The 68203-nt window shown below is 52.6% G+C and overlaps 1 long non-coding RNA gene, 4 other non-coding genes and 1 pseudogene across 5 annotated transcripts; 5 read left to right on the top strand and 1 right to left on the bottom strand.

Moving 5' to 3' along the window:
• Positions 1-4733: 4733 nt before the first annotated feature.
• Positions 4734-4924, top strand: LOC137146706 (U2 spliceosomal RNA). The gene has a single exon (XR_010918018.1). It is a non-coding gene; the product is annotated as a U2 spliceosomal RNA (small nuclear RNA).
• Positions 4925-7492: 2568 nt separating this feature from the next.
• On the top strand, positions 7493-7683 carry LOC137146705 (U2 spliceosomal RNA). Its single transcript, XR_010918017.1, has one exon. It is a non-coding gene; the product is annotated as a U2 spliceosomal RNA (small nuclear RNA).
• A 5235-nt stretch (positions 7684-12918) lies between these two features.
• Positions 12919-22354, bottom strand: LOC137146700 (zinc finger protein RFP-like; annotated as a pseudogene).
• Positions 22355-35620: 13266 nt separating this feature from the next.
• On the top strand, positions 35621-38063 carry LOC137146703 (uncharacterized). The gene is made up of 2 exons (XR_010918016.1): positions 35621-35900; positions 36745-38063. It is a non-coding gene; the product is annotated as an uncharacterized lncRNA (long non-coding RNA).
• A 17614-nt stretch (positions 38064-55677) lies between these two features.
• On the top strand, positions 55678-55749 carry TRNAG-UCC (transfer RNA glycine (anticodon UCC)). Its single transcript has one exon. It is a non-coding gene; the product is annotated as a tRNA-Gly (tRNA).
• A 91-nt stretch (positions 55750-55840) lies between these two features.
• TRNAR-UCU (transfer RNA arginine (anticodon UCU)) lies at positions 55841-55945 on the top strand. The gene is made up of 2 exons: positions 55841-55877; positions 55910-55945. It is a non-coding gene; the product is annotated as a tRNA-Arg (tRNA).
• Positions 55946-68203: the final 12258 nt, after the last annotated feature.

Raw genomic sequence — 68203 nt, 5'->3', positions numbered from 1 at the left:
AGGGATGGGTCCCCTCTGAGAGAGACCCAGAGGAAGAGCCAACCCCACCCTGGCTGCTAGAGCCCAAGAGAAGATCACCTGACCGGAAGCCGGGAGGCGGGGCCAGGCCTTTAAAACAGCGGCCTGGGAGCTCAGTCAGGCAGGGACGGCCGAGGGAGAAGGATGTCTCTCCCTCGAGGCTCCGTGCTAGAGCTGGGCCCGAAACCCCCGCTGAGAGGGAAAGGCCGGTCTCCACCCCAGACTGGGGGCTGACGGAGAGCCTGCCTGAATCTCCCGTTGCCGGGGAATCGGATGAGAACCCACCGGAATTCCCCGCTGCCCGGGAGCCAGACGAGGACCCGCCCAGGCCGTCTGCTGCCAGGGAACCCGTCGAGGAGCGACCCGAGCGGCACCGAGCCTGGGACTCGGAGACCCTACCGGCCCTACCGGCGGCCTGGGGGCCACAGGACCTGGAGGAACTCCCATCCGAGGAGGAGCCAATGGAGTTGCCCGAGCTGCCACCAGTGGACGAAGAGGGCCTGATCGGACTACCACATCCCAGCAGCCTGGAGGGATCAGGTACCTGTGGGTACGGGGAGGAAGAAGCCCAGGGACAGCCCTAAACAGAGGCTGAGTACGGGACCTGGTTGGCGTGATGCGGCCGGAGCCCCGCTAACGCAGTGACAGGCACCCCTGCCACTGCTAGGGCCCTGGGCTGGGACGCAGTGGAGACGGGTTGGCCTGCGTCCCCCTCCCCCCTTCCCGAGCCACCCCGGGAGACCCTTACCCTCCTCACCGTCCTAAACGTTAGAGGGTGTGTTGCCTCGCCAGCCCTGCCTACAGGCCGGGCGCCGGACTTTTGGTTGCTTGGCCAGCCCTGCCTATGGGCCGGGCACGAGACTGCTGTTTTCCAGCCCTGCCTACGGGCCGAACGCTGGACTGCTTGTTTCCCAGCCCTGCCTAAGGGCCGGGGCGACAGGCTATTGGCTTGCCCGCCCTGCCTAAGGGCCGGGGCGACAGGATATTGGCTCGCCCGCCCTGCCTAAGGGCCGGGGCGACAGGCTATTGGCTCGCCCGCCCGGCCTAGGGCTGGGCGAAGGGCTAGACCCCGACGCTGCCCCCGGAAGAGCACGTTTACACCCCCGGCTCTCGGTCTCTGCAGTGCACAGGGCACGCCCCATGCTGCCGAGATAGGTGAAAGAAACCCAAGGCCAGCATAGCAAAATTCCTTCCTGACCCCATAAACGGTGATCGGTTTGACCCTGAGCACGTGAGCAAGACAAACCAGCCCAAGCATCTGAGAAAGGTCATTTGTGGAGCCACCCCGGCGGGTCCCGTCTCCTGCCATGGCCAATCTCTGACACTTCAGGGAAGGAGAAAAAATAAATCCCCAGTTACATCAGGGAAGGGGTATTTATTTCCTGGCGCCTGCAGGGGACCAGCTGGATCCCTGAAGCAGGAGATTTTGGACTTAAGATATAGGAACAAAAGGGATCCCCAGGCCACCAATCCCAGCCTCTCAGAGGGGGGGGGGGCTTGCGAAGGCGAGAGACACCCCAACTTTTGCCTTAGCTCCTCTGTAATCACCCTTCCCAGAGCAAAGGTCAAAGGTTTTGCCATTCCAGAGCAGGTCAGTGCGAACCACTGCGGGGGCCCTGGACCTTCCACCTCGCCTGGGCAGCGCACTCCGGCGGATGGGACCACAGACCAGGGGCTGTTCTCGGGTGCCCCGGCCCTCTGCCTGGGCTCACTGCTGCGCTGCTGCTGGTGACAGCGCTGCCTTCAGAGCCGCGCGGCTGGAGAGCAGGTTATTCATAAGCACATGAGCATGAGCAAAACACCCACCCCAGAGTGCGCTGGGCCGTGTGCTTTGCCTCCGCTCCTCACCTTGCGGCGTGCAAGTCCGACAAACAAACGTTCCTTTAACACGCCGACCCCCCCCCCGCTGCACCCCACTCACAGCACCCCGAGTTCAGAGGTGCTCGCAGGTGAGTTCCCCTCCCATCCCTGGGGGGAGGGACGGGAGCTGAGCAATCCCTCCGCTGTTGCTGCCACCACAACAGCAACCGTGTCGCTCTGCATCGCCGCCCACTGCTGCCGCTGCGCTGCTGTTCCACCCGCCGCTGCTGGCCGCTGCACCATCGCTTTCTCTGCTCCGCCTGCCGCTCGGCTGCAAGCTCTGGGTGCCCTGGCTCGAGGTCCCACCGCTGCACCCGGCTCTCGGTGATGTCAGCACTTCACGGGGGAACCTCGTGGCTGGTGCAGGCCGAGCAGTCACTGAAACACGGCCTCAGAGCAGGGCGAGGGCTGGGCACTTAGGCCTGGTTACCAGCGAGTTCAGCTCTAGGGATCATTGAACAGAGCAAAAGATTCTCGACTGAGTCTAGTCAGCTCTGTCCTTACATAGCAGAGAGCCGAAGGGCCAGATGGGTGCAGAGCTCCTAGACAGGAGCCCCCCACACCAGCAACACCCGGCCCAGCCTTTTCCTTTTCTGCTTGGATTTGGCACCTACCTCCTGCTTAGCGAGTGCAGTGCCACAGACACGCCACCTCGCGCCAATCAGTCGCCACAGACGCGATTTCTAAGTGAAGTGACCCTGGCCCGGGAGCTGGGGACAGAACTCTCCAATGGCAGGAGTTCTTTCTTCCAGCTGAGTTTTATCCCCAGATCACGGGTCAAGGATTCATTGTACTTAGACATTGCTGTGCTGGCTGAGGAGAGGCTCCCGCTGTCAGCCTCAGCCCTGGGGTGACCGGACCTTCCACTGTCAGCCCTGCTGTCAGCCCCTGCCTGGGGCTCCCCTGCCAGCCTGGGAAGTGGGAGAGGGGCCCCACTGCAGCCCCCCCCCCCAGGCCTGGGCAGGGTGAAGAGCCCTCAGGAGCAGAGCTGAGGCTGGGAGAACAGAACTGTGGCCTGGGCAGTGCAGGGGTGCTGAAGTGGGGGGGGGGGGGCTGATGGGGTAGAGGGGATGTATTGATGGTGGGTTCTGAGCAGATGGGGTGAGTGCTGGAAGGGTGAACTGCGGGTGCTGGGGGTCGATGGGGTGGCAGGGTGGAACTGACGGAGTTGTGATGATGGGGGATGGGGGACTGAACTGAGGGGGGACCAAATTGAGGGAGTTGGAAGGGGACACAACTGATGGGGGACTGGAGGACAGAATTAATTGCCGGCAGGAGATGGGCAGATGTGGGGTGAGAGCTCCTGCAGAAGGGACCAAAATTACCTTCTCCTGTACACGTGGGAGAGTGGCCGACACAACGGTCACCCGTGCACACCCTGGGGATGGGACAGGGGAGGTCGAACATCAAGAGACTGACCTAAAAAGCACAATAGCATCTTTTTAAAAATAAGCCACATGATTTTGGGGCCAATTTCATGGTTTTTGATCTCTTGAAGTTGGCAGTACTGAGTTAGGAAGGCAGGAACCAATCAGCAGGGCCACGCCTGGGCTTTCAGTCTCCCAGGATCTGCATTCTGCAGGATGGGATCTAATTAAGGAGCTCTACAGGGAGAGAGGAGAGAGAACTTTTCACCTGGTAGTGAGGTTAGCAGGGAACCACATGAAGTCAAAATGCAGTTCTAGACCCTCCACATTCTCTTAATTTGATTTAAGGGGAGACTCTGAGGTTTGAGAAATATTGTTGTAAGTTCCAGAGGGGTAGCCGTGTTAGTCTGTATACAGCAAAAACAACGAGAGTTCTGTAACACTTTAAAGACTAACACATTTAATTTCAACAGGCATAAGCTTTCGTGGGCTTCAACCCACTTCTTCAGATGCAAGTAATAGAAATAATACAACAAATATAGGCAACATATATAGGAGGCAACATGTACATATCCAAGGGCAGTGACAACAATGGGGTAGGTGGATGAAAGCTGGGTACTTGAGGCCTAATGACAGCCATTGAGTAGGAGGTGAGAATGGGTGATCAGAGGAAATTACTTCTTGTAATGAGATAGCCATTCCAAATCTCTGTTTAAACCCTGTTTGAATGTGTCAAGTTTGCAGATAATTTCCAGCTCAGCAGTTTCTCTGATCCTAACCACATCAATCACACCATAAGGGGCTCATTCATGTGCACATCCACTAATGTTACATACGCCATCATGTGCCAGCAATGCCTCTCTGCCATGTACATTGGCCAAACTGGACTGTCATTATGCAAAAGGATAAATGGACACAAATCAGACATAAAAAATAACAACATCCATAAACCAGTCGGAGAGCATTTCAACCTCCCAGGACATTCTATCTCTGACCTGAAAGTTGCTATTCTCTCACAAAAAACCTTCAAAAACAGACTTCAAAGAGAAACTGCTGAGCTCAAAATCATCTGCATCATGTGCGGGTGTGTATGCAGATCTAGGTGCGAGCGGAGGATTGTGGGAGCAGGAGTGGGATGCCAAGAGGGGCCCAATTGGCCATCTGGCGCTCAGTGGTGAGAAGGGTGCAGCCGAGGCCCATGGTGGGGCAGCTCTCAGCGGTCAGGGCCGGTGGGCGAGGATTGTGGGAGGGCCAAGGTGGGCTCCACTGTGTGCTGAGAGTGTGGGGCAAGCAAAGGCCAATGGCAGTGGGGGGGCCTAGCAATTCATACTTAATTGATAGGGCAGATACCATGGTTATGAAGGTAGTTTTTCAATAGATTATGCTTTCTTTATACTCTCTAACTTCTAGCTAAACTCTGTACCCACTGATAATCTGTACATCATGCCTAGATATCCAGGAACTTCTTTGCTTAAACTCTATATTTAACTTTTTTTTAAAGTTGATGTTTAATAAAAACTTTTTAATCTGTTCTGATCAGTTCAAACTCTGACATGTTCTGTTTCTGAGAACTCTACATAAAATGGGTTTTTAGAACAGGGAGATGGAATAGTGGTTTGCTCCATCCACTCTATGCATCAACCTGGTACTGCAGTATTTCCAGACATGGTGCACCTTGCTGTGGGGAGAACAATCTGGTGAAAAGCAAAGGAAATATTTGTGGTGCAAATGTACTTGTGGTCTTTTGATGTTGTATTCAAGTGTTAGTTGAACTCTTCTTTCTTGTTTTTTGTAGCTTAGTAAGTAGTGGTTTCTGTGGGGCTTTAGTCTCTGTTTTCTCAACAGGAGAGAGCTGCGGTTCCCTGCCTTTCCCCGCATCTGGGTTTAATTTAGGGAACAGTCTCTGCAAATGTGTTGCCCAGACTAGAGAGAGTTTGTAGGAGCAGAAGAAGAGTGAGGTTGTGGCCCTTTAAGTCAGACTCCTTGAGTTTGAAGCCAGACAGGAGTGGTGCGCTGTGTAGCGGAGTCACAGAGAGGGCAGATTTCTGAGGGTGGGGGGTATTTGTTCTGAGGGGATCCGCCTTGGCGAAGGTGCCCCTCAACAGGGCAGACAACAACATCAGGCAGCTGGTAAAGAAATGGCTGTTCCTCCCCCAGAGAGCCAGCAAGGAGCTGATCTATATCTCTCACAGGCAGGGTGGCGCCAACGTTCCCCGCATGGGTGACCTCTGCGACATTGCGGTAATCACCCGTGCCTTCCGCCTGCTGACATGCCGTGACATCACAGTAAGGAACAGCGCAACGAAAGCCGTGCATGACATAAAGAAGCAAATTGGCAAGACATCGCCAAGACATGGCCATGTACCTACGCGGCTTGCTGGCTGGCGAATTTGGATGGGACGAGGGCGACATCGTTTTGCTCTGGACCTGCGCTCGCAATGCCGCACGTCGCCAGGGGAAGCACATCGGCTGCTGCTGGAAGTGGTGTGAATAGTGTCAGGAGCTGGGAGTCCTAGTGCCACAGATCAGGACCGCTGACACCTCCATCACCTCAGTAGCCAGGGGCATGCTGGAGAGGACCTTGAAGGCCACCATCCACACGCTATATGTGGAAAACCTAAAGCGAAAGCCAGACCAAGGCAAGGCCTTCAAGCTGACCAGCAAGTGGGACACCTGCAACCACTTCCTCCCCGGGGGCAGCTTCACCCAGTTCTCCAACTGGAGGTTCATCCACCGAACCCGGCTCAACTGCATCCCGCTGTACGGAGCTGTCCACCACGGGAACTGGGATAAGCGTTGCAAGAAGTGAAGCTACAGCAACGAGACCCTGCTCCCCGTCCTCTGCAGCTGCAAGCCCCTCTCCAGAGCCTGGCAGCTGTGCCACAATGCCATCCAGAACCGCCTGGGGAAAGCCATCCCGCCGCACCTGGGGAAGGTCGCAGTGAATTCCGCTGTCCCCGGAAGCGACAGCCGGCTGCTGCCAAACGTCATCATCACCAACCAGGAGCAGAAAAAGATCGTCATGGTAGACGTCATGATCCCCTTCGAAAACAGGACCCCAGCCTTCCGCGAAGCCCGAGTTCATAAGTGTAGGAGAGTGAAGAGTTAAAAGCTGGACAAGTAATTGGGCCTAAGCCACAGGGAATGGATTTATGGCACAGGTGAACCTTGTTTTTTTTATTTGGTGGAATGTTTAGCTAGAGTCTGTTCTCTCTCTTCTTTCCCTCCCTTTCTAGCGATTTCCCATAAGGAGTGAAAGTAACAATCACTATTCTCTCTCCTGCCAAGGTTTTTGCTGGGACTACAGCATTATCTTTTTCCCTCCCTTGCATACAGCATATTTTAAAGAATATTAGTAAGTTTCAAGGTAAGGTGCCTGCGCTCTGTGCAATAACCCTGTAAACAACAAATGGGCGGGTATAATTGTAATCATTATGTAGGAATTAATATTCGTTTTGTAGGCATTAATATAACTAAATAAGGGTCTATGGGGAGTGGCTGGGAATGTATACATTTACAGACTGTTATGGATAAAAGGATTGTAAAGTAACCCCTCGTTGCTCACTCCCGGCGTGGAGGTGGAACGAGCAGGCAGTAAAGGTTCCATCTCCCCAATCCACCCCCGGGACAACCTGTATGATTATTTCTAACAATAAGGACACCCTGGCCGACACCCTGAGAGCGAAGGGCTACGAGGTGGTGACAGAGGCTCTGATCATCGGCGCGCTGGGCGCTTGGGACCCCTGCAACGAGCGTGTGCTGCGAGCCTGCGGAATCGGTTGGTGCTACTCCTGGCTCATGCGGCGCCTCATGGAGTCGGACACCATGAGATGCTCCAGGGACATCTACATGGAGCACATCACTGGACACCGGCAGTATAAAGACAAACGGGCTGGAGCGCCATCGTGAATCGGCGACGAGATGGGAATCAAAAGCCTTTCTCTGATAGATTTAATGTCCTGAAGGATTATCTATACCATAACTCTCACTCAATGAGGGTACAACCCGCTTCCCTTACCTTTCTACTTCCTACAAACCACGCTTCAACGTAACTTTTGTATGAACAACGTACCCTCTTATCCGCCTGCTTGTATTTTTTAACTGTCAAACCTATTACCCTCCACCCGGGATACCGCAGATTATGCTTTCCTTGTATGCTCCAACTTCCAACCAAACTCTGTACCCGCTGATAATCTGTACATTGTGCTTGGATGTCGAGAAACACTTTTGTTTAAGCTCCATACCTCATCATTTTTTTAAACATTATTTTTAATAAAAGTTGTTAAATCTGTTCTTATCAGTTTAATATCTGATATGTTCTCGATTTGAGATCTCTATATTAAATGGATTTTTAAAATGGAGATGGAATAGGGGCTTGCTCCATCCACTCCGCGCATCAGCCTGGTACTGCAGTACTTCCGGAAATGGTGCATCTTCCCTTGGGGAGAACAATCTGGTGAAAAACAGAGAAAATACTTGTCTATGGCCCACCCCCCTTCCCTCCTGGGACCGTACTGGGGCCTGTTCCCACCACAGAGGCAATTGCGTCTCAGAACTGGGGGACAGACGCCCCTAGAAGAGTCGATCTATCTCCACCTTTCGAAGGGTCCCCCCCAGCCATGCTCCATTGTTCACCCTTTCCCTTCCTGTCCACCCCACCCCCAGAGAGATCAAGGAGGGACCCTTGATTCCCGCTCCACCCTCTGCCTTCTCCCCTGCAGCGTTCACTCCTGTGCTCCCCCAGCTTTGTCCCTGAGGCCGATCCCAGCAGGGCGAGGGCAGCAGCTCCATTACCCGGGCTGACGCCAATTTCCAGGGGCTCCGGGATTGGGGAACGCAGCCCGTTTGCCCAGGCTGGTCCCCAGGTCTCTCCATCACCTACAGCCCCTGGCTCAGCAGCTCCTGTTGGCAGAGTCCGGCGCTGGCCTGGGGACGGGGGCCGGTTCCAGACCCACAGCAGCTGGGCTGCGGGGAGGGGGTGCCCCGCTCTGCCTGGCTGGGGACGCAGACACAGAGCAGCAGGCAAGCCGGGCTGTGGATGCGGCAGGCTCTGACCTAGGAAGCCCAACCCCTGGACAGGATGCGGAGCCACTTGCGGGCAGCACAGCCCCCCGGGCCGGTGCATGTTTCAGCATCTGCTAAGCGAGCTCCTTGCTGGGCCGGGCCGGGCTCAATGGGGCTTTCTAATAATTCCAGCACAAGCCTCTGCCCTGGCTGGTGTGAGGGTCTGACTGTAGCCAGGGGAATATTTTAACACTGGATAGTGGGTGTGTGTCTCCGGGCAGGGGGCAGGGGGGCATCAGCCTTTATTGGCATTGACCAATAAAACTGTAACAGTTTCAGTGGCTCGGCTGGGCCCCCACTGTTGTTAGTTCCCAGGGGAGCACTGGTGACCCCCCCCCAAGAGCAAAACACACTCACACACAGTCTCTCCCTCCCGTTAACACACTGGGCCTCACAGACGTGGCCCAAGAGCGATATCTGTCACACCTGGGCACAGGGCGAGCACTGTACAGGGGTATGGGCCCTTCACACATAGATCCTGCGCTGGGTGCCTGGGAGTAGGGGCTGCCCCCCCAAGCCATGGGCCTGATCCCATCCTGGGGGGACCCTTGATTAGGAATGGCCGAATCTGGGGCTTTACCTGGGGTGACTGACTGACAGCACACTTTGGCTGGGATCAGGGCAGAGGTGTTCCTCCCACCCTTCCATCCCAGAGCCGGATAGAACCCAGGAGTCCTGGCTCCCAGCCCTGTGCCCAGTGGGGTTCCCAGGCACCTCGGCCTTACCCAGTGTTTCATGAAGGGCTCGGCCAGCTCCCGGTCCTGCACTCAGCAGTCTCAGTCATCCTGGCTGCAGATTATAGCAAGTGGAAAGCTGGGAACTATTTTACCCCTTGCCATCCACATGTGATTAATCTCTAATTGCCATTTAGTCGAGCCCCGCTCACCAGCTCACAAACACTGAGCCCACTTTATCCGTGTTACCCGACACACACACTGAGTCATCAATGCCAGTACCAGCCACAGGCACAAACCAATATATTCTGAATGTGAGCAGCTTCCAGGCAGGATAACAGGAGGGCTGGGGTGCAGGGAACGGCCTGCAGCTTTGCAGGGTCGCCGCTGCCATGGCACCCAATTGCCCAGCCATTTGCTCTCTTCCTCCGCTTCTTTTGTCTATTCATTGTCTTTCCCTTTCTTTCTTCCCCCTGCTCTTAACTTTCCGCCTTCCTCTATTCCCCACCCCTCCCTGTAACGGGTTCGCTCCCTGTCCCCGTTTCCCCAGAATGAGTCTCATGCAGAAGCGGAGGAAATTTGGTGCAGCGACATTTCGGATGGATTGTGTTTGACTGCTTCAAATAGCGCCATCAAGCGACTTTCCAGGCTTCTCTGCCCACTTTCTGCCAAGGGAGGGAGAACCGGGCGTGCAGGCGCGTGTGCAGATCCAGGTGCGAGCAGAGCATTGTGGGAGCAGGAGCAGGCGGCCGATCCGGGCCCATTTGCCTCCCCCCCAGGCTTGATGGTGAGAAGGGAGCTGGCCGGGACCGTGGTGTCTGCAGCCAGGGATAGCAGTCGGGGATTGCGGGAGGGCCGAGGTGCGCCCCACCATGTGCTGAGAGGTAGCGGCAGGGACTCAGTGACTCATACTTACCTGGCAGGGGAGACACCGATGGGCCTTTCCCAGTACCAGAGGCACAGACTGCACCCCCGAAGATTTAATGGATTGCGGACCAGGTCCCACCTGGAGACTCCATGGGGCCCAATAAGGCCATTGTTACGGCCATTGTCCCTGGGGCCAGCGTGGGGCTAACTGCGCCATGGGCTCTGGCACTTTATGGGGGCATCGACTTGCCTGACGAGTGTCAGCCATGGGAGACCCTGAGGCATCATTGGAGTCAGAGGCCCTGGACCTGGGGTACCGTGTATGTCCCCGGTCACGGGCACCCTTCCGTACCAGGGACCGCCCCCTCGACGCCTCCGACCTGAAGGACGATGAGGACTGCCTCCATCGCCGCGAGCGGTGCCGATAAGCAGGGTCGCACTCCAAAGAGCTGTCAGTACTGGAGCGTTGTCTTGGTACCAACGATTTCCAGCACCACTTGCCTTGCGGCTCTGTGGAAGCCTTTGGTGACCAAGGTCGGTGCTGTCCCAAACTCCTCGGTACTGAGCCAGACTCCAGCGACCGGGTTCTGCGTTGTCTTAGTGTGGGCGAACTCTGCAGTGCCGGGGCTTCCTCCTCCGACTGGGTTCTGCGCTGCCTGGGTGTGGGCAAACTCCTCGGTGCCAGAGAGTGGGAACGGGAGCTGTCCGAGCACCGCCAGGCAGACATTGACAGGTGCCATCTCCTGGCTTATGCTGCCTCCGGTGCCGGGGATCGACGTCGGTGACAAGAAGGAGACTCCACGTCCCGTGTCGGTACAGGTTGGCTTGATGACACTGACCTGGAGCGACTACTAGGGAAGTGGCTCTGCTCTACTGTAGGTGACCATCCAGCAGGAGATCTTCCTCCCCGTACCGGGGATCTCCTCCGTCTTTCAGCGGGACCCAACGCGAGTTTCCCTTGTGACACTGACCCCTTCTCCCTTGGTGGAGGTGGGGCGGAGGCCACATAGGCAAGGCCAACAAGGCTCTTGCCACCTGAAAAGCCTCCAGTGTTGACGGTGTCGGTAGGGGCACTCTCCCACTCCCAGGAGTCAGGGAGGCCCCCAACAGGAGATGCAGGCACCAGAGAAAGAGTCTCGATGAGCCGATGTCGGTGCATCTCCGCATTCGAACCCGCCCATACCGACGGCGCAAGGGTGTCCACACGCCGCGCGCTGCTTCCTCATCTTCTTCGGTACCAGTGAAGTTGCATGGTGCCGAGTTGCGGGCGGTGCCAACGGCGCTCTCTGTACCGATAACGCACTCGGTACCGAGGTGCAGCAGGTTGGCTTGGATGCCGGGTGGAGCGCTGCCTCCATCAGCACGGTTTTCTCGGTCCTTTTGAGTCCTCAGTTTGAAAGCCTTGCAGATTTTGCACTTGTTCTTTCTGTGGGCTTCCCCCAGGCACTTAAGGCAGATGTTGTGGGGGTCAGTGAGTGGGAAAGCCTTCCCGCAGGAGGCACATGGCTTGAAACCCAGTGACTGGGGGCATGGCCTGACCACGCGAAGTCCCAGCAGGGACTGCCTAATCTCTAACTACATTTAACAACTACTTAACTAACTGAAACTAAACTCAGAGAAGGAACAAGTCCAAACAAGGGGAATAGTACTTGCTGTGAGCAAGGCTAGTTCCAGCAACCATCACGGGCGGAAAGAAGGGGTGTAGGGGCGGCAGCACCTCATATACCACGGCATGTGCACGGGGCTCCAGGGGGCACTAGAGCTGGCCTTACGGGATCCGCTAAGGGGAAAAAAGTTCTGGGTAACCGTGCACGGAGGTGTGCACACACCTATAGTGGAATGGACATGAGCAAGCATGCGAAGAAGAACCAGTGAAGACAATAAGTAGAGCGAGAAGAGCAGCTGCACAACACGTCCATCTGGGCTGTTTATAACACATGGTCATTATGATACATGTGGAACTGAACAACCGGCTCTGACAGTTCTATGATTATTTTGTTAGGATAAATATTTTGCATTTCTTGAAATGATACCCTTGAAATACCAATGACGCTGTTTAGAGAAGTTACATTTCAATGTACATGTGAGTGAAGACAAAAAATAAATTTTAATTCCATTTCCAAAAATCTGCTTAGAGGCATGTTGTTGAAATGTAAATTAACATATTGACACATTGTTACAGTAATAACACTTTCTAAATTAGAACAATCTCTCTTTTTCCTCTCCAAATTTTACACTGAGATTTCACAGGGGTAGTATATTCTGACAGGAGTGACTGATCCCCGTCCGTCACCATCTGCTACCCCTGGGCCAGGGGATGGGGAAGGTGAGGGGCAACAAACTGTGAAGAGGCAAAAGACAGTAGCTGTCTGTCCATATTTCCTACCAGTGTCACCCTGTGCTGGGAGCCATTTGTCGCACTGCAACGGGATGGGGCAAACACATTGGGAGGGAGGAAAAGCTGCCTGGGCTCCTTCCTGTGAGTAGGTCCCACCTCCCCCAGCCTGGCCCCTCGTTCACTCTCACCCCACTTCTCCTGGCCCAGCTACCGAATCCCCTCCCCCAGCTCTCCCCACTCTCCCATTGTGCTGGGACCAGTTCCTCCCCAGGCTGAGGCTGCAGTGCAGAGCGGCCCGTACAGCAGGGCCCTGGTGCTCCCACCCCTGCCCCCGCGCTGCCCCCTGGGGCTGTTTCACTCCCCGCCATGGGCAGAGACACAGGGGCTCTTCCTCCATGGGCCTCTCTCCCCTCCCCCCTCATTACATCCCCCCAGAGTCTTCCTCAGTTCAGCTGGGCTCTTCCCTTCCTGATGCTACAGCGCCCTCCCCGTCCCCACCTTCAGCCTCCACCTCTGACATTTTCCCCACCCAACACACACACCCCCTGCCCTGCCCCCATAACCCAGCAGCTGGCTCCTCCTAACCCCCTTCTGCACCCCTCTCCCCTCCCCCATCTGACAGGCCTGGTGCTGGGAACTGAGGGGCGAGTGGGGGGGGCAGGAGGGTGATGCCCTTTAGACCCTCCCCTGGGCACAGGCCTGGGGGCTGCTCAGCGCTGGGAGGGGACAATCTCTGCCGCGGGTGTCGCTGTCAGGGACAGAGATTCCCTCCGGCCTGGGCTGGGACCGGGCAGATGATCAGGGGAGCCACATTTTCACCCCCAGCACGGACACCAGGATAGAAATAAGGACGAAGCGTCCCGGAGAAGGTGCCAGTGACAGTGCAGAGCTGGGACCTGTCGGTGACATCGTAAAATGAGACCTCGCCCGCCTCATAGTCCAGGAAAATCCCCACCCGGCTGGGCCTGACGTTCACGGGGAGGCAGGTTGGGGGGGAGGTGCAGGCCTCGTATTTCCCTTCTCTCAGCAACAGGACCCAGTATCCATTCCCAGGTGAGAGTGTGACCGGCCCCTTCCTGCTCACAGATTCCCTACAAACCCCCAGGTCCCACTGAGTCTTGTTTCCCACCTCCACCTCCCAGTAACGCCTCCCGCCCGGGAACCCCTCAGCGCCCAGCACACAGGGACTAGTATCGAATCTCTCAGGATTGTCGGGCAGATCCTGGCATGTGTCTCCACGTCTCACACGTTTCCCATCCTCAGACAGGACGAGCCAGGGACTTGCTGTGTCTGGATCCAGAGTCACGTCCACTGGGGAGAGAGTCACAGAGTCAGGGCCGGGGCAGGGGCTGGTCACGGGGATCAAAGGGAAATTAACCTGCATCCTCGTTAATTGTTGGGGGGGGGGTGTTGCCTGTTAAGGGGAGTCAGGGCCCCTCTGCCCATGGAGCGAAGTTGAGGGGAAGGAGAGCAGGAGCAGGGGAGGGGTGGGGTGGGAAGGTGTCAGCGGGGGCAGGGCAGGGGAGGGCAGCCCAGGGACGGGGGAGGGGACAGGCTGATGCTGGGAGAGGATGAGGAGGGGCAGAGGGGAGGAGCAGGCACAAGGGCAGAGGGGACAAGGAAAGGAGCAGGCACCAGCATGACAGAGGGGGGTGGAGGGAGGGGCAGGTCCCAGGGCACAGGGAAGCAAGGGAAGGGGGCACCAGGAGGCAGAGGGGTGTGAGGCAATGGGGGGCTCCAAGGGGCAGGGGAATGGGGAGAGGGGTGGGCTCTAGGGGGCTGAGGGAAGTGAAGAGGAGGGTCAGGTGCCAGAGGTGGGGGGAGAGGAGTGGGGCAGCAGCCAGGGGCACAGAGTGAGGCTTGAACCCCGGGGACAGTGGGGGTGTCTAGGGCAGGGTGTGATCACCGAGGGCAGAGCGAGGGGAGAGGCAGGTGCCAGGGGGCAGAGTGGGGTGATGGGAGGGGTGGGTGTCAGGGAGGCTAAGGGGGAAGAGGAGCCCCAGGGAGGCAGAGGGGCAGTGAAAGGGGGGCTGGCCCCAGAGGACTAGAGGTAGCGGGGGAAGGGGCAGCCCCCAGTGTCAGAGGGATCACGAGGAGTGGGGGGGCACCAGGTGGGCCAAAGATGGGGCGGGGAAGGTGCAGGTGACAAGGGGACAAAGGGGGTGAGGCGTGGGGCAGGCACCAGAGGGGCATGGGGGGAGTGAGGGGTGTGGTGGGCACTAACAGGGAGATGAGAGGAGGGGAGGGGCAGACCCCAGGGGGCAACAGGGGAGTGAGGGAAGGGGCAGACATCAAGGGGCAGAGGAGGAGGAGGGTAGAGGTGGGTGCCAGGGTTACAGGGGAGGCACAGATGGGGTGAGGGGAGGGATAGGAGCCATAGGGGGAAAGGGAAGACGTGGCTGACAGGGTGTGTGGGGTTGAAGTGATGGGGGGCTCCAGGGTGCAGAGGGTGGTTGGGGGAGGGGCAGGTGCCAGGATGGCAGGGGGCAAAGGGAGGGGCAGGTTCCAGGGGCAGAGTCCAAGTAAACCCCAGCAGGGGATTTTTGTCTCAGATGTTTTGCTCTGTGTCGAATAATTTCAGGAGTGCTGAGGAGGGGAAACTGAGGCAGGGAGCTTGCAGGCCACCCTGAGGCAGCTGAGGGGGGTGCCCCTCCCCATGACAATTCTGTGAAACTGGCACCATGTAACAGAGCTGCTGCCCCTCCCCCCACGGACAGAGTCTGGCTCTCCCCAGTCTGGCTGTGCGGGCCCCTCACCGCGGAGTCTGACCCCAGTTGAAAGGGACCAAAGTGACAACCTGGAGTGAGCGCTGAGCACAGGGGGTTTGTGCCTCCTGCCCAGCTCCCGGCCCCCCCGGCCCAGCTACCTGGCTGCTCCTGCTGCCCCACAGCCTCCGGCTCCACCTGAGCCTGCCCCCCCGACCTCAGGCTGCCCCTGCCCTGCCCTGTCCTGCACCTGGGGGTACGGAGCCCCCTGCTGGCTGGATGCTGAACTGGGGGTGACCCAGGGCCCAGCACGGAGCCAGCCGGGTCTCTACAAAACCCTCCGCCCGACCCAGCCAGACAGGCCCAGGGTGTCACTGCTCCCACACTCAGACCCTCACTCCCCCTCCCCAGAGTTTGCTGCTCCCCCTGCTGGGCCTTGTCTGCTCTCAGACCAGGAGCCGTGTGGGGCCGGCAGCCCCTTGTTCTGTCTCTGCAGCGGCTGGCTCACTGGCACTTTGCTGCCCGGCCCGGGCTGGTCTCTGCCCTCTGGGTGCAGCACAGGGCGTGTGTCTCTGAGCAGGTCCCTGCCCACTCGCCCGGGCCACTTGCCCCAGACACATATAATCCAGGTGCCAAGGGAAGGCGCTGCCCCAGCAGCACCGCACTGGTCCCAGTACGTGCTGGACCAGAGAGCACAGCAGCAGAGGAAGCGGCAGATAGGTGGCAGGGGCCTCAACCATCAGAGCAGCAGCGTCCCCACCTGCAGGGAGGGGTCAGCGCTGGGCAACAGGCCGGGCTCGGTCAGGGGCTGGGAGCTCTGGCAGCGAGCGCGGTGCCAGCACCAACGGACCTGCTGGACACCCTGGGCCTGGCCAGTTTGGGGCAGCCAGCGAGTCTCTCAGGGCCTGGCACTCTGCCCGGGAGGGGTGACAGGTTGGGGTGCCCTGCCCAGGACAGGGTGACAGGGGGAGGGGACAGGATGATTCCCTAGGAGGTCAGTGATTCCCTAGGAGGCGGCACCGGGAAGACGAGCTCAGGATCCCAACAGGCTCATGGGCCGGGGACAGAACTAGCCGGAGCCCAGCCGTGCCGGGGCCGGTGGGAGGGGAGCCGGGATGTGCTGACTCTGGCCGGTCACAGGGAGGGAGCCCAGGTTTCAGGCACTACGGGGCGCTGGTGCCAGGAGCAGCTGCAGGGAGTGAATCTCTGCCAGGGGAGGGGCTGGAGTCACTGACACAGGTTTGGCCTCAGTTACCTGCAAATCCTCGGGCTCTTCTGAGTCCTGGAACAAACCAGCAGAGAGAGAGGTGAGAATTCACACTGCAGGGGTACCTGGAGCAGGGTCTGGGGCAGGGGCAGGGGGAGGGGGGCAGACCCTAGACCAAAGAGCCCTGATGGTGGAGCAGCCGCTCTAGCCAGGTACATGGGCCTGTTCCCACCGCACCCAGCTCTGCACCGTCTCACAACAGCCCAGAGCTGGACAGGTTCGGACTCTGTTTTGTCTTTTCTGACCCATGTTCTTGTCCCACGTTCACCTGCTGGGTTTCTCTCCTGTGCAGATCACTGCACACCCGCCCAGCCCAGGGGCTGCTCCATACAGGGGAACAGGCTCCCAGCAGCTGCTGTGCCCTGCTGAAAGGTCTGAGGCCTTGTTTTTTGGCTAAGCAGTAACAGCCATAGTAGGAGAGACAGCAGCCATAAGCTAAGCAGCATGCAGTCACATCTTCACCCTCCTGACATTACATCCAGACAATGGAGTATCGGGCTGTTAAGAAGGTGCTACTGTCCTAATAGTACCTACCACCACCAGATAAAGAAACAGATCTTAAGATGCTTAAAGAAAACGTTGTTTGATAGCATCTGTCTGGCAAGGAATCACTTATCAACAGTTGTGGTTGTAAACTCTACACTTCTTATTGTTTTGTCTGTATGGGACCCACTTCTCTATTGTGTATTGAATGATTTCTGTTTGGTTCTTTGATTGTTTCTGGCTATTACATAACTAAGAGAACTAAGTGTGGTTAATTAAGGTGGTCGGTCCGATTGCTTAAAGCATTATTTTGCAATATGCTAGGATTGGTCAAAGATTTATTTTGTAATATGATTGGTTAAGGTGTAGCTAAGCAGGACTCATGTTTCACTATAAAAACTGGGGTCCAAGAGGCAGACCAGCTAGAAGAAGAAAAGGGGAACAAGAAAAATAAGAAGGAAAGACCTGAAGGAAGAAGAAGAATCCACCTCCAAGACACCACCCAAGACCAGACCTGCTAGAATCCTCTGCACGACCCTGACATGCAGCAACCAGAATCCAGACCAGACTGACCTTGCCTGGCTAACAGGGAAAGTCCGCCTGCCTGATGAGGATTGGTGAGCACAGCCCTGTACGCTTAGCATGTGTACTATGTTTGGTCATTATTAATAAATAGAGAATAGGGATATTACTGTGTAAGGCTCCTTCACAGGTAAAAGATCCTGCAAACCCGCAGAGAATTATGCCCGGAGCCCTATGGATTGGGAGAGGGTGACCCTGAGCCCTAGAGTGTGAATTGGGTAAAGGTAGGTGCCTTTCCCTGGAGCCCTACGGACTGGGAAAGGGCAGGGCTGCCTTAAGCAGGTTACGCCTGGAGCCCAACAGACTGGGAAAAGGTGGGGTGCCCTAGTGTGTGGGTAACACTGCCCTAGAACAGCTACTCAGGATTCTCACCTCTCTCTGCAGCCAGCCCCTCTGCAAGGAAAGAGAAAAAGAAAAATCAATAATGAATCACAGTCCCTGTATCACCAGTGCTAACAATCATTCCATCACAGCTCCCAGATGATACGATGTCAGTGAGAGAAGAGGCACTAAGGGCTTGTCTACACTTAAACCCCTACAGATGTCCCAGTGTTGCACTTCAGTGTAAACGCTCCCTATGCCGACGGAGGGGTTCTCCCATCGGTGCAGTTACCCCACATCCCTGAGAGGCAGGGACATAGGTCGGCTTAACTACACCACTTAGGGGTGTGCATTTTTCATGCCTCTGACAGACAGTTCTGCTGATCTGATTTTCTGGTGCTGACCAGGCCTAAGGCCCAAGAAGCAGCTTTTCACTGGGATTTAGGCACCTAAAGATGCAGACAGACACCTCGGGAGATTTGTCCAAGTGCTGAAGCAGCTCAGACACTTCACTCCTATTGAAATCAATGGGAGGTAGGTGCTTAGCCTGCTCTGGGGTGTTTGAAAATCCCACCACACACCTAAATACCTCTGAAAATCTGCCCTAAGGTGCTCAAACACTAGGGCCAGATGCTCAGCTGGTGTAAATCAGCAAAGCTCCACTGACACCAGGGAGCTGACAACCTGGCCTGAGTCTGTCTGTGATAACGTGTCTCACGCTGACCAGCTACCAACGTTCCCAAGAAATATCCCGCTTGTCCCTCTGCCCACGTAGGGCACATTGGAGGGAGACTCTCTCGTTTCCCAGCAGGAGGGCGCTGCCGCAGGGATAGTTGCAGCGGGGAAGGCACTTTCACACCAAGCTCCTGTTCTCAGCCATCCATGTCTTTATGGGAAATCTGCCTTTCTGCTCAGAACAGCTTCCCTGGAGCTCAGAAATCCACCAACCCCCTGCTCCCCTCCTCCAAACAGAGACAATCACAGCCCAGCAGCGTGGCTGTCAGGAGCCAGGACACGGGCAGCCAAGCACAGCGATCAGAGCAGGCGTCAGTGCTGAGAAATGGAACCAAGGGCCAGAACCAGAGCCAGAGCCAGAAGCCGAACGCCCGAGCAGAGGGTCAAACCAGAGCCAGAGCCAGGAATTGGAGCTGGGAGTTAGAACTAGGTTATCTGGGTCAAGGAAGGCAGGAGCAGGGCTGGGTCCAAGGCAGAAGCAGGCTGGGACAGGGCTGGGACAAGGCAAAGAAGCAAGAACAAGGGAGGGTCTAACCCAGCAGCAGGTCAGGGAATTACATTTGTACCAAGGCAGCCTCCAGGAGTTGCCCCTAGGCCTTAAACAGCTTGCCTGGGCCAAGGGTGGGTGGCCCTGCCAGCCAGGGCCTCTGGGCAGGACCCAGGACATCCAGGGGTGCTTGGCCCCACAAGCTCACAGCCCATCAATGGCTGCCCCACCAGCAGTGCTGGCTGCGGCTGTGGATGCAGCAATTGCCCACGGACCCACAGACCAGATTCTCGCCCTGTGGATCCTCGTGGCAGCTCCATGTTCAACCTCAGCTGGCTGAACTGCAGATCTAGAGCAGTGAGCAGCAAATCGGAGCCGGAGAGAAACACCCAGAAATTCTGAACAGCAGCAGCTGCAGGAGAGTCAGCCCCTGAGCTCAGCTGGCCAGGCCAGAGCGGCAGTGACTGCGAATGATCTGCCCCGCTCGGTATGAACACTCAGGGACTGACAACAACCCAACCAACGGGGGCCTCCCTCCTGCAGTCTCAGCTCCGCAGCTTCCCCCTGGGAGTCCCCCACCTGTCCCTGCCCGGACACTGTAAGAGAGAAACCCTCGGAGCGTCCCTTACCCAGGAATCCCCTCACAGCCCCCTGGAGATTGTTCTCTCGAGCGAAATCCCGGATTCTCTTTTCCAGCTCAGGGGATTTGGGCACCGGATGTGGAGACGTCGCCTCCTCTCCCCTGCAGAGACACGAGTGTGTTTATTCCTCTCCCTCCTCGGCCTAGAAAGCCAGGGAGCGGGTGGGATCTGGGGCCACAGAAGTTCCCCTCTCCCCCCCCCCAAAAGCCAGAAAGGAGGGCCTGGAGGGGCCACTCCCGGGGCTGAGAGAGGGGCCCATTCTCCAGGCCCAGCCACTTCTCAGTGTCTCCTCTCAGCCTTCAAGGGGCCTGGTCGCTCCCCATGGGGTGGGGGATTCTGGGACGTGGAATGTAGTACAATGAGGCATGAGCTGGGACACTTGGCTCTTTCGCCCCTGGGCCCCCTCACACGGGACAGGCTTTGGGTCATGACAGAGCTGGGGCCAGGTCCCAGCTGGGCCCTCGGGGTGACAGGCCCCAGCCCCAGTAATGATCCCCTGAGCCAGACCGGCCCCAGGGAGGGTTCTCCAGCCCACAGCTGTGGGGCGATCCCCTCCCCAGGATGGGTCTCAGAGTCACAGCTCCAGCTGCCCCAGGGCAATGGGGAGGGAGGGGGGCTGGATCCAGAGGGTGAGACCGTCCCACGGTCGGGGATCTGGGGGCTGGGTCTGTAGCCGGGTCTCTGAGCCTCTTCCCAGCACAACGGGGCGTGAGGGGCAGACGAGCCTGGACGTACCTGCTCACGGCGCTTCTGACACCCTAGAGGGGAACGAGAGACAGAGCAGAGAGTCAGTGCCCACGGCCCAGCCCAGCCACTGCCCCAGACGGGTCACTCTGCTCCCACAGCCCCAGCCCCACAGGCTGCTCCCCAGTGGGGTGGAGGCACTAAAGGGCTGTGCTAGTGCGAGCAGAGCCCCTTTCCCACCAGCTGCTCTGCAGGGACGGCCGGGCCCCTGCACTGAGCCCTGGGGCTGGAACAGCCTTTCACCAGCCTCCCTCTCCTTCCCTCCCTGACGGCCCAAACTCCTGTCTCTGTACAGCCCTGGGACCCCTGGCCCTGCAGACACCCCAGGCTGGGCTCTCTGCACTGAGTTACCCTGTGAGCCCCAAGTGACTCAGGGGCCGTCCCCTCCCTGCACTGGGCTCTGGGCGCGTCTGACACGGTCTCACCTGCAGCAGTTCAGGCGCCGGCTGCTGACACTTCCCCTCCAGCTCCGTGATCAGGGCGCTGAGCCGGGAAATCTCCTCGCACAGCTGGGTGCTGTTTTCCTCCCTCCTCCTCCAGCTCCCCCAGCCGGGCCAGCAGGAGGCGCTCTTGTTCAGCCAGGAACTGGCGCAGCTGCTCAACCTCGGACACCACCAGCTGCCTCTCCACTTCCGTCTGCCTCTGGGGGGCACAGAGAGGGGCAGGGCAGGGCAGGGCACACGGGGAGAGCGGGGGATCATGGGAAATGGCACAAAGCCTTGTCCAGGCTGCACAGAGCGTTTCATGTCACTTCTCTGCCAGTAGAACTGTGTCTACACCAGGGCTCTGGCCAGGAGTAAAAAATGTCACCAAAAATCATCCCCCCAAACCCCATCACGGTACCAGCAACAGATTTCAGTGTAGACCAGGCCTTGGCAAACGCTGCTGCCCAAACACCCGATGGCATCACTGGAAATGTCTGACACTCAAACCCTGGGAGCAGCAAATGTCTCCCCAGCTTCACCCTGACCCCCTGCGACACCTGTGCACATTCAGCAGTTCTAGTCTCCTCTCACCCCCAGTGCTACAGAGGCAGAGCCAGAGGCTGCTCCCAGCTACCCTGTGTGACCCCCTGACTTCAGCGGGAATTAACACCAGGGTCACAGAGCATCTGACCCTAACCCCACTGACTTCAGTGGGTCACTCCTGATTTACACCAGGTACCTGAGAGCAGAGTCTGCCCCGCGCTGTTTAAATGCCCTAAACTCCCTCACTGCATCGACCCTGGAAATCCTTCACCCTCCTGAATTACAGACACCAAACAGGGCAGAGACTCCCCCTGCTGCTGTCGCTGGCGCCCCTGGGCAAACCTGCTGGGCGGGGCAGGGCACCTACCAGGAGCCTCTCGCTCTCCTTGTCCCAGTCGGATTTCAGGCCCTGCAGCTCTTCTCTCTCCTCCCTCAGACGCTGCAGGCGGCTCAGGATTTGCTCCTGCGAACACAGACAAGGGCTCTGGGGGCTGGTTCGGGTCCTTGCTTTGTGCCCTGTGATCGTCACTGAGCAGAGGCTGGGGAACCACGTCCCCTTCTCCAACCCACTGAAAAGTGACTGACCCCAGCTCCAAGGGAACTCCCCGGGCAGAGCTGCTGGGCCCGGCCCGGCTCCTCCCCAGCACCATCAGCCCCAGGAACCTTCTTTGGTCCCGGGATCGGGCACTTCCCAGGTTCCAATCCGGGGCTGCTCAGACCCAGGCCAGGGGCTCTGTGAGTGCAGAGGCTGGGCCTGTAACTCCCAGCCATGGCGATAACTGCGCCCTACCCTGTACTCCTGGGCAGCCTCCTCGATGGGCAGCGCGGTGTGAGCGCGGTGAGCCCGGGACTCTCTGCAGATCACGCAGATGGGGGTTTGATCCTCCTGACAGAAGAGTTTCAGAGCCTCCTGGTGTCTCTCACACACTCTGCCCCCTCGGGCTCCGGCACCGCCTGCAGCCTCAGGCGTTTCACTAACTGCACCACGTTGCCCAGCTGCCTGTTGGGCCGCAGGTGTCTCTGCTGGGCGGGTTCTCGGCACTGGGGGCAGGGGAAGTTTGGCTCCGACTCCCCCCAGCACTGGCTGATGCAGGCTCGGCAGAAGTTGTGCCCACACTCAGTAGTCACCGGCTCTGTGAAATACTCCAGGCAGACGGAGCAAGTCACTTCGTCCTGGAAGCTCCCGGCCAGCTCCCCGGCAGCAGCCATGGCTCCTCCGCCCGGGCCGGGAACAGCCGCTGCGGGTTAGTTTCACTTTCCTGAGCTCAGAGAAACCGGTTTGGTTGGGGCGATTCCCTTCCTGCTGTTCCCAGCGGGCCGGGCTGAGCTGCAGCGAGTCACCGCCAGTGTCACAGCCCCGGGGCAGGGCAGACAGAGCCAGGGCCAGGGCAGTTGTTGGGTCTGGCTTTGGTTTGTCATGTTATGTTTTTATTACATTTTTAAATAGCTACAAACACACACAGAACAAACAGACATAACCAATGGCACCTAAACTTCTCATAGCACATTAACAGCTCACAATGTATCAGCCATTTGCTAGGTAACCTCAGATACATTTGAAAGATATCTAGAATATGAATGGTAAAATGTAAATCAATTATTTGTATTCCACAATTTCGAAAAAACAAAATTTGCTTCCAAAAATCCAACTAGTTAAAGAAAAATTAAATTAAAATAACAAATAGAGGGAAAGTTCAGAGGAAGGAGATAGAGACGGGGCAGGAAGGAAGTGGGTTTAGAGCAGGGGGAGGCAAGGGGGCCTCCATATATTAAATAGGATCATTGAGATACTGCCAGGAAAACATCCCAGAGCTCTGAGCATTTTTCTGGGGTGTTTCTGGGATGGTTTTCAATTCTTTCCATGGTCGCCAAGCTTACAATGTCTGTGCTCCAGTCTGCCACTGCTGGTCACTTTCTGGATTTCCTTTTGTAGGACTTGTCTTTTAACAATTATTAGTTCTCTGCATAACTAAAGTGTTTCCGGTTTATTCAGCTTCCAATTAACATCCATTCGGTTTTAAATTATCTGTTTGTCTTATTACACAATTTTATTTGATAGGAAAAGAATTAACTCTGCAGTTCAGTTCTGCGGGTGTAGGAGCAGGCCCAGAGTCTATGAGTTAAGTTAGCACCTGCTCAGTCACAGCCCCGAGATTTGTCTGATTTAGCACCATCAGTTTTGAACAGTTGTTGAGGGGTCCCATGCATTCTCCGTAGGATTGTCAGCCGGATTAATCTTAAACACAGATCCAAGGAGCAGTTCAGAGCAGTGGCTAAAATTTGTTTCCATTGGATAGCAAATGTTATCCAAATAACAAATATCACAGGACCTTTTTCAGGGGATAAGGCAACAAGCCACGTTTATTGTGAACACAGAAATTTGGTAAATAGTATCAATAGTGCAAACACCAGGACAACAGGATCAACACTGTAACAATATCAATATTGTGCTTTACTTAGTGATTGCAAATACAGAGACTTGTTAATAAAGTATACGTCATTGACACATGTGTCAACTGGTACCTTCATTGGCACTCATACACAGACAGGGAGACAGACAAACATACATAGGGGTCTCACAGATGTTATAGTTACCAGCCTCTTGGTGCTCGTGGTAGTCACTGGCCAGGTGACTAGCACGAGGGTGAGGAGCAAGGTTCTGCTGATGCGCATCAGTACTCCTGGCTGGTTGGTGATGTAGGTAGGAAGGGGGAGGGGGAGTTTTTGGCTCTTTTCTTTCATGTATTTCATAAAAACAGAGCACATATCTAGTCTCCTCAGTCTGTAGTAGATGTGTAATGCACTAGTCAGTCAGTGTAACACATAACACACTAGTCGGTCAGTGTAACATGTAACGCACTAGTCGGTCAGTGTAATACGTAACGCACTAGTCAGTCAGTGTAACACGTAACGCACTAGTCGGTCAGTGTAACGCACTAGTCGGTCAGTGTAACACGTAACGCACTAGTCGGTCAGTGTAACACGTAACGCACTAGTCGGTCAGTGTAACATGTAACGCACTAGTCGGTCAGTGTAACGCACTAGTCGGTCAGTGTAACACGTAACGCACTAGTCGGTCAGTGTAATGCACTAGTCAGTGTCTTTTGTCTGAGTGACTGTCTTAGCTTAGATTGTTATAATGCTCATCTGAGAAAATCCTCTCCACATCTGCATTGTTAGTGACACTGCTAACGAAGACAGAACTGAGTTCCCTAAAGCAGTTCTTGCTGCTTGCCTCAGTGTTCGTTCACCTCTACCCAGAACTGCAGGGCATTTTTGTCCTCTCGTGTTTTGCCGTAGTTAACAGACTTTTGTATTGAACATCCAGTTCACTCACGTTGCCCTTGAATAATTTTAGCAGTGGTGGTGAGGACAATGGGGGCTTTCCACGGGATAGAATCCCAGAACCTGAATGTGGACACTGAGCTCCATTCTGCAGTGTTGTCCGGCAGCCTCCTTTGAACCTGTTTGGTGGCTCACAGGAGACATTCTGTGCCCCTGACTTGGATGCTGAGGGCACTCGTGATCCTGTAGTTGTGCTTCTTGCACCATGATGTGGATACTTGCACCAAAGTCTAAACCAGAAAGTGGTTGGCGGTTTCTGTCATCCAAATTGATCTGAGCAGTCTTCCATCAGATATGGGCTGCAAGTCGGCTTCAGAACTCTAGCAACCAATGATCTGAAGAGCACAAAAACACTGGAATGGGGTTTTCTGTATCAATTTAGAATAACTGACTCAGGGGATGTCTATATTGACAGCAGCACTGCCGGCACCGCCGGATCGATTCTGTGGGATCGATTGAGCAGCAGTGGAGACCCGCTTGATCGATCTGGAAGTCGATGCAGTTAATCCACCCCCACAAAAAGAGTAACGCTGCGTTGACGTGAGGGCATTTCCCATCGGTGCAGCGTAGTGGGGATGCTGTGGTAGGTAGAAGCTAGGAAGTCGATGGGAGATACATAGCTTGCGTATCTCCCGTCGACTGCTGCTGAATTTCACCGGCAGTGTAGACCAAGCCTCAGTTGGTGGAATTGTTGAATGACCAATGCCACAAATTGCAGCTAAACTTTGTTCTTCTCACTGTACCTATATGAAAGGTCTGCATTGGAGCAACACTCATCCTCTTTGCACAATTGAAAGTGCAGTTTCATTCCATCCCTTCAAGGAGGGAAGGAAACAGTAGTAAAATAGTCTCTTGGTGTTGGAAGCCTGTATATGTTTCAGAGACTGCACTTTGCAGTTGATCTGTATAGTTTTAGTGTATTTATGTTGCCAGATAGTGCTGTGGGAAAACCACTTGTAGAACTCAGATCAAGTTCTCAGTGTCTGGGCAACCTGTCCAGGGCCTCACTCACTGCATGGAGTAGCAAACATTTTGACGGGACAGGATGTGTATTCTTCTGAAATGTAGTGTACGCAATTGTTTCTTCCCACTGTAACTGTAACAAAGCCATCTGTTCCAATTCTGATACTTTCCACATGTCCTTAAATGTCCACGGCTGCATGGCATACTGGAAAGCAAACAACTCTCGGTTCTGTCTGTCGCCCTGAAGCAGAAGTAGATCTGCTGGGAAACCTTAACCCCAAATCAGTCAAACGTTTGAGGAGAATGGAACAGCATTTTCTAGTGCTCTTCTGTCTTCCTATGCTGCACAAGACTCCCGTGGTGGGCACAAAGTGCAGGTTCGCAGCCAGTCAGATTGACATCCCCTACAACAGGCGTAATCCATGGGTTCAGATCATTCTTCCTGCTGTTGCTTGCAGTCTTTGTCTGTACTTGGCCCATTTGCTTGAGGACAGGGCAGATTTTGAACCAGGAGCCATTCTTTTACCAAATGCAGCAGTAAAATCGGGGCGTATGCAGAACTCTAGGCTAGCTCACACACCCAAGCATTAGTCAATTTCTATACAATTCTTTGCCATGACAAATGGCAATGCCAACTCTGCAGCAGCATTAGTCAATGTCTGTACCATTCTCTGACGATGTTATGTGAAATGTAAATGTATCGTGTAAAAGGACCACACCAGGAAACATTCTTTGTTTCACTTGTCTACTACAAGTAGTGGGAGGAAGGTAGCTGGTGTCCCCTGCCATTTCCCAGTCTGCACACAATCCCCTTGCCCAGCCAACCGACTGCAGCACAGCCCTGTACACCCATGCAACAGACATCCCTAGGACTAAGAAGAAATGTATATCTCCAGGGGGAGGGGGTGATGCAGTTTATTCAGGGTAGCAAGAAACTCCACAGGCATGAAACTGTTCAGCTGCCACCTCCATGCTACAGTCTGTCACCATCTCCTCCCAGGTTCTCCTCCCTCCCCCAGTGTGAAACTGCCTGCCTGGCTGGGTCAACTGGCCTGAATCACTGCAGCCTTCCCACCTTCCCCCCCATCCCTCCAATGTGAAACTGCATGGCTTGGCTGGTGGACTGGCACAGGCTGCCTGGCCCACCCATAGCCCCAGTGCCCTGGGTGTAAGGGCCCCATCTCTTAGTGTTTGGCTCAGGTAATAGAAGCAGGTCCCTGAAAGTATCTGAATAATCCAATAAATAATAACATTACAAGTGAAACCAAACTCCTTGGTGAATATCCAAATGAGAACAAGGAGCAAACCCTTGAATCCAAAACCAGACAAAAGAAGGGGGGCAGGGAGGGGAACTTGCTCTGACTTTTGAATAGCCAGTGCCAGACCAATGGGTGATCAGTGAAATTGACAAAACCGTGTTCATTTTAAAGAGAGCAGGACGGCCAGTCAGGTGCCTCCATTCACTCTTTTAAAAAACTCATTGCAGCTCATGCAGAGCACCTTGACCAGGAGCAGAAATATGACCCATCAGGAAGCCGATGAAGTTGTTGATGACCCAGCACAGAGGGATGACAATTCTGGGAGGGTAAAAGTTTTAAGGAGACCTGGGTTGAGTTACACATGGCTCTGATCTTTCCTTTAACTACTGCTTCTTTCCAGGGGGGGATCTATGATGAGCTTCTCCTGAAAGGAAAGATTTCATCACTTTTCTTTCTGGGCTATTAGTATTACCTCTATAGGAAAAGCTAGAAAAGTTCTCCTGATTTATTTTGAGGTTAGCCTTTTTTCCTCTAATCTGATGAGCACAGCCTTTCCAATGCTCCCCACAGCACCGCTCTCCTAAGCTGTGCTGTTGGTCAGTTGCACAGTCTCCAGTTCCTTCTGCAAGCAAGCCATTTCTTGCTGGCAATGTGCATGGTCAGTCAGTTTCCCATTGGTTCTGCAGATCCAGCACTGCAGTTATTGTTGTCTGTGTGGCTGTTTCTTTTAACAGCAACCTCGTTCCACTAATTTTTCCTGTTGCTGCTTATCATGAGTATGGCACAGGTCTTTGCTCTGCAGCTCATCCGTTTAAAGCTTTTGTTTGCAGTGTGACATTTTCCGCCTCAGGCTGAGCCTTTCCCCTAATACTAGATTCCAGTGGTTGCTGGAGCTGCTGAACCTGATCTAGGGAATCTCCCAACCTTTCTGATTCCTGTAACTTCTGTATTTTTAAACCGCTAACCACAGTTGAGATGTCTGTTCCTGCTATTCCAGACATCTTAGTGATGATTGTACCCTCATGTAGGGAATATTGACGTGGTTTGCAAGTACTGTTAGGTACTAATAGTCGTATTGTAAAATTAAATTTGTTCTGAACACTTATGCATGTATTTTTCAGTGCACTGAAACAAGTGCAAAACTTGAATGTGCTCTACATGAATTGAAATGGAAAAACCTGAACAAGATGACACAACTTGAAAGCAAAAGTCTTGGAAGTAAAGGTAAATATCAGTTACCTAGGTACCTGTGACACTGTAGAACCATTCATTCCCAGGTACAGTTCTAGAGTGGTATCTCCACCTGTCTGTGTACAACATAATGTACAAATCGTCTTACACAGCCATTCTAAAACACTGTAGATGCAGTGATTTTTTTAAGCTGTCCGTAGCAGGGTTTTCAGCCTTATACAAATATTGAGGGAATGCATGTGCTCTAAAATGAAAAGTTGTTAAAAGCTCACAGATAATTTGGGGACACCATGCAAACAGCTTGTCTGCAGTTAATCTGAGAGACTCTTGAATTGAATTTTGCATTTAAAATGTCTGATCTTAATTATGGAAACATAATGATTCCATAACTGTTTTGACTGAAAAGTTGATATACAAACACTTGATGTTTTGGAAACTCATAGCTTTATTTGAAAATTATTGGTTGTATTTAATGAAGCCTTACTCCTTTTAAGAACAGAATAATCTTCTAATCTTTGTAAATCCTTGCTAGTGAGGGGAGTGTTTGTACAAAACCTTGGACCAGCTTCTGCCGTGTTGCTGATCTGCATAGAATCAGGGGTGTGAAGATGCATGGCTTAAGGGGTTTACAGCTTACCTTTGTTACGTCCCTGATTCTGCTGCAACTGTGCACAGGGTTCGTCGCCCTGAACTATGTTAGAGAGGCCTGAAGGGCTTCTCCAATTTACACCAGGTTGCTATTGGTACCTGACCTTACTTGAAAGACTTGAGTTCTGTCATGAAGATGCTGTCATGTTGCTGATGTTCCTCCCAATACCATTTTTAATGCAGCTCAACAATCCCATCTGCTGGCCAACGTGGACAGATGGTTTAATTTCAGCAGTAGCAATCATATATGGTTCCTTAAACAACTACTTCATAGAACTGGCTTATGTAAAACATGTGCTTGACATAGATAATGTTCAAAAATGTATATGTACAAGATGGTGCACATAGGAAGCAATAATTTGAAATGCTCCTGCACTCTTATTGAAATGTAAATTAACTGACATCTCAGGAAAAACACCTGGGCAAAATTGTAGACAGCTCAGTGAAGACCTCTGCTTTTTGGCTGTTGCTGCTCATTTAACATATAATTTTAGGTTGGGTAAGGAACAGGATGGTACGTACTGAAAATATTAGAACATATCACATAAATCAGCCAGACACAGCCTTCAACTTCTGGGGCATGCAGATGCGGGGACATTTGTGATAGCTCACGCCAGACTTCACATGAGGTCTGCAGTTGTGGTTCAGTGCAGCATATAGGCCAGAGACAACCTAGACAAACTCCCAAGCATTACCCACCAAGGTCAAACAATCCTTGAACTGGTGGAAGGACCCAGCAAAAGTCCACACAGGGATCCAATTGGCACAGCCCTCCCTAACACTCCTCCTTACCACCAGTGCAGATGCATACCTCTTAGGATGGGGAGCACATCACAACAACCTCATACCTCTGTGGCTGACCCTTTGCCTTGTGTCACGTCTTCACATCAACTTCTTTGAACTCAGAGTAGTCAGGAACGGACGTGCACACTTCCTTCTGCTGATTAGAGGTGTACACGCACAGGGATCAGGATCGACAACAGAGCATGCATATGCTATATAAATCATCGGGGGGGTAGGGGGTGCCAGATTGCCCTCCCTCTGTGTGGATGCACTATAGCTATGGAATTTGTATGTTTTCCCACAATGTGACGATATCGGCGGACAGGCTCAGCTGCAAGTTCCCACATGACCCAGACTCAGTAGTATTCCGTGACCCTTTCAGATAGTGGGGGACACTGACAATAGACTTGTTCGCCATTTACCTGAGCAGGGAATGCCGGCACTACTGCTCCAGGGCAAGCTTCAGCCAGCACTCCTTAAGGGATGCCCTATCATCTCAGGCATTGGCACTCTCACCACAGGTCTATCAGGCTACATGGACTCTCTCCTCAGCCCTATGCCACCAGCACTGCCAGCTATCTTCGTGACACCACTGACTTCCTGAGAAAACTACAATCCATCTGTGATCTCCCAGAAAACACCATCCTAGCCACTATGGATGTAGAAGCTCTTTATACTAAATTCCACATAAAGATGGACTTCAAGCCATCAAAAACACTCTCCCAGATGATCATATGTCACACCTTACAGCTGAACTTTGTGACTTTGTCCCGACCCACAACTACTTCAGATTTGGAACCAATCTATACCTCCAAGTCAGTGGCACAGCTATGGGTACCCGCATGGCCCCACAGTATGCCAACATTTTTATGGCTGACCTCGAACAACGTTTCCTCAAAACTCGTCCCTTAACACCTCTTCTTTACCTTCGCTACATTGATGACATTTTCATTATCTGGACCCACGGGAAAGAGTCCCTCGAAGATTTTCACTGGGATTTTAATAATTTCCATCCCACTATCAACCTCAGCCTGGACCAATCCACACAAAAAATCCATGTCCTGGACACTACAATACAAATAAAGGATGGGCACATTAATACCACCCTATACCGAAAACCAACTGACCGCAATACATATCTTCATGCCTCCAGCTTCCACCCTGGACACATTACATGATCCATTGTCTACAGCCAAGCCTTAAGATACAACTGGATTTGCTCTGATCCCTTAGACAGAGACAAACACCTACAGGATCTCTGTGAAACATTCTTAAAACTACAATACCCACCTGGAGAACTAAAGAAACAAATTGACAGAGCCAGACGGGTACCCAGAAGTCACCTACTACAGGACAGACCCAACAAAGAAAACAACAGAACCCCACTGGCCATTACCTACAGTCCCCAGCTAAAATCTCTCCAACACATCATTAAAGATCTACAACCTATCCTAACAGATGATCCATCTCTCGCTCAGGCAGTGGGCGGCAGACCCATCCTGGCTTACAGACAGCCTCCCAACCTGAAGCAAATACTCACCAGCAACCATACACCCTACAAAAAATCCTACCCAGGGACCTATCCCTGCAACAAACCCCGTTGTCAGCACTGCCCACACATCATCTCTAATGACATCATCACTGTCCTAACCACATCAATCACACCATAAGGGGCTCATTCACCTTCACATCCACTAATGTTATATATGCCATCATGTGCCAGCAATGCCCCTCTGCCATGTACATTGGCCAAACTGGACTATCACTACACACAAGGATAAATGGACACAAATCAGACATAAAAAATAATAACATCCATAAACCAGTGGGAGAACACTTTAATTCCCCAGGGCATTCTGTCTCTGACCTGAAAGTTGCTGTACTTCTCCAAAAAACCTCCAAAAACAGACTTCAAAGAGAAACTGCTGAATTAGAAATGATCTGCAAACTTGACACATTCAAACTGGGTTTAAACAGAGCTTGGAATGGCTGTCTCAGTACCAAAGGTAAATTACTTTGCTCACCCATTCTCACTTCCTACTGAATGGTCGTCATTAGGTCTTAAGTCCCGGACTCCACCTCCCCCATTGTTCTCAATGCACTTGGATTCCTATATGATACCTCTGTGTTACCTATTTTTGTATTACTGCATCTGAAGAAGAGAGCTAGCCTCTCGAAAGCTTATGTCTCCAAATATTAAATCTGTTAGTCTTTAAAGTGCCACAGAACTCTCGTTGTCTTCACTGTATAGAAACAAGGACTCTCTATTGAGTCTCATTTAATTACTCTGTAGACATACCGTGACTCTTGAGACAGACTCCACCAACAGACCGTCATAGCACTACCCAACCCCCACTCTGAGCCACAGAAAGATGTGACATCCCTACCCCCTGCTTAGCAAGTGAGGTTCAGGTTCCAGTGACCCACTCAATCAGGGCAGGCTAAGCACAGTTCTGCTGCCCTTTACCGGTACAGTCGGGATAACAACCTTTCATTGTCCTGCATTCAACAGATTTAATACATTTTATTAAAGGTAATATTTAAAAGCACAAACAATTCACAGAGTTTACACAAAGAGTTGCTGGACATCCAGGTATAGTGTACAGATTATTGATGAGAATTGCTCTCCCTGGAAAAGTTTGCAGGTCTCTTGCTGTGACTAAAAACCTGGTCACCGAGTTAAAGGGACACTGTTAGCTTGAAATACAATGGACAGATTCTCATTCACACTAAGGTCCCAACTCCCTTTATTTACATCACTCCAGCATTGCCATCCCCTGCTGTTCAAAAACCATGAGTCAGGGCCTCAAAAATCATGAGATTTTAAGAAAAAAATACATTGGTGTACATTGGTGTTTGGGTTGTTGTTGTTGTGGGGTGTTTGTTTTTGGGTTTTTTTATTATTCACTTTCTGGTTTCTGAGGTTCTAGGTCGAATTAAAGTCACATTTTCAAGCTTTTCTCCTCAACCCCCTCCCCTGCCCCCTTTTTTTTAAAAACAAACCAAGCGTCTCACTTGATCACCTGACTCCACGAGCTGGGGCTTCAAGGAAAAACACCAAAAATCATGAGCCTTGTGATAAAAATGTGAGAGTTGGCAACACGGGCAGCAAAAAGGAGGCTAAATGTGGGAGAAAATGTTCAGTCTCCAAGGATATTTTATTATTATTTCAACCAAAAACTGAAAATTTTCAAGTGAAACATTTTCTGTGGTGATTTTTATTCTGGAAGATAGGCTTCTTCTTTTTTTTTTGTCAAGTAAAATGGCCACAAAATTTTCAGTCAACTCTACTCATAACTATAGTGAGAAAACAATGTTCAGTCCGCAGGGTGATTTTTAAATTGCTGGGGTGCCTTTCATTGTTTTAGACATATCAGTGGTGGGCTGTACATCCCAAGAACCTCTATCTTCTTTCATTTCATCAATCCCAGTTGCTGGGTGCAAGATCTATGCTGGGGGTTCCTGTCACAGTACCAATATCATGGTTATTTTACTCTTTCCGTGGCATCCTTCTCCTCTTTACCTCCACCTGTTTCGACTGGGAGCTCTTTGGGGATTGTCTAACTATGTGTATGTGCAGCACCTTGCGCACTGGGGCTCTGATCCATGACTGGAGCCTCTCACCGACACTGTAACACTAATAATTGATTTGTATTGCAGTAGTACCTAGTGGCCCGACCATGCCAGATGCTGTAGAAAATAAATAAATAAATAAATAAAGTTTCTGCCCAGAGGAGTTTAGAATCTAAGTACAATAAATAATCCTCAGCTGTTTGCGCAGAGAAGCATCAGTGACATCTAGTGGACAGAGTAATTCCCATTGCTGGGGTACAGGAAATGTTAATAACAGTGTAATAATAATAATACAACTGCGTATTATTACAACGTAGTCCTTATGGAAATCATTTCTCCCACTACTGAAATGCAGAGACCTCTGGGGTGAAACTCAACAGCTGTTCAGCAGCACACAAGACTGGAGAAGATGTCTTAGGGGAATGGTTGAAGCAGAATCCCCTCGCCTATTGGAATTGCAGGGGGCATTTGAGCGAGGCAATCTGTAGCCCCTCTGAACTGTAATTTGAACAGACTCAGACCTCCACCATTAAAGACGAGCCATGGGATTTGTAATGACTATAATGGGACCTTGCTTTTAACTCTCAGCTAATCCTGACACTAGCAGTGGTACAGCGCCCCCAGCTGCCAGGTTGGGTCTCTGGGTTCAGTTCTGCCTTAGGCAGTGATATCCCTTCTTCTCTGTCACCCCATTATTTATTTCAACACTGAGTTTCCCTTGAGGTCTCCCACCAGGGCACAGGCTGGGCCTGTCTCCGTTCAGCTTTTATAAACTGACATGGTCAAACCCCAAGGAATTATATTTTACTGCACCAATCCAACAATTCCAGCCAGCGATTCCTGCATTGGGCCCAGAACTTGTGAGTGAGTTAGAGCAGATCTTTAGTAAGAGAGCAACACTTCCAGTGCATTCTCTCCTCTCTGGCCTCCTAGCGCTGCCAGCGCCCCGCAGTACAGACCTACAGCGCCGCGCCCTGCTGTTTGAGTACTGACCCCTGAGAAAAGCCCTCACTAGTACATTGAGCTTGAAGATGCTTACATGCCTGTAGGAGAAAACGTAAGCACTATCTAGGAGTAGAGCTGATACACTGTAAGCCTCGCTCATGAAAAATATGAAAAGAAATACAAGTTTGATGTCCTTTGAAGAAAAACTGAATGAAATCCTCCCTCTCACCCGCAAAAAATCAGTATTTCCCTTTTGAGTCCCCTCCCCACAACAAAAAAGGAAAAGTGTCAGCCAGACTAAAATCTTTTGTTTTGGTTAAAATGGCATTTTCCATTAAACATCAACTTTGAACAGGAGCTTTCAGCCAGCCAGAGTTTGAAATGTCAGAACTAACGACACCTCTGTTCCCATCTCTCTCACCAGAGGACTCCGGGTGCAAACTCAGCCCCAGGGACTGGCAGCTGCATGGGGACAAGTGCTACTGGCTGTCTGAAGAGCGTAAAGGCTGGACTCGGAGCCGTGACGACTGCTCGTGGAAGAGCTCTCGAATGCTTGTGATCCAGACCCAGGAGGAGATGGTGACAAAAAATTATAGGATCATAAACCTCCAGCTGGAGAGAGACAGGTGTCCCTAGAGTACCGTCCCAGTGCAGCGGGGGTTTTATCCAGCCTGCCTCTACCCACTGCCTCATTTTTCCTTTCCCCCCCAGTTAATCAAATGCCACACTGGGGTGTTTTCTCCCCTTCTCGGAGTCTGGCTTATGAACACAGAGTTCAGAACAAGAACACCACAGATTTTCCAGCCCTGACTTCCCTTCCCAGCTGGCTCCTGCAGCCTTTGCACCCCTAAGAGTTGCCCTTGTAGCTCCACCTGGCCTTTACCTCTGAGTCTAGGGGCACCTAGTCACAGATGAGACTGAACCCAAGACCCCCTTAAAGGGCCAGCTCCCCCCGTAACACCCAGGCCTGGTACTGGTGTTACCATGTCTGCACAGAGAGAGCCACATTCCCCACCCCTGCACTGGGACTCTGCCCGCCCAGAGGAGAGGGTGAATTAGTTCAGGTGTGGATGGGTTCTCCGGCTGGCATCATGGGCAGAGCCACTGTAGCCAAGAGCAGGTATCGGGCAATGGGGGGTGATCGGGGATCAGGGGTGGTAACAGCAGGATGAGCTGTGGCCCTGTAGGAGGGGCTGGAGGTGTGGGGCTTGAGGGTTGCAGGGGGGTATGCAGGGAGAGGGGGACACTATCCAGCGTGGAGGGAGGGTCCCTGGGGGGCATTTGCCAGGGAAGGCAAGTGAGTCCATGTGTGGGGGTGGAGGTCTGGGGAGTACAGTGGCATGCCATTGTGAGGGGGGGATCCCTGGGGGGTGTTGCTAGGGAGAGCAGGCGAGTCTATGCATGGGGGTGAGAGTGGGGGTCTGGGGAGGACGATGGTGGGATGGGCTGCAGTATCCCGGATGGGGGGGTGGAGGTGTTGGGTTTAAGGCTTACAGGGAGATACATATATATATATATATATGGGCATGAGGGCACATTTCAATGCATAGTAAAATCATTGGGGGCATGATCCAGTAGGAAGGAGTACATAGGTCCATACGGGGTGAAGTGTCTCTCATTAGTCCAGTGTTCCTTATGGTCGATTGGCAGGTCAGTCCCGTCTTCTTCTGCGGTGAGTGAGTCCATGCGTGGGGGTGGGGATGGGAGTCTGGGGAGCGCAATGATGGGATGGGCTGGGCTGCAGTGTCCCGGATGGGGCGTGGTGGTGTTGGGTGTAAGGTTTACAGGGAGATATATATGGGCGTGAGGGAGCATTTCAAGGTACAGTGGAGTCATGGGGGGCGTGGTTCAGTGAAGATATCCAACCTAGACCTCCCCCTGCAGCTTCCCCGCCTGGATGACAAAAATAACCAGGGACGCGGGCCATGGACCAGGACGCTCCGGCGGTGTGTTGCTGGAGCTGCGCACCGGGAGCTGAGCGTACAGGACCGGACAGGACAGGACCGGCTACCGCGCGCAGAGCCCCGCCCGGCCGATCCCCGCCAAGCGCTCGGGTGAGCGGCGCCGCCGAGGTGGGTGCGGAGCCGCCCCGGGCTGGCGGGAGCGGGGGGTCGGGCCGGTCTGTGCCCTGCGGGCTCGGTGCTCCCCGAGCGTGTCACCGCCCTCCCCCCAACCCCGAGCGGGGGGCGGGGCTCGGCTCGGGCGCTGCCGGCTGAGCTGACGGGAATGCAGTCGTGTACCTGGTTCTCAGCTGGCCGGGCCAGCACAAAGCAGCTTTCCCGGCATTGCGGGCCGGGGCAGGACAGAGCCACGGGGCGGGGCCTTTACCCGCTGCCGCTCACCCCGTGACCTGCCCTCCCTTGCAGGGCTACGAGCCTCCCTCCCGCAGCGCCGGGTCCGGCTGCGGCAGCGCCGAGCTCGCCCAGCTGCTGTGTCACGGGCGCTGTGCCCGGCCCGGCCCGGCTCGGTCCGGGACACTCGGGCTGGGGGGAGCCAGGCTCGGTGACGTTCCCCGCCCCCCCCACACACACACACTGGGAGTCAGACTCCGCTGCCCGCTCTGTAGAGGGGCTGCAAAGGGGGGAGACCGGCGGGGGATGGGCAGGGGCTGAGCAGGGGGCGGGATTTGACTGGCAGGCAGCGGGAGGCGGGGGCAGGGGCCGGGGTTAGCCCGGGGGGAGGCGCTACAGGCAGAGTATTATGTCCAGTGCGCTGCCGCTCCCCCAGGGCCGGTGTGAGCGTGGTGCGGCGTGTCAGTGTGCACAGATCAGTTCTGGTAACACCAGTACTCGCCCTGCATCGGTGTAAGTGCCCCGCTGATGTCCGTGTTAGCAGCAGATCTGTGCTTCTCACGCTGCACTGCCTCTGCGTCTGACCGGGGGTTTAATTCTACCTTTTCCAACTTAACTTTTACAGCACACGTTTCTTCTGTTGGATCATGTTCCACGGACTGATTTCCTGGCCTGGTGTCAAACCTTCCTTTGCCATTGTTCCACCGCTGGGGGTTGCCTTTTGCAGCTGTTACTTTACCTCTAGCACCAGCCCTGAGTGCTTTTTCACAAATTGCTCCTTGTGTGTAGAACTTGATCCTCCGATGTTCCAGTAGGGAAGTACAGGATTGTGACGCTGTGTGGAATATGAATGACCATTTCTAACATCACTGATACCAATCTTCCTGAATTGCAATAAATATCGTATCAAATATGCCATGCAAGGTCTCTACGGTAAAGTCCTGATTTGCTAAGACAGATAAGCATGTTTCGATGTATGTATCAGCTTTGTATTCTGAGTTGTAAACATGCCTGGAGTGCTTGTATTTCAAACCTGTGCTGTGTTTGTGGGGACATCCCCAGACAGGACGGCAGCAGCACTTCACCTGCTTGACAGCTCATCCAGAGAACTAAACTGTACAACTAATCCAGTGAAAGAACCCAGAGGCTGCACTTAATGAGTGAACAGACATAGGAATATTATGCATGGCTTTGGCTGGAGGACTCTCTGAGGTTCTTCCATGCCATGTGCTGTGTGGCTGTGTTCAGGACAAAGGAATTGCAAGCTTCATGTCAAAAATAATACAGAAACACAGCTGCCCCATCTGCTTTTTGTCTTCATTTCTGGTGCAGGGCTGGGATCTTAGAGCCCAGATCCCCCATCGCTCCCCTGTGCTTCCCACCAGAGGCAGCACTGGGGGCAGGTCAGATATGGACACGGGAACACGCTGATGCCACTTTATCGTACGGGACTCGGTTTCCCTGGTCAGCTCCAAGTCCAGCACGTCAGGCGTCCCTGACCCAGCGCTCAGGGAGAGGCCGGGACACACCAGTTGTTGAATTTGGTGCCATTTACCCATCTCCAGTGGGGGCCCGTCTCATTCCGGAGGCCGATCCAGTGGTCACGGTAGCCTCTGTAGCGCAGCATGAAATCCTTTAACAAGAGCAGCGGGAAGCTGGACATAACACACCTGATTGACTACGCAGCGCACTGGGTTCCAGTCCACGGGACGATTTAGGGGAAGGGGGCAGCCCCGCAGCCTGTCCAGGGGACGTGTCCTGTGCAGTGTCTGCCACAGGCTGCGTCCAACACACGGCTTGGAAGAGATTATTCTGAAGTGACATGATCTGGGGTCCCCTGAACCTGATCATCAACGGGTGGGTGCTCTGCCCTTTGTGATAACCAACCCCCCACCCGTAGGGGGTTTCTCTTGGGCCCCCAAATTTCTAGTCACTTTAGCAAGACCTGGACCCAGCTGCCCGTAAAGCCCTGATCTGTGTCTCGGGCCTAGCTGCAGTTCTGGGCATTGCTTTGGCAGCAGCTCTGGCAGGTGAGTTCCCCGCCCACCTGCCTCCCTCTGCATTTCCCACTCACCCTGGAGCTGCCACAATTGCTTGTTCTCCCCTCCTAGCCTCGCTGGTCTCAGCGCTGGGTTCAGGAAGGATTCACACCAGATGTCTTTCAGATTCCCTCCCCCCACCGTGCCCCGGTGCCCGTCGCTCCCTCAGTACCGCTCAGGCGCACACCCTGTCTTACACACATCTGGATCCATGGGTTGAACTTAATTTCCACCCCAAGATCTCTAGCTCCTCTGCACCGCATCGCTCTGAGGATCTCGGCCTTCCTGCCTCCCCGCTGGCTGGCTGCGCCCAGGAGACAAGCTCTGTCAGTCCGTGCGAGGGGCTCTCACTGCAGCCGGACAGCTGGGAATTCATCCGGCCAGTCACGTGGGAGCAGAGACGGGAGGTTTCCCCCACAGCTATTAACTGCTCTCCTTGGCACACGCCCTGGGTGCTCTTCATGCTGCTAAATGTGAACCTTGTTATAGATTCACCCACAAAAACCTTCATCTCAGCTGGAGTTAAGGCCGCTGCCACGTTCCCCTGGCTCCCCCTGCCGGGGCCTGGTGAGAACAGCAGTTCAAATAACAGCCCCAAGGTTAAAAACCCAGGCAGTGCAGAGCTAAGGCCCCCCCATTAGCACACCCGGCACCCAGGCCACCTTCTCTCTGCCACCACAGACAGGCCTAGAAAATCCAGCCAATGATCTCCGGGTGCTCCCTTGTGGCCTGCCATGGCCCTGCGGGTCTGCTGCCTCCAGCTGCCTTGTCTGAGCTCACCCCAGGCCAGAATATTTTAAACTGATTCCCCCCCTTTTGTGCCGTCTCATTAAGTCTCTCACAGCAAATCAAACTGCTCCTTCACCCTCAGCTGTAACCCGTGTTCCCCTGGAGTCAGGGATCCTGCAGCCCCCCGGGGCCTGTGCAATACTTTGGTAGATTTCCCCTGCTCAGACCAGAAGTCTCCCAGCTTCCTTCTGGGGTCTGTGCTGCGCATTCTGGCTGGCTGCAGTCCTCCCTTGGCTTCTCCCAGCTGGCCTCTTCCAACTCTTCCTGTCTCCGCAGAGATCAGCAGGCCATCCGCCCTCCACACTGGACTGGGCCCAGTGTGATTTCTGTTACTCAGCCCATCTTTGCTACTGAGTCAGACTGCTTCCAGCCCTTCCCTGGCGCTGCTCCTGGGGATGAGGGAGGCAGAGTCCCTGTTCTGCGCAGCAGTCACTGGGGGCTGGGTCTGTGGTTAAAATGTTGGCGTGGGAGTTGGGACTCCTGGCTTCTGTTCCCAGATATGCCACTAGCCAACTGGGTGACTGGACAGAGCACGTCTCTGCTCTGTGCCTCAGTTTCCCCATGGTGAAATCAGGATAATGAGACTTCCCTGCCTCACAGGGCCAGGGGGGAACGTGAGGCTAAAATTGATCCAGGCCTGTGGGGAAATGAGATGCTGCCCTGCTGGGTGTGAGCGTGTGCGCTGAAAGGCCTGTACACTAGGGATGGCGGGCAGGCAGAGAGATGCCTGGCTAGACAGGGGCACTGCACTACACCCCCCATGGAGGTGTCTGAGCTTGGCTTATACAAGTGATGGCAGCTCCTGGCTGTGTCCAGTCCCAGCCATCTGGGGCAAACTGCTGCAGAGCCGGACCCAGCATAATTGCTGGATTTGTGTACAGCCATCCCTAGAGACCCCCGGTCCCAGCCCTACCCTGGCAGGATTGACTAAACGCCGGTTCCTGCTGCTATGTCCAGGAGAGCGAGGAGAAATTCTAAGGGCCCAGCTGCTCTCACAGCACCGATGTTCGGGGCGCTGGTGCCACCATGGGGCCGAGTGCTAAACTTCCCACCTCTCAGACCCCCCGTTAGTGCCATGGGCTGAGTGCGCCCCTGACATTTGCCAAAGCGCCATGATTGACACGTGTCTCGGCCACCCAGACTTGGGTGGAGGGTGGTGGAAGTGAAGGACTGGCCGCCAGGACTCCTGGGTTCAAATCACAGCTCTGCCCCCGACTCCCTGTGACCCTGAGCCAGTCCCTTCCCTTCTGTCCTGCCGGTCCCGTTCCCCCTTGTGATGAAGAATGGCGCCGACCCGTTGTCGTGCGGCTGGGGGGAGTTAATTTCCCTTTGCGCAGTGACACTGGCTGGTGATCTCTCCAAGCGCTGTCTAGCCGTCACCTCTCTCCGCCCCCGGGTGGGTCAGGCCGATTGTCCCCCACTTACAAAGGGCTGATCCGGGGCTGGCCCATGGCTGCAGGGTGGGGGGACTAGAACCCAGGAGTCCTGCCTCCCAGGATGTCCTGAGGGTCAGTGCATGTCCCCGCTATACTTGTCGGGGAGGGGATGGGATCTGTCTCAGGCCCGGAGTTCCTGCCTGGAGGGGGGGGTCTCTGCTCAGGCTGGGGGGGCTGCATCTGGGGGGCTGCTCCTTCGGGGTGCAGATCGGGCAAGGGCACAGGGACAGTCTCACCTTGCGTTACTCTCTCTTCCAGTGGTAGCACAGAGGGTAGGATGCGTGGCAGCCTGCCCCGGTGGTGACTGGCTCGCGTTCCAAGGGAAATGCTACTATTTCTCAGAGGCTGAAGGGAACTGGACCTCCAGCCAGAACCACTGCTCTTCACTGGGCACCTCCCTGGCTGGGATCGACACCAGTGACTGGCTGGGATTGTCCTGGTGGCTGGTGCTGGAACGGTGCCTTCCCTCAGGCCCTGTCAGCTGGCCTGGTGAGGGGTGGGGCGCTGGTGTGAGATCTGACTGTCCCTCTCCCAGGCAGATGTCCAGCGCCGTGGGCAAAGTCCCCGCTGCTCCGGCTCTCTCCCCATGGTGGGCTGCCCGTCCGCCTCCCATCCCTGAACGCGGCTCCTCTCCCACCTGTGACGCTGAGATGCTGCCATGAGAGCCTGAAACCTGCCTCAGTGAATCAGGGCTGACGTCTGGGCAATGTGCCCCCTTTGCCCCGCGGGCTGCTGGGACGTAGGCTGGGTCACGTTTGATGGGTCCAGGTCTTGCTAAAGTGACTAGGAATTTGGGGGCCCAAGCGAGACCCCCTACGGGTGAGGGGCTGGTTATCACAAAGGGCAGAGCACCCGCCCTCTGTCGATCAGGTTCAGGGGACCCCAGATCACGTCACTTCAGAATAATCTCTTCCGAGTCACACGTTGGATGCAGCCTGTGGCAGACACTGCACAGGACACGTCCCCTGGACGGGGTGTGGGGCTGTCTCCTGCCCCTAAATCAGCCCGTGGACTGGAACGCAGCGCGCTGGGCACTCAGTCAGGTGTGTCATGTCCGGCTTCCCGCTGCTCTTGTTAAAGGATTTCATACTGCGCTACAGAGGTCCCCATGACCACTGGATCGGCCTCCGGAATGAGACGGGCCCCCACTGGAGATGGGTGAACGGCACCGAATTCAACAGCTGGTGAGTCCTGGCCTCTCCCCGAGGGTTGGGTCGGGGACGCCTGCCGTGCTGGACTCGGAGCTGACCAGGGAAACTGAGTCTCGTACGATAAAGTGGCATCAGCGTGTTCCCATGTCCGTGCGGGAAGCCCAGGGGCACGACGGGGGATCTGGGCTGTAAGATCCCAGCCCTGCACGGTGCCCATTCCTCTTGCCTGCCGAGATCTCAACCCGCTGCCTCTGGGGCTTCATGGTGCTAGTTCCTTCTGCACTGCTCTCCTGCCGTGGCTCTCGGCCCCATTCACAGGGCAGGTAGACGCCCTCCTCTCCAGCCCTGCTACGTCTGTGCTGGGATCTAACCCAGCTGCTCTCGCTGTCTGTCTCTCCCCCCTCATCCTAAACAGCACCATCGCCAGCAGCTCCCCACGTGCTGGGGTGACCTGTTTGCTCTGGGCTCTGCCTTTCCTCTCACCTGCTGTTCTCTCTCTCTCTCTCTCTGCTCCCCCATGACAGTGTCGGCAGGCTCTGAGCTACGCTTTGCGGCAGGGCCGGTGCTGGCCTGTCTCCACCTGTCGCCCTGTGGTGGGAGGAAAACTGGACTCTGCGTCTGACCGATCCCTGCTGGAGGAACTGCTGCTGGCCCTGCTCTGTCTGTTGCTCCTGAGTCTCCCCGGCCCTGCGCTGAGTACAGTTTGTGTCCTCACGTACGTGCTGCTGGGGGGGGCTCACCCGCCGTTACGGGTGCCCTGATTCCACCGACCGGGGAGGAGGAACCAGTGAGATGTGCTGCTCACCAGTAGCCACCATGTCCATGGCAGGAGGGAGAGGGCTGCTCTGATTTTTTTGCCCAAACCAAAGTGCAGATGAAAATTCACCCTGCAATTGAAGGAGCCTCTTCTTAGGAGCCAGCGTGGCCCAGTGGCTGGAGCAGGGGACTGGGAATCAGGCAACCGGGGTCTGAGCCCAGCGTTATCACTAGTGCTGGTCCACCTGGGCTGGGGCCATACCCCCATAGCACAGGTGGCACAGAGGTGAGATCGCGGTTACTTCCCCGGGTGGGGGCGGGGTGTGTGTGTGCGTGTGTGTGTGGGCTGTGCCGGGAGCCGTCTGCCCGGCACCCCCCCACTGCCCATTACTGACAGGCTCTTTGCTCCTTCCCTGCAGGTTTCACATCGGAGGAGGAGGGGAGTGTGTGTATCTGAAGGAAGCCGATACCATCAGCTCCTCACAATGCTCTGTGGAGAGACACTGGATCTGCAGCAAACCCCAAATGTAGCATGGCACCAGGCCGGGTGCTGAAGGCTCAACCCTGAAGAGAGAAGCGATCGTTGATGCTGACAAGCTCTGACACTGCTCTGGATAATTCGCAGTTATGTTAGTGTGTGTGACTCTGGCTGGATTGGGGGGCCCTTGAGGTGTATTCAGGAGCTCTGATTGGTGCAGAAGGGAGTATCTCGTGTTGGGGGTGTCACGCTGGCTGGATTGCAGGGAGGCGGGGGGCATTTATTATATTTATTAACGTTAATACGTCGGAATCATGGTAACTTATGTGAGAGATGCCATGTCAGGTCCCGTTAGAAAGGCTGTAATGTGCTAAGTAAGATGTTTATGTTTGTGTGTTTATATGTGCAATGGAAGTTATGGATATGTTTGTATCTTATTTTATATTGTGCTGTGTTTCTAGGCAACACCCCAGACAGGATGGCTGCAGCACTAGCTGGCTTAATGGCCCATTAAGGAAACTCTCAGGTACAATGGGCCAGGGGGAGAAGCCAGGGATATACCTGATGAGTCACCAGGACTTACTCATGTGACCTGGACTCCATCTTATTCCTGTAAAATTCCACCAGCAGCATGGCAAAGGACATAAAAGGCAGCTTCACAACATCCATTTGGTCTTCAGTCTTCACCTACCTCTGGATCAACTCATCTACAACTGAACTGAAGCTGTGAAACAAAGGACTGAGACCCATCCAGGTACTGGATGCATACCAGAGGGACTATACAAGCCTGCAATTTCTATTGGCACCCTGATGTATATGGACTTTACAATCATTTGTGTGTATCTGATTGCTTTAATCCTTTAACATTCCTCTCATTGTTTGTTTCTTTCCTTTTATAATAAACCTTTAGTTTTAGTTACTAAAGGACTGGCTGGCAGCGTGGTATTTTGGGTAAGATCCAAACTTATATTGATCTGGTGCTGTGGCTGACCCTTTGGGGTCAGGAGAAACCTTTTTGATAATGAGCAGAGAGTTTAAATAACTGGTCTCTTTACTGGACCTAGTGGCTGATAGGTAGCCAGAGGCTGAAATGCAGTAAAGGGGGCTGTGCGTATTGGTATTTTGGCTTCTTGATAACCAGTGTGGGGTAATCAGAAGCACTGTTTGTGGCTGGTTGGGAAGTCTGACTTCAGTGTCACCCACCAGTGCTGGGAGAATCTGCTCTCCTTTTACAGCCTGCCCTGACCTTGGCATTTTCAGGTGGCTACCCTAGGCACAGAAGGGTCACAGTGAGAACTAAACCAAAAAGCATCCGAGAAGGGCCAGACACTCCTTCAGGGCATAAGATACCTATCTTTGGGGGGTCAGGAGCAACTTTCCCCAGTGGGTGAGCAATCTCATAACTGTCCATTATGTGCTTTTGTAGGGCAGCAACCTGTGCTCAAGAATGACTTGAGACAATACCAGCCGTCCTCCTAGATCCTCCACAACTGGGGGGGGGAAGGTGCATCTTATTTTTCCAAATTATCTCACTGAACTAGAGGTGAGCTTCTCTGGCCTGTGTTATGCAGAAGGTCTGGGTAGGTGGCCATAATGGTCCCTTATGACTGTGAAACCTCAGCTTTCTGATTTTGGTCTTGGGAAGAATGAGAAGCTGAGAGGTGGCTGTGGATAACCATGCAACCATTGATTTCCCTACCTCTGCACTTTCTTAGCTGCTGTAGAAAACAGTTCTTGTCTCCTGGTGCTAACAAGCTGTGATCAACCCAAGTGCACTGAGTGGGCCAGAGGACGGTTCTGTCGAGAGCATTATTTTTATTTATGCAGGACTGAAGGGCTCAAATGTATCTGAAGCAGGGGAAAAAGAACAAGTTAGATTCTCGACCATCTGGCCAGATTGGAACAGGGACATCGAATCAGTGTTAAGGGGCACATCAATATGTAATATTGCACTTTGCAAAGGGCTTTAATTGTTCATAATCAGGAGTTGAGTGGTTATGGCTAGAAATCCAAGATGGCGGCAGCAGGGAATGAGACCTGAGAGAATCAAAATGGTGGCCTGAGAATAATTTGACCAATAGCCAGCAGGCAGGTGGGGTGAAATAAAGGTCACTCCTGAAGGGAGGGGTCTGTCAGGTATAAGTGCAGGTTCTCAAACAGGTCCAACTTCCGTTTAGTGGCTGTGATTGGTCCATAAAAGCAACCAATCCGAAGAGCTTAAATTGGTAGCATGGCTACGGGAATGGATGGGATTGAAAGAGCAACCAATCAGAAAAGGTCAAAATCTGTATATAAGGCAGAGCACTGCTGACACAGGCTGAGCTCAGTGTGAGTGGAAGGTGCTGGGGTGAGTGGTATCAGATGCTGAAAGACAAGAGCTGAGCTCACTGAAGAGGGGAAGAAGAGGGCTGGGTTGTTGCAATGGACCAAGCAATGGCCACCATTTCCAGCAGTAGCTGCTCTGAAGAAACAGAAGAATCCTTTGAAAGAGCAGAGGGACAGACTATAGGAGAAGCAAGTATGGCAACTGTGAACAGCTGGGACGGATGAATGTGTGTGCCTGGGGTAATAATGCTAGCTGTTTGCATGCATCTGTCCTTTTGTGTATAAACTTCAATATTTAAGGGCTTGCTGTTGGCATAATTTATGTTTTTGTATTGATTGTGTTAAATTTTGCTTCCTAATAAAGGCTATTTTGTCTGTAGAGATTATTGCCTGAGTGTCAATTCTTCAAGCCGAGGGCTGTATCCGTATCCTCCCAAGGGTCAACAGTGTTAGTCTGGGCTCGGGCATTTTCCAATGGACTGAGCTCAGGAAACCCTTAGTAAAACTCTAGCATTTTCTCTAGGGTGAGGCCACCTCTTGTTACTGATCAACACAGACAAAATGAGTTACTGGTGCAGCCAAGCCAGTGTGGGGTGCCTTAGGTCTGATTTTGGGGTAACAAAGGGACTAGTTTAAAGACAGTGCATTAGCCCCGAGCTATTGAAATGTGATGTATTGAGTGAATGCAGTGCTTTCTCCCTGCTCCTCCTCGGAGCTGGCTTTGTGTCTCCAAAAGAGCCGTTAGAAGGCAGCAGAGTCAAGTGACTAGATGAGTGTAAAGAACATACCCGGAGGTTACACAGTGGCATAGACAGTAAGCGGGCTAGTAACAGTTAATGGTTACCCGCCCTACAGGGACACAGCCTGGTAGCAACTTACAAATAGGTTGTGAACCGGGGGGTGTCTTACTCTCTGGTAGAACTGGTTGCAGATGAGGAGGTGCGTGCACATGTTGACTGTGACCACCAAGCTTTCCTGAAAATTGTGCATTGGTTTTCTAGGCCCCGACATCTGTCGTTGCAGACTCCACACGTCCCATCCTGTTTATACCCATCATAAGCCGTCACTGAGCATTGCACAAAGACATGCACACTTGGTCACAATAGGCTTAATTCTCACCCATGGACTTCAGCTGGTTTTTAAATCTTTAAACTGTGATTTACTTACCGATGCTATTTCTCCCTAATTATGTATTTTCAACAGCCCTTTTTGCACAGTATTTATAATGGCTGTTTCCTGACAGTAATGCAGGAAGTGAAGTGTCCAGCACTATCATTGGATCCGGACTCGTATTGCAAGGTAACGTCAATCGTGATGTCCTGTTTTAAGATGACTGATGCCTGAATAGTATCCTTCTGCTGAGAGGTGTGGGTGATTGCACAAACCTCATTGAGACTGATGGGCGTGACCGCACCTCTCAATTAACATAACTCTCAGGTTAAATTAATTGCAAGCCTGGACTACAGACACCCCAGGGTACATGAGCCTGCCTGGGACTCTTGGGCTGGGTGGGGCTTTGTCAAGCATTGGGTATTTTCAGGGCTGCAGAACACAAAGGCCCACAGAGCCACACAGGCAGCTGAAGGGAGCAGCTGAAAGCACAGCATCGGAGCTGGGAGAGAGGTTTTGGGGTCAGAGGTGCAGGCTCTGGTGCCGTGACCAAAAGCAGCTGTTTCCTCCTATCTTGTGTCAAGGGAAACAGGGCTCTTGGACGGTGTTTGTGAATAAACACACCTGTATCAAAGCGATACCGGCCTCGCACCAATGTGTCCTCAGTGGGACAGCCAAAATGTTAAGGTCAAAAGGGGTAACAGTATTTATTACAAAGCACCAGCCTTTGTCTTGTTCAGATGTGTGAAGATAGAATTTGGGAATGGGTTAGCAGCTTCTTCAATTTAGGAGTGAGGAGAGCCGGCTAATCTAACCCGTTGAGGAAACCACTGCCTGTGTGTCCTCTCCTTCCTCTAAAAGCCTTTCTAGAAAGTTGTTAACAAAAATACAGTATCACACATGTGACCCGTCCATCCCTAGGCTCGACCACCTGAAAATGCCAAGCTCAGGGCAGGCTGTAAAAGGAGAGCAGATTCTCCCAGCACTGGTGGGTGACACTGATCAGACTTCCCAACCAGCCACAAACAGTGCTGCTGATTCCCTACACGGGTTATCAAGAAGCTAAAATACAAATACACACAGCCCCCTTTACTGCATTTCAGTCTCTGGCTCTCAATCAGCCACTAGGTCCAGTAAAGAAACCAGTTATTTAACCTCTATGCTCTTTCCCCAAAGATTTCTCCTGACCCCCAAGGGTCAGCCACAGTACCAGAGCAATATAAGTTTGGTTCTTACCCAAAATACCACGCTGCCAGCCAATCCTTTAGTAACTAAAATTAAAGATTTATTATAAAAGGAAAGACACAAACATAAGAGAAATGTTAAAGGATTAAAGCAGGGGTTCTCAACCGGTGGTACGCGTACCACCAGTGGTACTTGAACCAAGGTCAGGTGGTACGCGACTTCCGTTTCCTTTTTTTTTGGCGCCATACCCGTCCATATCTCCTCCTGCTGTGTGCATGACGAGGCACCTCCTGCCTGCAGGTTGTGGGTGGCATCGTGGGGTCCTAGGCGTGCTGGCCCTGGCCAGAGGGGCAGGGCAGGGGAGGGCAGGGGGAATCCAGCTGCCGTTGCCGCCTCGCCTCGGGAGCAGCATGGTTTCTCTGCCGCGCTCTGGCTCCCTGAAGATTCCAGCTGGTGGGAAAGCAGCAGCTGAGCCCCGCCGCGGGGCTGTGGAGTTATGGGGCCGGGGAGGCTCTGAATGGATCAGGCACCCCCCAACCCTTTCTTCCTCGCTGGGCAGGCAGACTCAGGCTCACACTTCTGCCTGCCTGCCGCCCGCCGCCGCCGCCTTCCAGCTGGTGGGAAAGCAGCAGCTGAGCGCCCGCCGGGCTGTGGAGTTATGGGGCCGGGGAGGCTCTGAATGGGTTGGGGGTGCCTGGAAGGCGGCGGCGGCGGGCGGCAGGCAGGCAGAAGTGTGAGCCTGAGTCTGCCTGCCCGGCGAGGAAGAAAGGGTTGGGGGGTGCCTGATCCATTCAGAGCCTCCCCGGCCCCATAACTCCACAGCCCGGCGGGCGCTCAGCTGCTGCTTTCCCACCAGCTGGAAGGCGCAGGCTGGGCAGTGGCTTCTTCTGGCAGGAGGATTTGGGATTTCCTTGCACGGGGGACGGTGGGTGGGGATCTTGCCAGAGCCGGAGAGACGCGGGCTGGAGCCCGAGGGGCCAAGGAGCAGCGGGGGCTTCAGTTGACTTGCTGCGGCTCCCCGTCCGTCCCCCCTTTCCCCCTCCCGCCGCTGGCGTTTGGTGGCTGGAGCCCCGTGGGTCGGGAGCCCCTCCAGCCGCATGCAGGATGCCTAGGAGCGGCTCCGGGGTCGTACCAGCCGCCACGTGAGCTACCCACTGGAGGAGAGCCCGGCTCCTGCTGAGCTGCTGCCCCCAGAGCTCCCTCTCTGGCCCTTAGGGAGAACTGGGGGTGGAGTGGGCTCTGGCTTCCTGTGCTTGATGAGCCCTTGGCTGGCTGGGCCCTAAACAGGCTTTATTTCTCCTCAAGCGTAGTTTTTTTGGCCCAATGGAATTATTTCTGTATTTCTCTGTATTTCCACAGTGGAAATTACCGACGACGTGGACAAATCTACCATTAAAGATGGATAAGTGGCTTAAAAAAATAAAAAATGATCAATGTACGGAGAAAGATGATACACCTTCATGCTTTACTTCACAGGCTGTTACAAATCTCAGCCACACTGAGGCTGTTGTTTCTAAAAAACGCAAAGTTGTCAGAAAATATGATGAAGAATATATTAAATTTGGATTCACAGTGATCAAAGAAGGGAATGAGCCACGACCTCAGTGCGTTATTTGCTTTGAGGTTCTGTCAAACCAATGCATGAAACCTGCATTTTTAAACCGCCATCTTAGTACAAAACACGCGGGTTTCGAGAATAAACCACCAGAATTCTTTGTTACAAAACTGTCAGGGATGAAAGCAAGTAAAAAGGTAACATCATCATTTACTGCAAGTACAGAACAAGCAGTTGAGGCATCTTTCTTGGTTAGTCTCAAAATTGCAAAGTGTGGGAAACCTCATACAATTGGCGAAGACTTAGTGTTACCGGCTGCGAAGGACATGGTGAAATGTATTTTAGTGAAGAAGCTGCCCAAAAAATGGACATAATATCACTATCAAACGACCCAGTTAGTCGCAGAATCAATAGTATGGCTTCGCATGTGAAGGAAGTGTTACTAAGTCAAGTAAAACAAAGCCAGTTTTATGCCATACAAGTGGACGAAAGTACTGACCTCACAAATCTTGCTCAGTTAATGGTTTATGTTCGATTTGCAGTGGGAATGGAACTGAAAGAAGACATTTTATTTTGTGAGGCACTTTCGTCACGGACGACGGCAGATGAAATTTTCAAGAAACTAAATAATTTCTTTGAAGAAAATGGACTGGCCTGGCAGCGATGTGTGGGCTTTTGTAGTGATGGCGCACGAGCAATGATGGGAAAATATGGAGGGGTCACAGCCAAAGTTAAATCTGTAGCGCCAAATTGCACATTTACCCATTGCAGTATCCACCGAGAAGCCTTGGCTACAAAACGGATGCCAGATGACTTTAAAATAGTACTCAATGAAGCCATCAAAGTGGTGAATTTTATTAAGTCAAGAGCTCTGAACTCTCGGCTCTTTTCCCTCTTGTGTTCTGAAATGGGCAGTGACCACATCCAACTACTTTTGCACACTGAGGTAAGATGGTTGTCCCGTGGTAAAATGTTGAATCGGCTGGTCGAACTCCGTTCGGAAGTTCAAATATTTCTCATGGAAACTGACTTTGAACTTCGGAATCGATTTTCTCATGAGCTGTGGTTGGCAAAAGTAGCTTATTTAGCTGATATTTTCAATCGTCTGAATGACCTGAATTCGAGTTTGCAAGGACCAACGAAAACAGCATTCGTGGTAAATGACAAAATTAAGGCGATGATTAAGAAATGCCTTATGATGAAAGACACAGTTTCAAAAAAAAATTTACAGTCTTTTCCAACTTTGGAACGCTTTGTTTTTGAAAATGAAATTGAAATTGACCTTCAACTTCTCAATGGTATAAAATGCCACTGCCCAATGCTCGTTGAAAGCTTTGAAGAGTATTTCAATGAAGATTATTCTGAACAATTATGGATAAGAAACCCTTTCTCAGAATCTCTTCCTGAGAGTCTATCACTTGAAGAAAAAGAAGCATTGATTGAACTTTCCTGCGATGGAAGTCTTCAAACAGAATTCAAAAATGTTGGATTGTGTGAATTTTGGCTGAGGAGAAAGACTGAATACACCTCTCTGTCCATGAAAGCGATAAAGTTTTTACTTCCATTTACAACAACTTATTTATGCGAAACTGGCTTCTCTGCTATGTTAATAATCAAAAACAAATACCGGACAAAATTAAACCTTGGGCCCGATCTTCGATTAAAACTAACTACAATTGAACCTGACATGAAAATGCTAGTTTCCAGTGTCCAGGCCCAACGTTCACATTAACTTTGCTACCACTGCATTAGGTTTATTTCGTTTTGTCAAAGTAACTTATTTTTATTTAATAGATTCAATGACTTAAAATTTTGTTTTATTTCTACTCTACGTAGGTAAACAACTGTTAACATTTATATGGTGTTTCTACTTTAACACATTGAGTACCACGTTATTCATATATGAATGTCACAAATGTTTCCATGTAAATAAATTGATACCTTCTGCAAAGTGGTACTTGATCTGATCCCATAGTGGTTAAGTGGTACTCACAAAAAAAAGGTTGAGAACCGCTGGCTTACATTATTGCGGTGGCGCTTGTTTCCACTATAGCGCTTGGCCCTGCTCTTTGCGGTCGGCCCCCGCCCCCTGGTTCCAAACCACATCCGGGTTCCTCCCTCCGGCTGTCACGTGCGTTGCCCGGCGGCGGCCATCTTGGCCCCGCTGCGAACAGAGCCGAGTGTGAGACGCTGGAACCAGCCGAGATCAGCGCGGCCCCGCCCCAGGCTCGGAAACCGTAATTCCCTGCTGCGGTGCACGGGGGAGGGGCAGAGACCTGAACTCAGAACTGAGTGCGTGACACCTGTGCGCGTTTGTCACCCCGGCAGTGTGTTACGGCAGGTTCCCCTGCACCGACCACAGCGGACAGGCTGTCACTGGGCCGCTCCCGGGCAGTGCTGGCAGCATCAGAAATGGGCCAGGGCTGGAAAAATGGAGATTTAAAAACCTTGGTTTATTTTTTTCCTCTCTGGTTTCTGAGCCGTGGGGTGGAACCAGGTCACATGGTCCAACTTCTTGATGCATCCACAAAAGCTGGAAACTTCCATTGTCCACACTAGAAAAATAAGTTGACCTAACACAATTTGACTTCTAGGACAGGAGTCGCTGCTTTGTGTGCAGTGGTGGGAGTGTTACTGATTCACTTTGGGACTAGAAGAAGGTTGGTCCTCAGGACTCCTGAGTTCTTTTCCCAGGGCAGGGGAGTGAGGTCTAGTGGTCAGAGCACACACTTTAAACCCAGCTCTGGCAGACAGCTGTGTATTGGTTAAAGCACAGGACTGAGTCGGGATCCTGGGCCCTATTCCTAGGGCTGCCCCTGACTGATGATGTGAACATGGCAGGGTGTTAGTTGGTTATTGCCTCTGCCTTAATTTCATCCTCTCTGAGATGGATGTTACATGCTCACCCTGCTCTGGAAAGCAGCTTGAGATCTATGGGTGACAGGTTCTGCACCAGTGCAAAGAACTGATAAACCCATTAGTGTTTGCACAGGCCTTGGAACAGCTCCCTGGAGTTACTGACCTAATTCTGAATGAGCTCCTGGTGGTGTGGCTGGTGTGGCTAGGACTGTGATGGTGTCACTGGAGTCGAGGTGCGGTCAGAGCTGGCAAGAAATTCTGTTCTTCAGTCAGGAGCGGGCTGTGCTGTGTAATGCTGCCCCTAGTGGAGACACTCAGAATTGCAGCAGAATGATGAGGACGGGGGCAGTACAGCGGGCCCCCGGATGTCACTCACTGCATTACCCTGGTACAGCAGAACTGCAGAGATACCAACACCTGGGGAATGGGGATTGTTCGTAACTCAGAAATAAATGTCTGTAACTCTGAACAAAACACGATGGTTCTTTGAAAAGGTTACCACTGCACATTGACTCACACAGCTTAGAAACTTTACTGTGCAGGAGAAACCTGCTGCTTTTAACCATTTTAACTGATATGAAACGAGCGGAAACAGTTTCCTGACCTAGTCACGTCTTTTTATTCAACTTTCCCTTTATATTTCAGTAGTTTACATTAACACAGCACTGTGCGGGGTTTGCTTTTTTTGGTCTCTGCTGCTCCCTGATTGCCTGCCTCCGGTTCCAGATGAGCTGTGGGGTGACCGGTCAGCCTGTAACTCCAATGTTTGTAACTCTGAGGTTCTACCATATGGGCCATGAAGAAAAGCCTGTCTGGGGAGGAGCTAATGGGGAAGATCTAACCTCCAATATGGTGGGTGGACTGTGCTCAGGGGCTGTAGGCCCAGTGAGAGGGGTGAGGCAGCAACAGACTGAAGCCATTGTAATTCTGATTGTTACTGTTTGTTTGGTTAATGAGTATATAAAAGCAGGGAGGGGGAGAATCAGATGGTGATCTCTAACAAATCTGCTGTGGCCACCCCCTGCCATCCTCACAAAATCAGTTCTCAGTGCACAGGATGGGTAGATTTAAATCAAGGTGCCTTTAATCACCCAGTGGAAAGGCTCTGTTTAAATGATTGATTTTGATCAGCTTTTCCTTTGGTTCTTCAGTTATTTTCTAAAGGAAGGTGCATTCTCATTGGTTGATAGAACCATCACAACATCTGGATGCATAACTACACAGTCTTTACACTAGGTCTGGGTAGCAAAAAGCTGTGCGAGGAGAGAGCATGTAACTGTCAGTTCATTTAAGCAATTACATGGCCTAATATTTTGAGATTCTTATTAGTTGTATATTTTAGTACATTAGAAAATGGGGAGTGGTGTTGCTTATTTTCTAGATACTTTTTGCCCGTGATTCATCACACTACATTAGGCTGGTCACTGGAATTTAATTAAACACACACAACAGCACATGAAACGTATTTAACCCAACAACCTTAAGTGTTTTAGATATGTAAACTTCTCCTATCAAAATATGTTTCGTATCTGCAATTAAATGACATATTAAACAGAGGGACTAACTAGTCAGTGAATTAAATGGATTATCAGGTTAGCCTGGGTGGGAAAGCTTTCAAATGCATCAAAGTCTCTTCTGTTATTTTTCAAACTAGTAGATTTCATCCCCTCCCATCCCTGCTCATTTTTAAGCTTTCCTGCTTTTTCAACTCCCAGTTGATTTCTCAACTTCGAATAAATTGTCTGAATGAAGAAAATATTCTTTCTGGGCCTGCAGAAGAGATTGTGGCTGTCAAAAAGCTGGTTTACCACATTAACAAACTCTGGTTCCAGGTGCTTAACTAGGTACTTTAGGTTGAGAATATTAGCAAGAAAATGAAGTGGAGTAAGTGCTTGATTCATCCACCTCTTTACTGCCTGTGATTTAACTTTGTTGTTGGGTGTTTGTCTTCAACATCTTGACGCTCTTTCTGAATTTCAGTACCATTGGCAATACAGTAGTAGTCTTTCTGCAGTTTCCCCCGATTCCTTCTTTCTACAGAAAAGCAGCCTTTTTCTACAAGTTTTTGATAAAGGCTCATGGATTCAGCATATTTATTTAAATAGCTTGAGATTATAATTTTAGGCCTTAAATTTTGTACATTAAATTGAGATTTCATTTTAAATGGGTTTATTTTTAAAAAGCTTATTAAAAATCCAATTAATTAAAAACATTTATTCTTTTCCCACCCAATTTTTATCCACCCTACTTCCTTTTGTGGCCATATCTTTCTTTTTTGGGGAGAGGTGGGGAGGAGAGACAGGGCAGGCTTCACATTGGAGGATTTCTTTCCTTTCCCAGAAATCGCTTAGTCACCTGTTGTTCCTCCTCGCTGTTTTGCCTCCCTCAGAATGGCTGTTGCCAAGCTCCCCGGGTTGTCCGGCCTTTCTGAGATGACCACTGTCACTACATCATCTCCATCCACCATCCTCTGTGGTTATCGGTGCCATCACTAGAGTATCACGGTGGCCCATCCAGAATTTCCATACACGTGAGATGTTTTCCTTTGTCCCCTCGCTGCCAGGTAACATGAAAAGGCACAGTCTGTAAGGGACACCACCGGGAGATAGTCACTAATCTTGGGTACCAGGTTGACAAGGGAGGTCTGATGTTGGCATCTTTGGATGAAGGTTTAATGCCGTGTAACCCTCTTCGTCCTCCCTTGGCCAGACTTGTCCCTGTTTTGAATTCTTTTCAGCGGATACTCGGAGGAGAGACCAAAAAAACCTATCAAGTGACCATCAGGCTCTGCAGCTTAGGGCTAACCTCCAGGAGCCGCACTGACCCTGCCCATGGGAAACCCCAGGATGTGCAGCCTCTGAATGTTCACGTGGATGGGGGCGGGTGGGGGGGAGGGTTAGTGTTTCCTTCCCTCCATTGCTGCGTGGTTGCTGCCCCCGTTAGGATTCTCTACCTGGGCTGACTTCCAGGAAGGGTGCGTGTGTGGGTGGGGGGCTCCCCCGTCCCCTCATGGACACTGGTGAGAGGCAGTGACAGGGATCCCTGGACAAGAGCTACTGTGCAGCTTTTACCCAGTCGCTTGAGGAAGCCCTTCAAGCTGCCAGACCGCTAAGGGGTCTCCTCCCTCCAGGGTAGGCCTAGGGTGACCAGATGCCCCGATTTTACAGGGACAGTCCTGCTATTGGAAGCTTTTTCTTACACAGCTGCCTATTGCCCCCAACCCCACCCCGATTTTTCACACTTGCCATCTGGTCACCTCGGTAGGTGACAGGGACTCACTGCCTCCGAGCCTGAGTCCCTGGGCTCCAGCCGTGCTAGCCCACACCGAACACTGGCACTTCTGCCACAAAACTTTTGTCACAGGGATGTGAAACCCCCCTGCCCCCGAGCGACAGAAGCTTTGCCGGTAGAAGTGCTGGCCTAGGCAAGGCCTTAGACTCCTGCCCAGGGACTTGTCCTGCTCCAGCGACCAGGGCACCCGGCAGGAACTGGCAGTGACACAGGCAGAGTTTTCAGAGCAGGGCAGGGTTTGTTCATCACCTGCACACGGCCCTGGAAGTCTCTCGGTTGGCAGACAGAGAGCAGCGTCCGGCCTGCCACATGGATGGGGTGTTGGGAAGGCCCGTCGGCCAGCCGGGCCCACGCCAGAGAGTTGGAGGCAGTGTTTTCAGCCCCTCGTGAAAGGGGGAGTGGAAAGAGCGGCAAGGGCCCACGCCAGAGAGTTGGAGGCAGTGTTTTGAGCCCCTCCTGAAAGGGGGAGTGGAAAGAGCGACAGAGTTGAGGCCTGCAGCCGGCAAGTCCCATTGGCTGCCGGTGGCTGAAGAAAGGGTGTAGGTAAGGCACATTGTTGGTTCCTGAGGGCCTTTAGGCAGGCAGCGTTGGTGGTGTAGTGGTTAGCATGGCTGCCTTCCAAGCAGTCGGTCTGGGTTCAATTCCCAGCCAACGCAGAGCTTAAGTGCAGGGTGTAACCTTGTTTTAGGCCAGCAAGATGAGTGTTGCAAAGTAGAGAGAAGAGAAGAGGAGGGCCCCGGCACCCCAGGCTCTGTGGCGCAAGGGAAAGCGTGTTGGACTTCTAGGAGGCGGCGTTTGGCTTGGGAACGGCTGGACATTCAAAGGTTGTGGGTTCAAGTCCCACCAGAGTCACTTTAGCTTCCCCGGGTGACTTTTACACGCTAGACAGCCACTTGAGTGTGGCCAAGGCAATGGCAGCGGGGAACGCCAGGAGAGCCGAAGCTTCCGCCTGCGTCTCGGTGGCGTGGGGAGGTGTGATGTTCCCCCCCCGGGAGAACGAGGGCGAAAGCGGGGAGGAGGAAAAGAAAGCAAAGCCTCCTTGCGGCGGCTGAGGCCCGGTGCCAACTTGCCGGGGCTTGTCCTTTGCGGCGGAGCTGCGGTTGGGGCGCTGCCCTTCAACCTTGGGCGGCCGGGATCCGGCCATCCCTGGCTCCGCGCTGAAGAGGGTGATGTTGAAGCCTCTTCCCTCGATCGAGGCTTCGACTCTGTGGAAACGGAGAGAAAAACTCTCTGATAGGTTCGGTTTGGGATACGGGGGGTTAAGCGAGACAGTGATGATTCTAGGGGTTTGCTTAACTAATAAACCCTTTCTTTTATAATAAACAGTTCTATTTCTACAATAAACAAACAGTTTCACAGCAAGCAATTGCACAGCAAACAGTGATAGCAAAGGCAGGAGAACTCCGTGCACGAAAGGACAAATTGTGCCACCCAAGACTTTAGCGTTTTGTGATCTCTCCTGGATCAACGCGTGGCTGCCAGCATGTGACACTAGGGTGCCCGGTTTTGGAGTTCCCCAAAGAAGTTACAAGACAAACACAACAGAAAACAGTTAATCCATACTCACAAACATTATATACAGGTATACTATGCTGGCCAAATTCAGTTGCCGTTTGCTTAAGATACTGCAGACGGGAGAGAGCCACTGTGAGTGATCAGTTCACAGTGAAGCGGGCTAGTGAAGATGCGTCAGCCCGCCGAGCCGACACGACCAAGAGATACAGGAGTGCCAGGTAGATTCAATTCCTCTCTGCCTTCTGCCACCTGGGTTTGAACTTTTATAGTTTCCCCTGGTCAGCAGAGACTAAGCCCCATTGGTTGCTATTTGCTGCATGACCTTCTAAGGTCATGGCTCAGAGTTTAGCCAACCAGGTGCTCCTGATTTCCCGGGCAGGTATGAACCAGCCAACCAGGTGATTACAATTATCCTGGGCAGTTGCTGACCACGCACCAGCAGGTGGGGTCACTTCATTTCCTTATAAGGAGACGGGTACATGCGGCTCGTGCTGCTGAGTAAACCCTCCCTAGGCTGCCTCTTTATCCACGGGGGGGGGGGGGGGGGGGGGCAGTGCATGTGGTGCTGCAGACGCCACTATGCAATTCAGTCCCCACAGACTCTTAAGCCCCTCCGGCTCGTGCTGCGGATGGACTCTTAGGCCTCCTTGCGTGGCTTGCGCTGCCGGGGAGCACGGGGACCGCTGAGCTGCATTGGAGGAGGAAAAGTGAGGCGTAAAGAATTGCGGCCAGCCGGTCAAGCTCTTGCGTGCGAAGGGCTGAGCTGGCAGGCCTGCCAGAGGGGCCGCGCCCGCCTGTGGCGCCCGAAGAGTGCGGCCACGCTCCCCCTGCCTGCCTGCCACACGGATGGGGCGTTGGGAAGGCCCGTCGGCCAGGCGCTGCGGGGCCCTTGCCCGGCCTGCTGGCTCTCGGGAGAAAAGGCAGAGGCCGGTGTGAAAAGCTGCTCTTCAGCAGAGCGCAGGCAGGGAGCGGGTGTGCTTGGCATCAAGAGCCACTTTCACTGTGGCTCTTGAGAGTGAAGGTCCAGGTGGAGCCAGCTTTAGCCCTTGTGTTGCGTGGAGCGTTTCTGTCCCCCCTGGGCTGGCCTTAAGACAGCTGCGTTCCATGTTGTCCGTGGTAGCGCCCCCATGAAAGTGGGCAGCCGCCACCGTCCCCGGAGAGGGCGTGAGCGGGCCCACGCCAGAGAGTTGGAGGCAGCGTTTTGAGCCCCTCCTGTGGGTCTTGCTAGCCTCCTGAAGGGGGGAGTGGAAAGAGCAGTTTAGTTGATGAGTTCCATAGTCTCAACCCAGGCCCTAAGAAGGTTCCATTGCCCATGGTTGGGAGAGTCCCCCTGTTGGGCACCAGTTTCAGTGCCCTACTGGAATGTAGACATTGTGAACATAGAAGCATAAGAACAACTACACTGGGTCAGACCAATGGTCCATCTAGCCCAGGATCATGTCTGCCATCAGTAGCCACAGCCAGGTGCATCAGAGGGAATGAACAGAGCAGGCAACCGAGTGATCCATCCCATCATCCACTTCCACCTTCTGGCAGTCAGAGTGTTTGGGGATACCCAGAGCATGGGATTACTTCCCTGACCACCTTGGCTACTAGCCATTCATGGACCTATCCTCCACGAACTTCTCTAGCTCTTTTTTAACCCAGTTATAGCTTTGACATTCACAACATCCCCTGACAACGAGTTCCACAGGCTGGCTGTGCACTGTGTGAAGAAATATGCCCTTTATTTGTTTTTAAACCTGCTGCCAATTTATTTCATTGGGTGACCCCTGGTTCTTGTGTTACGTGAAGGAGTAAAAACACTTCCCTATTCACTTTCTCCACTCTCATGATTTTACAGACCTCTCTCATATCCCCCTGTAATGTTCCTTCTCGGTGGTTGTTTGGTCAGGTAGGATTGCTTAGTGGTCAGGGTTTATGCCTGTGACTTGCATGGGGGTTGTTGTTTGGGAACCCAGGCCCTCCTACTCCATCGGACTCTGACCAACGGCCAGCTGAGAGCCATCTGACAGCTGGGAATGCTGAAGAGTGCCCACCCAGGGCCACTTCCTACCACCCCCTGCTGTGATTGTCCCACAGTCGCCATCTGGGTCGAGGCTACTCTGTCGTGTAGCCCAGGTCTACATGAGCTGTTACCTCTCTGGGAGCAGATCTTGGAGTCAGCGTGGCCAGTTCTCTGAAACCATCCTCCATGTGCAGTCAAAAACACTACCAGAATGTTAGCAACCATTAGGGAAGGGAGAGAGAATGTGACAGGAAATATGCTTGTGCCTCTATAAACCCACGGTACGGCCACACCTTGAATACTGTGTGCAGTTCTGGTCACCCACCTCAAAAGAGATGCATTAGAATAGGAGAGGGTACAGAGAAGGGCAACAAAAAGTATTAGGGGGATGGAACAGCTTCCGTATGCAGAGAGATTAAAAAGACTGGCCATGTTCAGCTTGGGCAGGAGATGACTAAGGGGGGCTGTGATCCAGGTCTATTAAATCATGACTGGTCTGGAGAAAGTGAAGAGGGAAGTGCTATTTACCCCTTCACACAACACAAGAACTAGGGTCACCCAGTGACATTAGCAGGCAGCAGGTTAAAACAAACAAAAGGACGTATTTCTTCACACAGCGCAGTCAGCCTGTGGGACTTGCTGCGGGGGATGTTGTGACGGCCAAAAGTATAACTGAGTCAAACAAGAATTAGCTCAGTTCATGGAGGACAGGTCTGCCAGCTCCTATTAGCCCAGTGTGCAGAGACACAAGCCCATGCTCTGCGTGTCCCTAAACTTCTGACTGCCAGAAGCTGGGACTGGACGACAGGGGATGGATCACTCGATAATTGCCCTGTTCTCTTCTGTTCATTCCCTCTGTAGCATGTAGCACTGGCCGGTGTCTGCAGACAGGACATCACTGGGCTGGATGGACCCTTGCTCTGACCCACTGTGGCTGTTCTGGTGTGTTACAGCTGAACGGCATTTTATAAAAAAGCTCTTTGTGGTTGGTGAGAAGCTGGGAAATGGGCCCAGCGGAGGCTGAGGAAGCTGGTCAGTGCATGACCTGTTGTTTGATCCCAGTCAAATACTGTCACGTCTTCCAGCCAGAATGCCCTGGTGTAGGCAGCAGCCTGGCTTTGTGATTGTGTCACGGGGCGTCTGTTAGCAAAGCGGCTTGGGGGTCTGTCTGCACTGTGCCTGGTACCTGGGCTGGCAGGCACGGTAGACAGGCACAGCTAGCAGTGTGCTGTTTTGCCAATTCTGCCTGGGCCCTAGGGTCAAAGACCAAGTGTCTAGCTCCAGCCATTGTCTGTGCCACAACAGCCACAACAGCTGTTTATGCCACTCGCTCAAGCCGAGCTAGCACCAGCCTGTCTCCCTGGGCTGGGATCCGGGCTCCCTCCGCACTGCAGACGTAGCGCTAACGTCCTGAGCACTCAGCGTGCGTCTACACTGCAAATAACCACCCACGGCAGCAAGCCTCAGAGCTGGGGCTACAGACTCGGGCTCGTGCTACGGTGCTAAAAATAGCCCTGTGGGCTTTTGGGCTCTGCAACCCCCTCTGCCTCCCCCAGAGAATAACCAACCCAGAGATGCCTGCCTGAGTCTACCGAAAGCCTCAGACAGTAGCACTGAGGGGGGGAACTGCTCCATGCATCTCAGTGGGGTGTTAACCCTGAAATCTGCTGCCCTGCAGCCCGCCCCAGCAGCAGGTTCTGCATCCTTGCCCATCAAAGCTCTCCTGGGATGAGAGCTCTCCTGTTGTGTTCCCCTGCCTACAGCCTTCTGCTCAGGTGGGTGGGGCGTGTGTTCTCCCTCTGTGGGAAAAATCCCAGCCCACCTGGAGCCAGAGGCTGGTGATGTGGAGGAGGGGAGATCCTAGCCTGCCCAAGGAGTGGTGCTGGGCCTCCTCCCAGCGCAGCAGCATGTGACTGTTGTGTAGCCAGGATGGGACCAGGGGGCAGAATTTGCCTATGGCCCTGCATTGCCTGGATCGCGCCCTGTTCCCAGGTCTGACTCGCTGGCCTCCAGCTCTCAGGGGAAGCGCTGTGTGAATGGCCGGGGTCACACAACAGCTGCTGAGATTGTGCTGCAGTCTCTGTGCTTCTGGCATTTCACTTCAGCTCTGCCCCACCTAGTCTGCCCTGACAGCTGATGAAAACTGTCCAGCGTGTCCTGCACCCAGCTCTTCTGTGCGGCATTTCTGCTGCTCCTCCCCTCACTGACACTTGCCTGGAACCTCCCTCCTGGGGCGGTTTGGGTGGGTTGGGCCTGCAGGGGCCCCTCCAAACCCAGCTGGGTGTGTGGGGGCAGGAACGGGGGTTAAAATCTCCACCCAGCATAAAGGCTCCATGGAGGCCAGTTGATCTTAGACCCTCTCTTGGCCCTGCTGCCCCACTGCCCCCTTTCTAACTGCCCCCTTCTGCCGGGGGCTGGGCTGGAGCCTGTTGCTGCTGCAGGACGGGGAATCCTGAGGGACTGTGAATGCAGCAGCTCCCTGCGCTGCGGGAATGTCTCTTCCCCCCCAGGCTCTCCTCCATGAGTGACGTGGAAACGCTTAACTCCTACCTGCCAGCTGATCTGTGGCTTCTGTCTTGCAGGTTCTGGATAGGAGGAGGCGGTGACTGCGCGTATCTGGACGATAAGGGTTGGGTCAGCAGCTCAGCATGCACCAGTGAGAGATACTGGATCTGCACCAAACCCGATGTGTTCACAAAAGCAAAGGAGCTGGCTGTGGATGGCAGCTCATAACAAGAGTATTCTAGGACTCGTGCTGGAAACACCAGCCAGTGATCTCTTTTCAACATCCCGTCTGATCCATTCCAGAAGAGCAGGGAATGGGCTGAGCATCCCTGGGCAGAACACGGTTGGTTTGGGTGAAAACTAGAAAAGCCGTTTGCACATTTTGCACGCCCACCTCTGCTACCTCTTTCGTCTGCCAGTAAAACTGCTCAAATCAGCCTTTCCAGCCCAGCCTCAGCTGGACCAGGGACTCTGCCTGAGGAAAGAGCCACGACGCCAGCCTCAGCTTTCACTGTCCTAGCACCACCCCAGGAAAGCTTTTACTTTAGAAAACTGTCGGTGAATCCAGCATCGTTTGTTGTAGTGCTAGAAAGTGCCGGATCTTTCTTTATTGCCTCTGCTCCTACTCACTGAAAATTCTGCCTCGTCTTGTTTTATTATTTATTCCAATCCAGAGGGTTTACATTCAATTGTCTGGGTAACTCCATTTGTGGTGCACGTTGTTGCTGTGTATTTGCTGCTTTAAAGGAAAAACAGCCGTACTATCTCTGGACTGTCCAGGAGGGGGTTGGGCAGTCTAGAACATACATTTTTGGGGGGGAAATCCAGTGTGTTGGGGTCACTAACCAAGGCTGGTAACTGGCAAGTGTAACCCAAGTGTGACTGGCAGGCTGCAGTCTCACCCACTCAGGGCATGGCTTACATGCTGGAAGTCTGTTTGGGGGGCCCAGGTGGCAGCTATTTCAGCAAGGCAGTGTAAGGCACCCAAGGGTGCAGGGCAGGGGTGAGGGCCCCTCGCTGGTCTGGTTGCACCCTGGAATGTGAGCTGCCCAAGTCTTGGTATGTAGGCGTAAGGGGAGAGATGTCTGCTCAGTCCCTGCCTGGAGCCAGGTGGCTTAAAAGAGGGCAGGGAGTGGGTAGGTGTGACACAGGCAGACCAGGTGCCAGCTCATGCCACTGTCCCCGTGGCTCCATGGGTCACAGAAACACACAGCTGGGATCAGGCTGGCTCACTCGTGTGCCAAAATAGCTATTAGACTCATAGGAACGTGCCCAGCCTGTATTGAATGCGTGTGAACTGCAGCAGGATTAATCTTGCTTCTGACACCCGTATCCCACGTTGTAAGGTGATGTTGGAGTGTTTGTGTTGGCGCCTGTGACTGTAACACCAGAGCAGAGCGGCATTAACGCGTGTGAAGTGCTGATCTCCAACAGCTCAGAGCACAAGGCAGGAGGTGGGATACAAACCCCCAACAAGAAGGAGGAGGGCTTTAAACTAGTTTCAATGGGGGACGGGGACCTAAGCCTGAAGGTAAGTGGGGAAGAGGGACACCACGAGGAAGCAGAAGGAGGAGGGTGCAGCAGGGGAGGCCTCCCGATTCATACTGGGAAAGTAGGCCAGTCGGCTACTTATCTCAAGTGCCTGTACACAAATGCAAGAAGCCTGGGAAACAAGCAGGAGGAACTGGAAGTCCTGGCACAGTCAAGAAACCATGACATGATTGGTATAACTGAGACTTGGTGGAATAACTCTCACGATTGGAGCTGAAGGAAAATAATTGTTTGCTTGACCACAGTTACTCCATTTTAGTTGTTTTTAGTGTTCTGCTTTCTGTTGAAATCACCCACCCCCTCCTCTTTTCTTTGTTTATGGTGCTTATCTCTGCCAAGGTCAGAGAGAAAGATTAACAGGAGAAATGAGGAGTCAGCCTGTAGTAGTTTTTGCTTTCTCTTCAGTCTTGGGAAATAGACCAGACAATTTTGATAGATAAGTTGAAATCTTTTGCCCTTATCTTTTATGTTATGCATATGTTTATAGTTAGAAGACGTAGAAAGTGTAAAGCCAATAGCAATAATAATTATAATTTGAGTGTACCAATAAGCATTAAGAATTTATGCATATGTAATTTCTTTGTTTGTGTTTGTATAAATATGCAAGAGAGCATGCCTTCGGGGTCTCACACTGACCACTTGCTGGGAAGTGTCCGACCTCTGCAGAAATAAAACTTGGAGACTGCTCAAATACCTGCTTAGATCTCTCTCTTTTTTTTTTTTTTTTAATCTGGTGCAGGGTAAACGAACCTCATTTGGAATCTTTTTCCAACAGAGCACTGTCATGGATGGGTATAAACTGTTCAGGAAGGACAGGCAGGGGCGAAAGGGGGGAGGAGTTGCACTGTATGTAAGAGAGCACTATGACTGCTCTGAGCTCCAGTATGAAACTGGAGATAAGTCAGTTGAGTGTCTCTGGGTTAAGCTTAGAAGCAAGAACAATAAGCATGATGTCGTGGTGGGTGTCTGTTACAGACCACCAGACCAGGAGGATGAGGTAGATGAGGCTTTCTTTACTCAACTAGGGAAAGTTTCCAGTTCACAGGACATGATTCTCATGGGAGACTTCAATCACCCTGACATCTGCTGAAAGAGCAATACAGCAGAGCACAAACAATCCAGGAAGTTTTTGGAGGGTGTCGCAGACAATTTCCTGGTGCAAGTGCTGGAGCAACCAACTAGGGGCCGTGCTTCTCTTGACCTGCTGCTCACAAACAGGGAAGATTTGGTAGGGGAAGTAGAAGTGGGTGGCAACCTAGGCAGCAGTGAGTGACCATGAGATGGTCAAGTTCAGGATCCTGACAAAAGGAAGAAAGGAGAACAGCAGGATACGGACCATGGACTTCAGAAAAGCGGACTTTGACTCACTTAGGGAACTGATGGGCAGGATTCCCTGGGAGGCTAATTCGAGGGGGAAAGGAACCCAAGAGAGCTGGCTGTATTTTCAAGAGACCTTATTGAGGGCACAGGAGCAAACCATCCCGATGTGCAGAAAGAATAGCAAAAATGGTAGGTGTCCAGCTTGGCTTAACAAAGATGTCCTTGGCGAACTTAAACGCAAAAAAGATGCTTACAAGAGGATTGGGCCAAAAGAAATCTAATGAGGTTCAACAAAGAAAAGTGCAGAGTCCTCCACTTAGGAAGGAAGAATCCCATGCACAGCTATAGACTGGGGACCGACGAGCTAGGCAGCAGTTCTGCAGAAAAGGACCTGGGGTAAAAGTGGATAAAAAGCTGGATATGAGTCAGCAGTGTGCCCTGGTTGTCAAGAAGGCTAATAGCATATTGGGCTGCATTAGGAGAGGCATTGCCAGCAGGACGCGGGAAGTGATTATTCCCCTCTATTCGGCATTGGTGAGGCCGCATTTAGAATATTGTGTCCAGTTTTGGGCCCCCCACTACAAAAAGGATGTGGACAAGTTGGAGAGAGTACAGTGGAGGGCAACAAAAATGATTAGGGGGCTGGAGCACAAGACTTATGAGGAGAGGCTGAGGGAACTGGGCTTGTTTAGTCTGCAAAAGAGAAGAATGAGGGGGGATTTGATAGTGGCCTTTAACTACTTGAAAGGGGGTTCCAGGGAGGATGGGGCTAGGCTGTTCTTGGTGGTGGCAGATGACAGAACAAGGAGCAACGGTCTCAAGTTGCAGGGGGGAGGTCCAGGTTGAACATTAGGAAAAAGTTTTTCACTAGGAGGGTGGTGAAGCACTGGAATGGGTTACCTAGAGAGGTGGTGGAATCTCCATCCTTAGAGGTTTTTAAGCTGAGGCTTGACAAAGCCCTGGCTGGGATGATATAGCTGAGGTTAGTCCTGCTTTGAGCAGGGGGTTGGACTAGATACCTCCTGAGGTCCCTTCCAACTCTAATATTCTATGATTCTAAGAAGGAACCGTATCTATCTCTGCGCTGCTTGGACGTGCCAGGGAGGTTGGGGGGGAGAAGCAAGTTGTTTCTAACTGTAAGCAAGATCCCAGCTGCTTAGCTTGGCTTAGCCCTAAAGCACACATGAAGCTTGTTATAGAAACTTCCATTACCTTAGAAACTGAAGATTGTAACTTGTGTGTGTAGATCTGTTTACCTGCTTGAACAACAATCACTTTGTCAATAACAAATCCTTGGCTACAAGCGCTGTCTGTCTTTGGTGTGAGATCTAAGGTGCAGTTGACCTGGGGTAAGTGGTTGGACCTCTGGGACTGGAGGTAACCTGATTGTTGCTGTGATTCTACGTGTAAGGGGTCTTCTATCACAAAAGCGGCTCACCCGGGTGGTGAGACAGATCTGAGCACCACAGGGACTGTATGTCTCGGGTTAGGCTGTGACAGGACCTGAGGAGTTCGCACTTGATCACTGATGGTGAAATCTCAGTCTAGATCTCAAACACTTTGGGGTTTGTGCTTTGGTTCCCAGCACTCTGCCCTGGGCTGGCCCTCGCTCTCAGGACACTGCAGACAGCACGATAGCAGGGCCCTGGCTCCAGTTCCCGCCTTGCTGAGCCAGCTCAGAGGAAGTTTGGGGACCGAGGTCTCAAGTCATTTTTGAGCACAAATACCAGGCATCCTACTACATCCTACACAACTGAGGCGGGGTGAGGGGGAAGGTGCATTGTATTTTTCCCAATTATCTCGCTGAACTAGAGGTGAGCTTCTCTGGCCTGTGTTATGCAGAAGGTCTGGGTAGATAGCCATAGTGGTCCGTTATGACCGTGAAACCTTGGACTTCCGATTTTGGTCTTGGGAAGAATGAGAAGCTGAGAGGTGGCTGTGGATAACCATGCAACCATTCATTTCCCTACCTCTGCACGTTCTTAGCTGCTGTAGAAAACAGTTCTTGTCTCCTGGTGCTAACAAGCTGTGATCAACCCAAAGTGCACTGAGTGGGCCAGAGAATGGTTTTGTCTTGAGAACATTATTTTTATTTATGCAGGACTGAAGGGCTCGAATGTATATGGAGCAGGGGAAAAGATGGAGAATCTAATTAGCCAGACTGGAGCAGGGACATCGAATCAGTGTTAAGGGGCACATGAATATGTAATATACTGCACTTTGCAAAGGGCTTTAATTGTTCATAATCAGGGGTTGAGTGGTTATGGCTAGAAATCCAAGATGGCGGCAGCAGGGAATTAGACCTGAGAGAATCAAAATGGTGGCCTGAGAAGAATTTGACCAATAGCCAGCAGGCAGGTGGGGTGAAATAAAGGTCACTCCAGAAGGGAGGGTCTGTCAGGTATAAGTGCAGGTTCTCAAACAGGTCCGACTTCCGTTTAGTGGTTGTGATTGGTCCATAAAAGCAACCAATCCGAAGAGCTTAAATTGGTAGCATGGCTATGGGAATGGATGGGATTGAAAGCGCAACCAATCGGAAAAGGTCACAATCTGTATATAAGGCAGAGCACTGCTGACACAGGCTGCCCAGTGTGAGTGGAAGGTGCTGGGGTGAGTGGAGGTTGGGAGAGTATCAGATGCTGACAAACGAGAGTTGAGCTCACTGGAGAGGGGAAGAAGAGGGCTCGGTTGTTCCAATGGACCAAGCAATGACCACCATTTCCAGCAGCAGCTAAGTAGCTGCTCTGAAGAAACAGAAGAATCCTTTGAAAGAGCAGCTGTATAGACTATAAGAGAAGCAAGCATGGCAACTCTGAACAACTGGGACGTATGAATGTGTGTGCCTGGGGTAATAACACTAGGTGTTTGCATGCATCTGTCCTTTTGTGTATAAACTCTAATATTTAAGGGCTTGCTGTTGGCGTAATTTATGTTGTTTTTATATTCATTGTGTTAAATATTGCTTCTAATAAAGGCTATTTTGTCTGCAAAGATTATTGCCTGAGTCAATCCTTCAAGCCGAGGGCTGTATCCGTATCCTCCCAAGGGTCAACAGTGTTAATCTGGGCTCGGGCATTTTCCAATGGGCTGAGCTCAGGAAACCCTTAGTAAAACCCTGGCATTTTCTTTGGGGTGGTCCACCTCTTGTTACCTATCAACACAGATAAAATGAGTTACTGGTGTAGCCAAGCCAGTGTGGGGGTGCCTTAGGTCTGATTTTGGGGTAACAAAGGGACTAGTTTAAAGTCAGTGCATTAGCCCCGACCTATTGAAATCTGATGTAGATGAGGAGGTGCGTGCACTATGTTGACTGTGAGCACCAAGCTTTCCTGAAAATTATGCACTGGTATTCTAGGCCCCGACATCTGTGCTTGCAGACTCCACATGTCCCATCCTGTTTATACCCATCATAAGCCGTCACTGAGCATTGCACAAAGACATGCACACTTGGTCACAATAGGCTTAATTCTCACCCACGGACTTCAGCTGGTTTTTAAATCTTTAAACTGTGATTTACTTACCGATGCTATTTCCCACTAATTCTGTATTTTTGACAGCCCTTTTTGCACAGTATTTATAATGGCTGTTTCCTGACAGTAATGCAGGAAGTGAAGTGTCCAGCACTATCATTGGATCCGGACTCGTATTGCAAGGTAACGTCAATCGTGATGTCCTGTTTTAAGATGCCTGATGCCTGAATAGTATCATTCTGCTGAGAGGTGTGGGTGATTGCACAAACCTCATTGAGACTGATGGGTGTGACCGCACCTCTCAATTAACATAACTCGCAGGTTAAATTAATTGCAAGCCCAGACTACAGACACCCCAGGGTACATGAACCTGCCTGGGACTGTTAGGCTGAATGGGTGGGTGGGGCTTTGCCAAGTATTGGCAATTTTCATGGGTGCAGAACACAAAGGCCCCCAGAGCCACACAGGCAGCTGAAGGGAGCAGCTGAAAGCACAGCATCGGAGCTGGGAGAGAGGTTTTGGGGTCAGAGGTGCAGGCTCTGGTGCCGTGACCAAAAGCAGCTGTTTCCTCCTATCTTGTGTCAAGGGAAACAGGGCTCTTGGACGGTGTTTGTGAATAAACACACCTGTATCAAAGCGATACCGGCCTCGCACCACTGTGTCCTCAGTGGGACAGCCAAAATGTTAAGGTCAAAAGGGGTAACAGTATTTATTACAAAGCACCAGCCTTTGTCTTGTTCA

This window comes from Emydura macquarii, unplaced genomic scaffold (assembly GCF_026122565.2).
Source record: "Emydura macquarii macquarii isolate MOO-44397 ecotype Brisbane River unplaced genomic scaffold, CSIRO-AGI_Emac_v2 contig_469, whole genome shotgun sequence".
In the NCBI taxonomy this organism is placed as follows: Eukaryota; Metazoa; Chordata; order Testudines; family Chelidae; genus Emydura; species Emydura macquarii.
Note: the sequence above shows the minus strand (reverse complement) of the source record. Positions and strands in the feature narration are given on the sequence as shown.